General features: G+C 42.7%; 1 protein-coding gene across 1 annotated transcript; it reads left to right on the top strand.

Moving 5' to 3' along the window:
• The first annotated feature begins 21,734 nt into the window (after window positions 1–21,734).
• LOC134612794 (E3 ubiquitin-protein ligase TRIM32-like) lies at window positions 21,735–65,718 on the top strand. Its single transcript, XM_063457239.1, has 3 exons — window positions 21,735–21,920; window positions 47,575–48,114; window positions 65,153–65,718. Exons 2-3 carry the CDS (start codon window positions 47,581–47,583, stop codon window positions 65,513–65,515), a joined length of 897 nt encoding a protein of 298 aa, XP_063313309.1. The 5' UTR covers window positions 21,735–21,920; window positions 47,575–47,580; the 3' UTR covers window positions 65,516–65,718.
• Window positions 65,719–72,089: the final 6,371 nt, after the last annotated feature.

The following is a 72,089-nucleotide window of genomic DNA, read 5'->3' as shown; positions in this document are numbered from 1 at the left end:
AGGTCACTGCTAAAAGCTTTACTCAGTAGCAGATTGTTTGTTTGATTCTGAATGGAAATATTTTTAAACCGGTTGGCCTTTGCAAACAGTATTGAGTGGTTGGTACATGATTAATGCACAGTATAATTTAAGGACATTATAAAAGGAAGAATACCAGCTTATTTGGAATGTGTGGTAAACACATTCCAAATAAGTCAGCAGACCATTTTTAGGACAGGGATCATTAATCCTCAGTAATTACTTTAATTAAATTATAACTGAATTCTGTGTTAAAATACGCAAATGAGGCACTCCATTATATTTAAAATGGAACTGTCACCATCTGGGTGACATCGCTGTTGGGGGTCCGGTGGCTGGGTTAGGGCAGGCTGAGGTGACTTTAATTAATCTGAACCTGTTCCTCGTGGGTGTTGTCATTATACCCGGATATTCCAATTATTTCCAGTTTACTTTTTCCCAGTTTAGCAATGATCTGTCTTCTCATCTTTATTTCCTCCTTATCCCTCAGTATATAAATCTATCCTTACACCCACTTCACTCATCCCCCATCCATATTTACATATGCCCCTCTCTGCTACACCCCCCTTTCTCTAATTTCATGCCTTGCACTCATTTTTCTACTCTTTCACTCCTACCCACAATCAATCTCATTCTAGACCCCATGCTTACAAAACCCATTCACACCTCCTGTCACTTTCTCTCCTCCTGCTTCTAGCGGCTGGTTATGTCTCTCCCAATCCAGGGCCCTTCTCTACACACACTAAGAAAACCAGAAACCCCACAAACCTCCTCACAATACCCTGCCTTTTACCCTCACTTACCAACATTCATGTGCACTCTGGAACGCTCGCTCTGTCTGCAGTAATTTAAAATCAACAGCCATACACGACTTTTTCATCTCAAACTCACTCACCCTACTGGCACTTACAGAGATCTGGCTGTCCCCCTCTGATAGCGCTAATCCTGCCTCTTTATGTTTTTGTGGACTACAATTCTCTCACACTCCCAGACTCAACTGTAAAGGAGGTGGTGTAGGCATCCTTCTCTCCCCTCAATGTACCTTTCAACCAATAATCACTCCCCCTGTCCTATCCTTATCTTCTTTTGAAGTTCACTAACAAGGAAAAAACACATTTACTAAAATTACATTGAGATTTCTCTCGTTTTCAAGTATGTCCTGGGTCCACAAACCATTGCATTGTTACATTAGGGTACAATAAATGTGAATTGTCAGGATTTTTTTGTGAATTTTAAATTTTACTTTAGGCCACAACAGCCAAACAAAAAACAGGGTTGACTTGGAGGATTTTTTAAAATCAACTATATTGGCCTAAAATTTAAAATTCACTTTAAATTCTCAAAAATGTACACTTTAGTATATAATCTTTAAATGTTGGAGTTTGAGCAGGACATCGTTTTCCTTCATTCACACAAGCACTGATGTAATCTTCATCTTGAAAACAACGTCATGGCCATATAATTGCCATAGGTAGATTGTAAGGGGTTAAGGCAGTATAAATGGAAAGCATGGACCTTTGTGCTCTAATTGTGTTTATGTTCACACTTTTTGAAATACTAATGAAACTGTTTAATAAATGGCTTTATTGACACATAGTACTTGGGAAAAAAAAACAGGATCTCACTAATCATACAGGGCGTTGCTTCATTATCAAAGCAGTCACATGTGGTTTGTTTGAACAACCCAATGTTTGTTTTTTTCTCATTCACAATATGGTTTGTATGCCTGATTATCCTGACAGAGCCAATGGATGCCATGTTAATTATTTTAACTCTTGCAATACAATTTACGGCACATGCATGGACATGCGTAACGCTAACAGCTTTATTTAAGTTTAAAATTCACTTTGAATTCTCCTCTGAGTAAAGTGGATCTGTCGCTTTTTAGCATTTCAAAAATGTGACAGGAACAGCCATGCCACAGACACTGGGAGTGTCGTTAAGGCTTGCTTCCTGCCCAAAAACTTTAGCGACCCCCCTTTACTGGACTGGCTGGTCTCCCCCTTGGGCATAGTGCCCAAGGAGGAGCAAGGGAAATACTGTTTGGTTCTTCATTTGTCAGGCATTTGTGGGGTTTAGGTGCATGAGGACATCTCTTCAGGACTTTGGGGCATCAAAATTGATTCTGTGGCGGGTTAAGGCCGCTTGCCTCGGATCCGGTTCGTGGCTTACGGCGGGACATGGCTGGCCCTAGGGCTTCATAAGATCTGACTGCGTGAAGTCCGGCGCTTCATTCGGCTGACTCGGGCTCTGCGGGATGATTTGGCGGTCTGGGGCTCCGTAAAGGCCACGTGGATGGCAGGTCCTACTGGCAGGTGCCTGAGATCTCTTCCCGAGGTGTGGCTTGCTTGGGTTTGGAGTGATTCTGTGCTTTAGATGGTGTGCTGCCTGTTGGCCGGACGGTTGGCATGTCTCTGGCCTTGCAAGGAATGGGCTCCCAGGGATCTCTTCCCCATGCTAGTGGCGTTTGGAGGTCCCAATTTTGGGATAAATGGGTTGTTTTTCACTGCGGCAGTCTGGGGGGGGGGGTTCAAGCTGTCAATCGTCTGACAGCCTCCTCCCCTCCAGTAGGTGGCTTGCTGCGGCATTTTGGGGCTCTGTTTTTGTCTAAATGTGCTTGCAGAGCAGAGCATATTCCTGGCAGTCACGTTGTAGTTGCGGATACTCTCTCTCGTTCGCGATGGTTAGGATTTTTGGGCGGTCGGCAGATTAAGGAATTTGTCAATGGGTCAGTCTCTCGGGCCTCGTGAACCTGATACGGTAAGGTAAGGTAGGACAGGGTTTCTGTGGTGTAATGGTTGTCACGTACGCCTAACACGTGAACGGGTGTTTCTGGGTGATGGAGTTCACCTCATGGAGGTCAGGCTCGACCTTTTTTCATCTTGCCATGCAGGAAGTGGTGGAACAGGCCTTGGCTGGATTGGGTGGAGCACCCTGCTAATTTTAGGATTAAAACAGCGGGGTTGTGGCTGGGGGGCGTGTCCTTGCCAATAGGTTTATGGGGCTATTACATGGAGTGTCAGGATATGGACATGGTCAGGTCTCAACATCCCCTGCTCTGTAGGGTAAACTTTTAAGTTACGACTTGGACGTGCTCACCGAGCTAAAAGCCGGTGGTAAGCATTGAAAGGAAAAGGAACAAGGGGGGAGGCGAGAACCCTGTGGGCAAGTTGGTGCATAGGCACCATTAGTCTCTTTCATTGGCAAGGACGCTTATGTAAGTGAAGGCTGTAGGGCACTAGGTGTTAATAATTATATGTAAAGTTATGGATTATTTATGTATTTATTTCTGGTTATAATTGAATGATAAAGTTTAATAAATGTGGGATGAGTCCTGCAGTCTTATGTTTAATAAATGCTGTGGCCTGTTCCATCCAAATTCAGTGTCTGTCGTTATTAGGGGGTGTTTGGGGTAGGCTACATTATTCTTATTTGCATCACATTCCCCGCTACGTCTATACATGAAGCCTTGACCCAGAGACCCCTTTTGTCTAGTGCAAGACTCCCACCTATCTCCTCCATGAAAGGACTATAATCACCACAATTATCCCCCCAGTCCATGCCTCACAGCTCTGCGTCCCTTTCCCGGGACCCACCAGGAGTTACCACAAGCCGGCCAGGAGTCTACAGAGGCAAGGCGCCTGACCGGGAGAAACTCACAAACTCTATGGCAGAATTGCCACAGTCCGGTAAAACTTTGTAGAGAGTGCTCTCGGTCCCAAGGGCACCTATCAGGCTGCTTTTTGGAGAGGAGCTCAGAGGGAGGAGAGGCATGAAAATACACCTTGTACTTGAGGGAGCTCCCTGCCCTGGACCAGCTAGAGGCCAGAGAAGGTGCCCATACTTACGCCCAAACACCTAGAATTCTGAGGCGTAACAGCAAATAGCCGGAACCCGAGTGCAGATTTTCTGATCATGACGCTTTATGGACAATATGCATGCTTGGTCAAGGGCTTTCAAACGAGATATAGCATGTGAGGATACATCATGTCATTTTTGAATGATTGTACAAAGTGTAAAACAGAGTGAAGCTTTTTCGCATGTTCAAGGGAATAATTGTATTAGCACTTTTGTGTCTGGGAGTTATTGTATAAAAGGTAAAACAGAAGGGGAGGTAATACGTTTATTGTATAACAGCTGTTGTGCAATGCATCTAGGTGTCAGGCAGGTAATTCAGTTATGGAGTCTTAACCGAAATCTGTCCTAGACACCAAGAGGCCACCGAGCGACTTATATTGTTTTGTTTGATAACCCATGTTGTGATTACTCCAATATATATATATGTGTGTGTGTGAGGGTGCTGTAGTTCAGTAAAGGTTGTTCTATTTAACCCTTCGCTAGGTCTCGGCCAGTGTTTGTGTGAGACTGCTAAACAGCTATATCACTGTACCCTCTTACAAGGTGGAAAAGCTCCAGAACGACCACAGTCAAGCGGCGGCAACTGCTGCTAAGGCAGTTCAGGTTCCCCGGTTGCAGCTAGGTGGCAAACTTGGTGGAGGTACTCAGCCGGAGTTAGGTAAATCCGCCACAACAAAGATGTATCCTGTATGAAAAACACAAAAAACTGATTAAGACTGTGTTGGAATTTCACTGAAATTCCAACATGATCCAGAGATACCGTAAGACAAAGTAGGGAGTACTTTGTCTAATGGTAAAGCCTGAGGTATACAAAAGGAGGAACTCCTTTTTCAACTTTTGCCCAATTCCAGCAGCTGTCACAAATGCCACCTGTGGGATTCAGGTTTTGTCTGTGGAGGAGCTGAAGTGCTTTAGGGGTCTGTGGTGTTCCTTTAAGTTTGAAATTCACTTTGAATTACTTTTAAAATCTCATTTTTGTAAATAAACCTGAAATCAAAAACTCAAACATGCGTGCCCTCATATAATATTTTTAGTAGGTGCCAAATCCCCATCGTCATTGTAAAGAACATTGGTGCTGAACAGGTGCAGGACTGGCAAGCAGCATATCAACTCTCTGCATAGATATGCTGAAAGCTTCCCATAGAGACGCAATGACGCTGCTTATCTCTATAAGGAGATGCTAATTGGTGCCGTGCATGCACACTAGTCTCCCATTCCTTCCCTATGAGGAAGCATTCATTAGGTTGAGTCCATAAGGATTGATGATCTCGGCCTGGGAGGTGATGCGGTTGCAGGAAAGCTAGTGCATTGGGTGAAGTAAAATTATTTTTTCATTGTATTTAGTGGGAAGCCGGTAATCTAAACACTATTGGGTTAGGAATACATGTACATAACAGCTTTCTAGAGGTTTCAGGTTACAATTAGCCAATGTCCAGTCTGCATGAAATACATGATTACAAATGAGAATCACGTATTTAATGCTTTTAGTACATCTTAACACATCTAAAATATACCATAAAAATGATCAATTACCAAATAGGATAATTTGTTTATTCTGCTATTTAATACTTTCTCTTTATGAATATATAACTTAGCTTCTAGTTTAGTGCACCTTGCCTCAAACATGTATCAGCCCTGGCCCCATTAGGATCCAACCATCCCTTCCCTTAAACAGCAGACATGCCTTGCTATAGCAGAGTATGTTGAATATGCTGGCCTATAATACTCTGTACTATCGCTTTACCATACTGATGTATAACAATGCTTGACTCTGATTGTTGATGGTTTCTTGTTTGTTTTTGTTTTTTTGCCACCTTACCTACCATAGTGGTACTTAGCTTTGTATCTATTCCCCTTGTCATATGTCTTCCATAAAACTTTAATAAACATTGATAAGAAAAAAGAAAGAAAAACACATGCATAAGTCTACCAGGGAAAGAAAGCACTAAATCTTAAAAAAGGGTAGAGTGCAATATTAATATTGTTGAATAGTAACAATAAGTATTATCACCATCCATTTACATTCCTCAGAGCTTATACACTTGCTCTAGTATATTATCTTTACGTGACTTTAAGGGAACACTATAGGGACTAAAACTACTTTAACTGAATAGTGGTTTTGGTGTATAGATTGTGCCAGTGCAGTCTTACTGCTCAATTTTCTGCCATTTAGAAGTTAAATTACTTTGTTTATGTAGCCCTCATAACACCTCATTGCATGTGACTTACACAGCTTTCCTAAACACTTCCTGTAATGATAGATCTAATGTTTAAACTTCCTTTATTGTAAATTCAGTTTTAATTTAGAATGTCTTATCTCCTGCTCTGAACAGCCTTCGAGATCCTGCATGAGCCTCCTGTGTGTGATTAAAGTTCAATTTGCAGAGCAGGAGATCAAAACATCTAAAGCAAGTTAAAATCTGATTTAAAATAAAACTTTTTTTCATGCAGTCTGTGTGAAGCAGAGCCAGGGGGGTGTTGCTAGGGCTGCATAAACATAAACAAACAGGATTTAACTCCTACAGTGAGGGGGGAAAGTATTTGATCCCCTGCTGATTTTGAACGTTTGCCCCTGACAAAGAAATGATCCGTCTATAATTTTAATGGTAGGTGTATTTTAACAGTAAGAGACAGAAAACAAAAAAATAAAATAAAAAACAAACGCAAAAAGTTCGAAAATTTGATTTGCATGTCAATGAGTGAAATAAGTACCCCTTCGACTTAGTACTTGGTGGAAAATCCCTTGTTGGCAATCACAGAGGTCAGACGTTTCTTGTAGTTGGTCATCAGGTTTGCACACATCTCAGGATGGATTTCGTCCCACTCCTCTTTGCAGATCCTCTCCAAGTCATTAAAGTTTCGAGGCTGATGTTTGGCAACTCTACAGATTTTCTATGTTATTAAGCTCTGGAGACTGACTAGGCCACTTCAGGACCTTAATGTGCATCTTCTTGAGCCACTCCTTTGTTGCCTTGGCTGTGTATTTTGGGTCATTGTCATGCTGGAATACCCATCCACGACCCATTTTCACAACCCTGGCTGATGGAAGGAGGTTCTCACCCAAGATTTGGCGGTACATGGTACTGTCCATTGTCCCTTTGATGCAGTGCAGTTGTCCTGTCTCCTTGGCAGAACCCCCCCCCCCCCAAAGCATAATGTTTCCCCCTCCATGTTTGACGGTGGGGATTGTGTTCTTGGGGTCATAGGCAGCGTTCCTCCTCCTCCAAACATGGCGAGTTGAATTGATGCCAAAGAGCTTTATTTTGGTCTCATCTGACCACGACACTTTCACCTAGTTCTCCTCTGAATCATTCAGATTTTCATTGGCAAACTTCAAACGGGCCTGTACATGTGCTTTCTTGAGCAAGGGGACCTTGCAGGCGATGCAGGATTTCAGTCCTTCACGGCGTAGTTTGTTACTAATTGTTATCTTGGTGACTATGGTCCCAGCTGCCTTGAGATCATTAACTAGATCCTCCTGTGTAGTTCTGGGCTGATTCCTCACCCTTCTCATGATCATTGATCACCCTTCTCACGAGGTGAGATCTTGCATGGAGCACAAGACCAAAGGAGACTGGCAGTTATATTGTGTTTCTTCCATTTGCGAATAATCGCACCAACTGTTGTCACTTTCTCACCAAGCTGCTTGGCGATGGTCTTGTAGCCCATTCCAGACTTGTGTTGGTCTACAATCTTGTCCCTGACATCCTTGGACAGCTCTATGGTCTTGGCTGAGTTTGGAATCTGATTGATTGATTGCTTCTGTGGACAGGTGTCTTTTATGCAGGTAACAAGCTGACATTAGGAGCACCTTTTAGAGAGCTAATACAAGCTCAAGTGTAACTGTCATTCAGTGGTGTCGATCCCCCACTGGTAGGATGTAGGTGATGATAGGCGATGGAAATCCTCGGAATGGGGAGAGAAATAAAACCAAAAATAGTGATCACTGTATATAGTACAAACAGGTGGTATAAGAGAGGTAAAATACTCACATTTAAGTGAGCAGGATATGCTGCTCACTATAATAGCGTAGGTGGTACAATCCCCACCTAGGATTCTTGGGTGGGAATACTCCAAAGTTCTAAATGACCATTTACATGCTCCCACTGAACCTGAACCTGAACATTCAACTACCTCAGAAACCCTACGTCCCATATATCCATACGGCACTCAAATCCTTCATTCAACTTGGACTCCTTTTCTTATATATCTGATTAACAGGACTAACTATTCCTTTCATATATTTTGTCTTTTAGCATGTAAGTACATTACTGTTTTTACTATTGTATATCATTCATCCTTTGGTTATCTAGAAAGATAATCTTGCCTGATTTTTAAGGCCTCCAATAACAAAAAACATGAATCAATCCATATAGATGTAGTTTGTACAAAAAACATGTCTAACGACATCCCTTTGGCCAGTGCCAGTGACACAAGTTTCCTGACTTGACCACCTACCCCTTCCCATTTAACATATGTTCCTATGTTGGGAGATTTGTCATGGCATTTCAGTTTGCAACAGTAACTGGACTGCAGGTTAGTTGGAGGAATCACAATTGCCTCTGCTAAGTGGCACTCTCATAGCTCAATGCACACACAGCAATAGACCATGAAAGTACTATTTAGTAGAAGGATCCTGCACAGGTAAATTTGATTTCTAATACAAACCTTCATTTCAATTTGCAGTTAGTTCCATAGTATTACAAACTGAAATGCCAGAAGCTTAGTACCACAACAGAACCCACACAAACACAAACAGACAAGGATCACAGACTCTAGGGATGTGTATGGGAAAAAAATACGGTTTGGTTTGGCACTTCCGAAATTCGGGACTTCAGCAATTCCCTTACCCCTACCTCTACCCCTACTCCCAACTCTACCACCATCCCTACCCCTAGCCCCAACCCTAACTCTAACCCTACTCCCAACCCTAACCCTACCCCCAACCCTACCCCTAACCCTAACCTTAACCCTACCTCTGACCCTAACCCTACCCCTAACCATAACCCTAACCCTACCCCTAACCACCACAACCACTTACACATATAGGGTTAGGAGTGCTCTCTCCCTGTCATGTAATGACTGTCTCATGAATAATACAATACTACAATAAAGATTGATAAGTAAAAATGCAAAAAATAAAAATACAAAATAAAAAGATAAATTATAAAAAATATGTGAATACGTAAAAGAATTCTAAAAGGAGTTTAAAAGTATGTAAACTTATAACTATGAAGATACTGATCCAATATAGTTAAAAATACAATACTTTATTAGAAAAGATGAAAACAAAAATGGATCAAATAAAATGAAATAAAAATGGTGCTTGCAGTCTTTCCAGCTAGGAAACACAGAAGGAGTACATAGTTACAATATGTATCTAGTACATGGTTATTCTGTTGCTTGTTGAAGAATGATACAACAAATCCTGTGACTCAGACCTGATAAGTATTCTCGGTGTCCAGAGTGGTTTTCAAGCTGTTTGATGTTACAGTACTGCTCTGGATGGCAAGGTGTCAGTTTCCAAATGCATTTCCGCTCCTGCGGCTTTATCAATGGATATTGAGCTGACTCATGGCTTGCTTCTTATAAGGGCTTTACAGTATTTTTTTTTTTTAATTCTTTATTTTTATTGTGCATGAGATAGCATAAGAGCTGACGATGCCACAATAACATATTACAAGCCCATTAAAGCAGGGTATTCCACATATATGGCATTGAATTATTGGCACATTTTTTGTTTTTGTATGAGAATAAACAAGCTAGGTACGCACATCTCACTGTAAGTCACCAGAGTAACAAGCAGTAACATCAGCATGCATAACGTGGTGGGCATTAAGATGAACTGTGATGCAACTTAATGAGGTGTACGTTCTGACAGCATGACTACTCTGGATAATGGTTTACAGTTAACTGGTCTAAGATAGGCATTAAGGTGACATGCTATGTTTCATGAGCATTATGTTAAGCCTGTTATAATTGAATAGTTACATCTAGCAAGATAACTTTTCACGTAGTAAAAACCACTGGGTCTTCTTATATCAGGCGTCCCTCACTCTGCTAAGTGTATATTACATGGCTTGAGGCTTTCCGTCATCAGCCGATTCGGGTAGTCCCTCAACTCGTTTCTGCTACCAGCCTGGTCAGTTGTGATGTTCAGTCCCAGTATACGTGTAAGTTGGTTTGTGCTGCTCCACCAGCCCTAAATCATGCCTTGGTTCCGCATCTTGCGTTGTCAGGTCCGGCGTTCCCCAGAGCCGACCTCTAAATTGCTAAGGCGGTTAAATCTTCGTGCTGAGAGGTTATACTCTTCAGGGCTCACGGCGTTGAAAATTGTGTGCTGGGTGCCAGCTCTGCCTGCTGGGTGTTTAAGTGTGAGTGTCCAAGAGTGCGACTGCCACTGTCTGTGGCATAGCCGTGGTGGTTGTAATATGGGTAGACGCTGTTCCAGCGTTAGTATGGTGTCGGTTCGAGTGAGCATGGTTGGCAGCCATTTAAATTGCAGAGTGCTGGGTAGGCCTGTGCTTTAGTGCAGCCTCAGATTCTCCAGTGGAGACCGGGAAGACCCCCACCAGCCCAGAGGGGGGGAAACGGGGCCAGTAACCGCACCAGAGAGAAGGTGTGTGGCATCGGGGAGGTTGGGGGAAGAACGGGGCAGCGGCCATCCGCACCCCTTCTCCTCTTAGTAGGCCGCAGACTCCAAAGCTTTAAATCACCCCTTAGGGCTCCAAAACTCCTGCTCTCAGATTCCACCGTGATGCCCACTGTCGTGTATCAGCTGCAGGTAAATTTTTGGGCTTGGATTGCATGTCTAATCTGTGATTTTCAGCGTGAATGACAGAGTGCTTCAGGAGCTTCTCCTGCATGCGACCGGTCAGCATGGCAGCCCGGCCCCGCCCCTGGGGCTTTACAGTTTTAATTACCAGCTGTTACAAGAACTTGCTTAACAATTCAAAATTTATTTTGCATTCAATACAGTCAGTATTCATATCACAACTGTATTAATAAAAATTCATATTTAAAAAATGGATCATTAAACACAAAATTAATTTAAAGAGTACAGAATTTGATGTGGGTTGCCATGGTTACTCAAGCAGGAAATTCAAAGACAGGCAATGCTTATTATTGTCAGGATTACAAGTTGATCCAGCACACAAAACTGTGTCACACCTAGGACTAAGGATAATGAATAACCGAACCTTAGAATGACTGGACTTAACGTATCCAAGAATAGTCAAGATACTTGCCGAGGTCAGGAACACAGAATCAGACACAACGATGAGGGAAAGTCAAAAGTCAAGGATACCAGAATTTTAAAAAAACTAAGCCAAAGTCAAATACTAGAAAATCAAGATCAGGAATGCACTCTCGGATTACCATCAGAATGAAACCACGACAGAGCAATGAGCAAAAGGAGAATTAGGTTTAAATACCCCTCCTGTGGATCCGATTGGCCGTAACCGGCCTTTGACCCCAAATGCAATTACCAGGCTTCCATGTGCATGATTGCTGCTCAGCACAAAACCTCCTGTGGATCTGATTGGCCATAACCGGCCTTTGACCCAAAAAGCAATTACCAGGTTTCCATGTGCATGATTGCTGCTCGGCACAACTTTTCCTGTCAGGACGGTAATGTTGCTCGGCACAGCTTTTCCTTTCAGGATGGTAAATGCCATTAACCACATTTTTATGTGCGGATTAATACGTGACAATTATGCAGTAATGTCGATAAAAGTGGACCAGAATACAAGTGGTTAAGTGTCATCTTACTGGCAGTCAGCGCTGCTTGTGTGTACATATTCTACATATGTATTGACTACAGTATGGAGTGTACGATGTCTGGATGGGCGTGAAAAAATAGATGAAAATAAAAGTAAAAATAAAAGTGAAGTACCACATATCCGTGTCTAAAATGTAGTGTATAAGAAAATATAAGGAGAATGTTGCAGGTCTGTGGGGAGTGTAGATTCCATAAGAACCATGTGTTTCATGTTCTGACTAAACTCAGGAATACTAATGTTTAGTCTTGAGTATAAGGAGAATCTTGAGTTTGGGCTGTTTATAGCATTATGTGCAGAAAATCGTGCTTGAAAACATCATTGCGCAAACATAATCTGAGGCGAGTGCTGAATATGTCTTAATAGCGATACCAAATATAGAAACATGTACAGCATACAATGATTGAAATAGTAGTGATACATGATATAAAAATCTAATGTAACATCTAAAACGGTTGTATATTACACATATATAAATAAATATAAATGCATATATAAATAAATATAAATCCATTTGCAGATTGGAGTTGATACATAACTCAACATATTTTATACTGTAGATGTTATTAACCAAAGCTATTGTCAACGGTAAATTTGTAGGTATAAAAAAACTAATCAATGTACTTAACAAGTTATTGTCAGGATAATCCATAAAATTAAGGGTAAATAAAAAGGAATCAATATCAATAATCAATCAGACGCTCCTCTGTTCATTTTTAATACTTGGACAGCTTTTGCATGCCTTAGCAATTTGCTATTACTATAAATCTTAACGATCTCACTGGGCAAAAAGGCAGTTTCTATTTTTAGGCAGTAGTACATGGGTTAGTGTTGGCTATTTTAGGTAGATGATAGGCTGCCTTGAAGCAGCAATGTTTAGTTTATTTTACACTGGCTATATCTAGTTTATGAGAGGTTACCCTGTAGCAGTTATTTACAGATTATTTAGCTATATTTTCTATACTATTGGCTAATCTCTGTATCTTCAGGGTGTATCCTACACTGCTCAAAAAAATAAAGGGAACACTTAAACAACACAATGTAACTCCAAGTCAATCACACTTCTGTGAAATCAAACTGTCCACTTAGGAAGCAACACTGAGTGACAATCAATTTCACATGCTGTTGTGCAAATGGGATAGACAACAGGAAGGTAGCAAGACACCCCCAATAAAGGAGTGGTTCTGCAGGTGGTGACCCCAGACCATTTCTCAGTTCCTATGCTTCCTGGCTGATGTTTTGGTCACTTTTGAATGCTGGCGGTGCTTTCACTCTAGTGGTAGCATGACACGGAGCCTACAACCCACACAAGTGGCTCAGGTAGTGCAGCTTATCCAGGATGGCACATCAATGCGAGCTGTGGCAAGAAGGTTTGCTGTGTCTGTCAGCGTAGTGTCCAGAGCATGGAGGTGCTACCAGGAGACAGGCCAGTACATCAGGCCAGTACATCAGGAGACGTGGAGGAGGCCGTAGGAGGGCAACAACCCAGCAGCAGGACCGCTACCTCCGCCTTTGTGCAAGGAGGAACAGGAGGAGCACTGCCAGAGCCCTGCAAAATGACCTAAAATTTGAACATAAAATTTTCCGTTCGCGAACGGCGAACGTGAACTTCCGCAAATGTTCGCAAACGGGCGAACCCGGTGAACCGCCATAGACTTCAATAGGCAGGCGAATTTTAAAACCCACAGGGACTCTTTCTGGCCACAATAGTGATGGAAAAGTTGTTTCAAGGGGATTAACACCTGGACTGTGGCATGCCGGAGGGGGATCCATGGCAAAACTCCCATGGAAAATTACATAGTTGATGCAGAGTCTGGTTTTAATCCATAAAGGGCATAAATCACTAACATTCCTAAATTGTCTGGAATAACGTGCTTTAAAACATCAGGTATGATGTTGTATCGATCAGGTAGTGTAAGGGTTACGCCCGCTTCACAGTGACAGACCAAACTCCCCGTTTAACGCACCGCAAACAACCGGAAACAGTCCATTTGCACAACCGCAAACTCCCCATTTGCACAAGGTTGGATACCAAGCTAGCCATGTCCCGTTCCTTGTCCTCACTGATGTTATTGAAGGTCTTTTCCTCCACCCAGTCGCGTACAACACCAAGGGTCCCCGAAAGGTGACAACAAGCCCCCTGTATTTTTTTTTTTAAATGTACACTACTGTTACACCAGATATGAGTTGCACTGGTATGACACTGTGCCCTGGCAGGCCCTGAAACGCACACGTGTGAAGGAAACTGACTGCTATTATATTACAGTCAAAAAAGTTGTTGTTTTTTTTTAAATGCAAGCTATTGTGCCCTCAAAACGTTCGTGTGTGGGGGTGCTGGAATGACGTGGGCCAATGGGAGCCTGAACCAACTTTTGGCTCCCACTGCCCCTTTAAGAGCGAGCTCGTGACTCGAGCCGTGCTCCTAGTGCCAGGCGGGCCACATGACCGATCACTGCGGTCAGTGCACGCGGCTAAGTCAGAAGAGGAGATCAAGCTGCATGCGGCTCATGGGCAGGAGTGATCCAGCCACGCGCGGCACAAGCCTAGGAGCCAGGTCGGTCCCAGGATAAGGTAAATACAGCCACAACCATTTATCCCAATCACAAACCTTTCCTAACGTCCTATCCCATTAAAAACATTTAACCGCGTATTTAATAAAACAGATAGACCCCCTACTTCATCCAGGTTACCGATCGATGGTTCGATATTCTGAGCCCTCTCTGATTTTCTGTACATGACTATTCGATATTCCCACAAATTTTATATGGCAATTTATGTTTGTTTGAGACCACCTTAAAAGTATTGGATATCGCTAAAAATCATGATCACTATATACTTTCTCTACAAACCTCTAAAACGAACCAAACTACTCATCCATCCGCTATACCACTTTATCCCACCTAGAACTAGTGCTCACTGCCCAGTTAAAATACTTGACTCTTACTTACCCACACTCAGTCATGCCACACACATTTCACCACTACTCTCACTGAATCCCTCTGAGTACGGCTAAATTAATCTTCTACATCAGAACACTACTCCTAAGATTGGGTTGTATCCATGTCTCGGGTCTTTCATTTAGAATAGGGCCAGCTTCGGTCTCCTTCAACACTGACACTCCAGTGCATATTATTAAAAGATTGGGCAGATGGAAATCCTCAGTCTACAACCGATATATTCCTCATCCCGAGAAAGAAATGAGGAAAGCTTTTAAAAGTTTGGCTTTGTAAATTTGATGCAATAAGTGTGTTTTTCTTTAATACCTTTTCACCCTCTTTGCATGAACCCGATTTACATTATTATTATATATTACTAATATGTTTCTGAACATATATATTATATTATTCACTCACTCACTCTCTGGGCCGGCTTAAGACATCATGCTGCCTAGGTCCAACGATAAATGACTATGGGGGATAATGTATAATAAACACAGGTTACTGGTTGTTGGGGGATAATGTATAATAAATACAGGTTACTGGTTGTGGGGGGATAATGTATAATAAACACAGGTTACTGACTATGGGAGGATAATGTATAATAAGCACAGGTTAATGGCTATGTGGGATAATGTATAATAAACACAGGTTACTGGCTATGGGGAGGATAATGTATAATAAACACAGGTTACTGGCTATGGGGGGATAATGTATAATAAACACAGGTTACTGGTTGTTGGGGGATAATGTATAATAAACACAGGTTACTGGTTGTGGGGGGATAATGTCTGCTGCTGATTGGCTGGTGCTGATTGGCTGGAATGTGTCTGCTGACTGTGAGGTACAGGGTCAAAGTTTACTCAGTGATGACGAATAGGGGGAGGACCGAACATCGCATATGTTCGCCATCCTTGGCGAACGCGAAAAAGCTATGTTCGCCAGGAACTATTCGCAAGCGAACCGTTCGGGGCATCACTATTTATCAATAAACTGCAATCTTTAAGTTTGGATTCCAATATTGTTGAATGGGTAAGGCAGTGGCTGAGTGACAGGCAACAGAGGGTTGTAGTCAATGGAGTATATTTGAAACTTGGGCTTGTCACCAGTGGGGTATCTCAGGGATCTGTACTTCGACCCATTCTCTTTAATATTTTTATTAGTAATATTGCAGAAGGTCTTGATGGTAAGATATGTCTTTTTGCTGATGATACTAAGATATGTAACAGGGTTGATGTTCCAGGGGGGATAAGCCAAATGGCAAATGATTTAGGTAAACTAGAAAAATGGTCAGAGTTGTGGCAACTGACATTTAATGTGGATAAGTGCAAGATAATGCATCTTGGACGTAAAAACCCAAGGGCAGAGTACAGAATATTTGATAGGGTCCTAACCTCAACATCTGAGGAAAGGGATTTAGGGGTGATTATTTCTGATGACTTAAAGGTAGACAGACAATGTAATAGAACAGCAGGAAATGCTAGCAGAATGCTTGGTTGTGTAGGGAGAGGTATTAGCAGTAGAAAGAGGGAAGTGCTCATGCCATTGTACAGAACACTGGTGAGACCTCACTTGGAGTATTGTACGCAGTACTGGAGACCGTATCTTCAGAAGGATATTGATACTTTAGAGAGAGTTCAGAGAAGGGCTACTGAACTGGTTCATGGATTGCAGGATAAAACTTACCAGGAAAGGTTAAAGGATCTTAACATGTATAGTTTGGAGGAAAGACGAGACAGGGGGGATATGATAGAAACATTTAAATACATAAAGGGAATCATCACAGTAAAGGAGGAGACTATATTTAAAAGAAGAAAAACTACCACAACAAGAGGACATAGTCTTAAATTAGAGGGACAAAGGTTTAAAAATAATATCAGGAAGTATTACTTTACTGAGAGGGTAGTGGATGCATGGAATAGCCTTCCAGCTAAAGTGGTAGAGGTTAACACAGTAAAGGAGTTTAAGCATGCGTAGGATAGGCATAAGGCTATCCTAACTACAAGATAAGGCCAGGGACTAATGAAAGTATTTAGAAAATTGGGCAGACTAGATGGGCCGAATGGTTCTTATCCGCCATCACATTCTATGTTTTTTTTTCTATGTTACATAGTTACATAGTTACATAGTTACATAGTTAGATAGCTGAAAAGAGACTTGCGTCCATCAAGTTCAGCCTTCCTCACACCTGTTTTTTGCTGTTGATCCAAAAGGCAAAAAAAAACAAAAACAAAAACAAAAAACAAAAACAAAACAAAAAAAAAAACCCAGTTTGAAGCACAATTTTGCAACAAGCTAGGACAAAAAAATCCTTCTTGACCCCAGAATGGCAGTCAGATTTATCCTTGAATCAAGCAGTTATTACCCTACATTGAAAGATTATATCCTTGAATATTCTGTCTTTGCAAGTATGCATCTAGTAGCTGTTTGAACATCTGTATGGACTCTGATAAAACCACTTCTTCAGGCAGAGAATTCCACATCCTGATTGTTCTTACAGTAAAAAAACCTTTCCTTTGCCTTAGATGAAATCTTCTTTCTTCCAGTCTAAACGCATGGCCTTGTGTCCTATGTAAAGTCCGGTTTGTGAATAGATTTCCACACAATGGTTTGTATTGGCCCCGAATATATTTGTATAATGTTATCATATCCCCTCTCAGGCGACGTTTTTCTAAACTAAATAGGTTTAAATTTGTTAACCTTTCTTCATAGCTGATATGTTCCATTCCTTTTATTAATTTTGTAGCCCGCCTCTGCACTTTTTCTAGTGCCATGATATCCTTCTTTAGAACAGGTGCCCAAAATTGCACAGCATATTCAATATGTGGTCTTACCAGTGATTTATAGAGAGGCAAAATGATATTCTCGTCCCGAGAATGAATGCCCTTTTTCATGCATGACAATACCTTACTGGCCTTGGTCACTGCTGATTGACATTGCACATTGTTGCATAGTTTGTTGTCTATAACAATTCCCAAGTCCTTTTCGTGTGTTGTTATCCCTAATTCACTTCCATTAAGGGTATACGTTGCTTGTGTATTCTTTACGCCGAAGTGCATAACTTTGCATTTTTCAACATTAAATTTCATCTGCCATTTGAGTGCCCAGTCCTCCAGTCTATCTAAATCCTTCTGCAGCAAAGTAATATCTTGCTCACATTGTATTATTTTACAAAGTTTTGTGTCATCTGCAAACACTGAAACATGACTTTCAATGCTGTCTTCAAGATCATTTATAAAAATGTTAAATAGAAGGGGTCCCAGAACAGACCCCTGAGGGACACCACTTGCCACCTCTGTCCAGCTTGAAAATTTACCATTAATGACAACTCTTTGTATTCTGTTTTTAAGCCAATGTTCTACCCAAGAACAAGCATTTTCATCGAGACCGATTTCCTTGAGTTTGAACACTAATCTTTTGTGTGGAACTGTATCAAATGCCTTGGCAAAATCCAAATAGATCACATCCACTGCAACACCCTGATCTATACTTCTACTTACTTCTTCGTAGAACGCAATCAAGTTAGTTTGACATGACCTGTGCTTCATAAAACCGTGCTGATTTTTGCTGATAACCATATTCTTCTCAAGGAATTCTTGAATATTATCCCTTAATAACCTTTCAAATATTTTACCAGCCACAGAAGTTAAGCTCACAGGTCTATAATTTCCAGGCAAGGATTTTGAACCCTTTTTGAATATAGGAACCACATCTGCCTTCCTCCAATCCTCCGGAACACTTCCTGAAAGAAAAGAATCTTGAAAGATTAAAAACAGAGGTTCACTTATTTCTACACTTAGTTCCTTAAGTACACGTGGATGGATACCGTCAGGCCCTGGAGCTTTGTTTATATTAACTTTCTTTAGTTGCTGCAGCACATTGTCTTGAGTTAACCAATTACAATTATTCTGCAAGTTTTTAGTAGCAATCATTTGCACATCTATTGCCATGGGTTCTTCTTTAATATATACGGAGGAGAAATAGTTATTTAGAATTCCTGCCTTTTCTTGGTCTTCATTAACTAACACCCCCGTTTCAGTTTTAAGTGTACCTATACTTTCATTTTTGGGTTTTTTGGAATTTATGTACTTAAAAAATGCTTTGGGGTTGGTTTTGCTCTCTTTAACTATCATTTTTTCATTTTGAAGTTTAGCAAGTTTAATTGCCTTTTTGCACGCATTATTTGCTTTCTTATATCTTTTATAAGATGCATCTGATTTGTCTGATTTAAATGCTTTAAATGCCCTTTTCTTATTTTTAATCTCTTGTTTTACTTCTCTACTAAGCCACATTGGTTTTAATTAGTTTCTTTTATACTTATTTCCCAATGGTACATACTGAGAAATGTACCTTTCTAATATTTGTTGGAAGATGATCCATTTATCCTCAGTGTTCTTTTCACTAAAGAGTTTATGCCAGTCAATATATTGTAAAGCTTCCCTTATCTTATTGAAATTGGCCTTTTTAAAATTATATGTTTTAGTATACCCCATGTGCTTTTGTTTTTTTGAGTTTATTTCAAAGGACACTATATTGTGATCACTATTTCCCAAATGCTCACCTACTTGAATGTTGGTCAAAAGATCAACGTTGTTTGTTAAAACCAGGTCCAGACAAGCGTCCATTCTAGTTGGCGCTTGTACAAGTTGTGACATGAAGTTGTCATTTAACAAGTTTAAAAACCTAATTCCCTTTGCTGAGCTACTAGTCCCTATGTCCCAATTTATGTCTGGGTAATTAAAATCTCCAATAATTAAAGTGTTAGCTTTCTCAATTTGCTCAAACAGCTGTTGTTCCTCGTCAATATTAACATTAGGTGGTTTATAACATATCCCAACCAATAGTTGGTTTCCCTTCTTTTCCCCCAAGCAGATATTTACCCATAAAGCTTCCACATTTTCCTCATCGCATTCAATTTGCTTAAGATTTGGCTTTAAATCATGGTTGACATACAAACATACCCCACCACCCTTCTTGTTTTTCCTATCCTTCCTAAATAATGTGTACCCATTTAAGTTAACTGCCCAGTCATGTGTCTCATCCCACCATGTTTCAGTTATGCCCAGTTATGTGTTTTCTAACATAGTATCAGGTTACATTCACCTGCTTTCTAGTCTATTTCCAAGCTGGGAGATACTTCTGACTATCTATATAGGATCAATCTGCTTGTCCAATCTTCTTTATTTTCTATATTTTTCCACTTTATCACATTTTTCTGGCACTGTTTTTTGTGTGTGTTTGTATCATCCTTATAGGGATTTAATAAAGTTGTGAATTATACATTTGTAAGGTTTTCTCATTCCAATGTTGGACTAGTACTTTAATAAGGGTAATAGGATTCATATTGGGCTTGTTTCTTACTGGTCTGTACTAATCTTTATAGTTATACGTTTACATACTTTTAAACTCTTTTTAAGTGCTTTTACAAATTTGCATATTGGTGAAAGAATGTGCATAATAGCAGTGAATATATAAGGCTGGAGGAAGGATAATTTTATACAATATACTGTATGAGAGAATTATTATACATATTCACATATTTTTATAATTTATCTTTTTATTTTTTAATTAATTTTTATTTTTTGCATTTTTACTTATCAATTTTTATTGTTATATTGTATTATTCATGAGACAGCGTCATAATATGATAAGGAGAGAGCACTCCTATTCTTTTGTATTTTCAATTATAGGTTAATAGGTTCCCTTTTTCTCTCTACCCACCTAACTTCACTGCATTTAAGTAGTAAACTGTCTCCCTATTTTTTCGACTTTTGCTCCACTTTACTTTTATTTTTTTACATCTAGAGTTAGGGTTAGCGTTGGTAGTAGGGTTAGGATTAGGGGTAGGGTTAGGATTAGGGGTAGGGTTAGGAGTAAGGTTAGGGTTAGATTCCTGTCATTATTTCCATAATTTTCCCTCCCTCTCTTGTTTTGCCACTTTTCTGAAATCCAAAGCACTTTGGCACTTCCAAATTCGGCACTTCGGACATTCGGAAGCATCAAAATGTCCAAATTGCCAAAATTCAGCCGAATTTACATTCGAAACGAAACGAATTGCACATGTGTAACAGACTCTCTCCCAGATAGGGATCATAGACCATCCCAAACACATAAATATCACAGAGCATTTGCCCCACCTTCTAGCCCACGTTTCGCAGTTTCACAGCTTTTGACTTCATAAAACAATGCTAAATGTCCTCACGCCTTGCATTAGGATGTCCAGTGTTTTCAAATATCCAATAGGAAAGCACTGATTCAATGTTTACCTATGGGGAAGGTCTAATTCATGTGCATTAGGTTCCGCCTACTGCCAACGTCGGAGGAGGTAACCATTTCAACACTGTGGGTGAGGGAGCAATAATCTTAGGGCAGAGGGAATCTTTTACATTCTGTGTTCCTAATTGTTTAACCCTTTATGTTCCAAAAGGGAGAAGCCGCAAGGGAGGGGATCAGAGGGCACTATAGAGTTAGGAATAAAGTTTTGTATTACTAACACTATAGTTTCCCTGAGGCCCAAATTAAGTCAAACAGAATCATAGCTGTTACAATGCATTGTAGCATAGAACATACATACCACAGAGCATATTTACACCTTATATATAAATTGATCATGTTGATTTTCTATCAGGGTTATTCACTTAAGTGAGAATTCAAAGTGATTTTAAGACAAGAGTAGCCGACCTTAAAACATAGCTGACTTAGAGCATTTTTCCAGTTTGGCTATTTTGACCTTAAATTTGAAATTCACCTTAATTTCCCACTTTACTCAACATCCTATATTTCTGCCAAGATCACTCCCACTGTCACGATGTTTGCTGCCGGTGAACGTTCCACACCTGTCTGTAGGTGATCCCCAGACAGCAAATTAATAAACAATGGTAAAACTGCATTGTACTTTTCTAACACAATCACTGAACATAGCAACAAGCCACTGTGTATGCCACAGTTTATTTTTCTTTATTAGAAGAAGAAGAAGAAAAAAACATTACCTGAAAGAATAGCATTTCATACAAATAATTCTGTGTTGACATTGCTGACAGTAATTAAAATAAATTGAAGGTTTCCATGGATGCTTGTCTTGACGATAACACAAACAGCACAGCTAGCTAGTGCACTGTCAGTGGGGAGAGAGAGAGAGAGTTAGTCTGTAACGTAGCTGAGCAGATTGAATATCCTGATGTGTATCGGTGCTCAGCAGTACCGCTCTCCCAGGTATAATTCCATGGTAACACCTTTGGGATGAGACATCACTGAAAGTCTGGCTTCTGCTTTATTCACCTGCAAGCCTCCTGCACACATATTTTGAGTTGATGAGACAGCGCCACAATAAGTAAGTGATATAGATTTGAATTTATCAAATATAGTTGGTTTTTAATGTCAAGTTGCTCACACAGTAGGCATTCCTTTATTTAACCCCTTAAAATTACAGAATAAGAGAATACCAAGATGACAGTTCTAAAAGTGGACCACTCAGCAAGATGAGTTTATTGGTTTCCATGGCCAATGCTCCACTTTAAGAAACTTTGTCTCACAGTTGTTTATTATATTATTATATTTAACCACCATGTAAAAGGTGCTGAAAGGTAATCTAGGCTAGCTCGTGTACATATGGATATGAGCACTATAATTCTAATTATCACTGTTAATTGAATTGAGACCTGCTAGGACACATATTCACAGTCACTTATTTTCTATATAGAATTTCTGCTAAATGTACGTGTTGTGTATTGAAATTAATTTAGCCCCTACAGCCATTTGCTTCCTTGTTTATTGAGAAGCGATATAACTCCTCTTTCAAGACTATCAAGGTTTTTAACTAAAGAGAGAATTGTTGGGAATTCAAAGTGAATTTAAAATCTAAAACTAAAGTAGCCTGAAGCAAAGATGACTAGATAATGTTTTCACTTAAGTAATTAGGATGCAACAATGTTATGCACCATTAAACATTAATGACATTAGTCACCAAAATTATACCAAAATTATATTGAAATCTGCTGAATTTAAAGGGACACTATAGTCACAAGAACAACTACAGCTTAATGTAGTTGTTCTGGTGTCCCTACAGGCTTTTTAATGTAAACACTTTTTTTCAGCAAAAGGCACTGTTTATATTACTGCCTAGGGACACCTCCAGTAGCAGTCACTCATACAGCCATTAGGGGTGCATCCTTGGTTAGTGCTGCACAATGTGCAACACTGATGTTCAGCGTCTCCACGATGCATTCACTCAATGCATCGCAATGAGGAGAGGTTGATTGGAGCAGTGCTGCGTTTTACTGCACATGCACAATAGCCTCATAATGCTTTCTATTGAGAAATCATTTGTTTGGCTGAGATCATCAAGTTTGATTATCTCAGCCAGGGGGCAGAGCCAGCCGCGAGGAGCCCCATGCGGCGCTGAAAAGAGGTGAGTGAAACACCTTTTTACTGCAGGGAGAGTAGGGCCAGCCACCTAAACGGTGATTTTAGAGCTACAGTGTCAGGAGTATGTTTGTATTCCTGATACTATAGTGTTCCTTTAAATGTAGATAATTAAATAGACAGAAAACAAAATATAATCGTACATTTAAAAAAAAATTAATCCTCTAATAGCAGCTAAATGGAGGATGAAAAAGATCAGAAAATGTTCAAGAAATAAATCCTGAATTATTTCCCAATATAATTTTAAACATCCTGCTTCCTTCCCCCCATGTGTGGATGTTAAAAAATAAATAAGCAAGTAATACACTAGAAGGCCATCTTGACAAAGACCCTGCTGCGTTGGAACGTTCCTGTTGTTTTGCTCTAAATAAAGCTGCTATTTTGGCTTTTATACTTGAGTGCCTGGATCAATATTTATTTTCTATAGTCGTAGTAATAGTAACCCTCACTTTTATTCCCTGCCGTAAGAAGATGATAACAATTGTAATAAATATACCAGTTGGAGAATATTATAGAATTTACACTGTTCCGCCACAGCTTTAAATCCACTGACTGTTGAAGTGAATAACTTTGATAATACCTTTACAATGGCACCTGTCAAGTGTTGGGATGTATTAGGCAGCAAGTGAACAGTCAGTTCTTTTTCAGGTGTCGAAGCAGGAAAAATAGTCAAAATGATCTGATTTTGACAAGGGCCAAATTCTGGGTGAGAGCATCTGCAAAATGTATAATCTAGTGAGGGGTTCCCAATATGCAGTATTTAGTATCTATCAAAAGTGTTGAAAGGAACCGGTGAACTGGCGTCGGGTCCGATATTACAAAAGAGCTACTGTAGCGCAAATTGCTGAAAAACATATGATAGAAACTAGTCAGAATACATAGGGCATTGCAGTTTGCTGTTTAGCCACAGACTGACGGGTGTGCCTATGATGACCCCTGTCCACCATCCAAAGCGTCTTCAATGGGGAAATGAGCACCGGGATTGGACCATGGAGCAATGGAAGATTAATATGTTTATCAACCAAAACTTTGCATATAGGAAAACTCCCATCTACTACCGTGTTTCTCCGAAAATAAGACCGGGTCTTATATTAATTTTAATCACAAAAAACACACTAGGGCTTATTTTCAGGGTAGGGCTTAGAGCCAGTCTGTTAACCGGTGTCCGCGCTGTGTAACCCCCCCAGAGACCCTCACCTCCCCCTCCCTGTAATATTCTCCCCTCCCTCCCTCCCTGTAATACTCTCCCCCCTCCCTCCCTGTAATACGCCCCCTCCTTGTAATACTCCCCCCTCCCTCCCTGTAATACTCCCCCCTCCCTCCTTGTAATACTCCCCCCTCCCTCCCTGTAATACTCCCCGCTCCCTCCCTGTAATACTCCCCCCTCCCTCCCTGTAATATTCTCCCCCCTCCCTCCCTGTAATATTCTCCCCCCTCCCTCCCTCCCTGTAATGCTCTCCCCCCTCCCTCCCTGTAATACTCCCCCCCTCCCTGTAATACTCCCCCCTCCTTGTAATACACACCCCCTCCCTCCCTGTAATATTCTCCCCCCTCCCTGTAATATTATCCCCCCTCCCTCCCTGTAATACTATCCCCCCTCTCTCCCTCCCTGTAATACTCTCCCCCCTCTCTCCCTCCCTGTAATACTCCACCCTCCCTCCCTGTAATACTCCCCCCTCCTTGTAATACTCCCCCCTTGTAATACTCCCCCCTCCCTCCCTGTAATACTCCCCCCCTCCCTGTAATACTCCCCCCTCCTTGTAATACACACCCCCTCCCTCCCTGTAATATTCTCCCCCCTCTCTGTAATATTATCCCCCTCCCTCCCTCCCTGTAATGCACTCCCCCCCTCCCTCCCTGTAATACTCCCCCCCTCCCTGTAATACTCCCCCCTCCTTGTAATACACACCCCCTCCCTCCCTGTAATATTCTCCCCCCTCCCTGTAATATTATCCCCCCTCCCTCCCTGTAATACTCCCCCCTCCTTGTAATACTCCCCCCTCCCTCCCTGTAATACTCCCCATCCCCCCCCCCTCCATCTTCTCCTCACCTCCCCTGTAGCGTGGCCGAGCTCCTCTCCGGTCTGCGACCCGGCCGGACTGACCTGGAAGTGCACACTCAGTGTGTACTTCCTGTCAGTCCGGGCAGGTCACGGACCGGAGAGGAGCTCGGCGACGCTACAGGGAAGGGGAGGTGAGGCAGTGCGGCAGCCGTCTGAGCGCTCTCTATAGAGCGCTCAGGCGGCTGAGGCATTTAAAGGGCCGGCAGGTGCCGGCCCTGCCTAGGTCTTATTTTCGGGGTAGGGCTTATATTGCAGCCCACCCCGAAAATTCAGCTAGGGCTTATTTTCGGGGTAGGGCGTATTTTCGGGAAAACACGGTAGCTGTGACTGCAGAGTGGTCCTGAAAGAGGAGAATAGGGTGGTTTTGATATTTGAGGTCACAGTTCTGTCTGTAGGTTTGTAAGATGGTTACTTTGTCTGCAAAGTTCAGGGGGGGTTGATGTTCAGTGTTAAAGTGCACATGTAAGGCTGTAACCAATATATAGTGAGTGACAAGATGATACAGTTAAAACATCAGCATGAAAGTGGAGCACTAAACAAAGAGTGCATGTGTAAAATACAATAAACACAATCATCTTATGTATGGAAAGGGAGCACTTTAACTCAGTATTCTCAGAATATGTTGGGAAATAAAAAAAAAGAGCAAAGTGCAACACTGTGTGATCAATATTTCACTTGCATGTGGGTTTTATAAACAGTATACCTACTCACATGATATAGAGCCTAGAGGTGATTACTCAAAATCTTTAGCACTTATGTATCTTAGAGGTGGTACACTCCCTTCTCTGGATACTTGGATGAATATGCTTGGGGAATGGGGAGTGGGGGGGAGAGAATATACCAGTGTTGCCCCTTTCTTAGTGTCATGGGGGAACTCTTTCTTTAAAACTGTAAAGGTATGTAGCTAGCTGTAAGTAAATGGTGGGAGCCATCAATGCTCCCTGAATGTACCAGCGCTACATCATTTATGTACTCACTAATCATAAAGGTTACTCCAGTCCCCTTGATTACTTTAGAGATTTCAAATGGATATGGTGCCTGGAGTCTATCTGTGCAGTGTTTTGCTTTGATACTCTACACATACCGAGTTTAACCCCTATGCTGCCAGAGGTGTATCTCTAATTCTGGCAGCGTCATTGGGGTGTCATCAGCTATCCCAGAACTAGAGTTGGCTACTGTCAATTCTGTAAAAAATGTGATGCACAGAACCTCATTCATTGGCTGGGAGCAGCCAATGGATGAGTGTCAGAATTGGCATTCAGCATTTGCACCTCTGCAGAGGGTGGATGTCATGAACCCTGCATTAGGAGACCCAACACCTGGCAGAACCAGATAAGAGAGCAAACCATTGTAAAATGGTTTGCCCCATTACTGGGGAACAGTGCCGGGATAATCTAAACATTGCCTCTTTAAAAGGCAAACACGCTAGCAGTTATATTTTAATCAATGCATAATGAGATTGATGCAGGTACATTGATTTTTGGTCACAATGGTTACATTTTGTCAGACCTTTCCCTAATACATATCTCAAGCTCTTTGTTTGTTTGTGCTGTTTCCTGTTCTCTGTCCTATGATTACAATCACGTACTCAATGTAAGTATTTTAAAAATAAACCGTTAACCTACATGTTTTTGTTTCTCATTACTGCTTGGCCCAAGGAGCTCCCCTATTTAAATCATGCTAGATTCTTACTATTTACAGGAGCTGGATGACAAAGAGGTACTAATCTACTTATATGTGTTTTTACTTTTAATGTGTTGGTAGATGTTGCATGTTCATTTTATAAATGTTGCATGTGTAATTTTCCTTTGGTAGTGTTTCATGTTTTTTTTATATTGCATGCATGATAACTTATTAACTTGGTTGTTCTTTCTTTGCTGCTTCAAAAAATATATTCTAATGATGAGCTAACCTACATAATATTAGTAATCAGTAGGTTAGAATGACCTTCCATATTTGCTCCACAAATGTATCTTCTCTCTGCTATAATAAGTGGCATAGTCTTAAAAGAACAGTATAGCATTAGGAATACAAACCTTTACTCCAACACCAATACTCACTTGGCTGTGCTAGCCACTCTGCCTTACGTGGCAACAATCCAATGTTCCTCATAGAAAAGCATTGAAAGCAAATGTACTGCGTGGCAAGTGTTGTGCCTGCATTCAATGCTTCTCCTAAGAAAACATTGATTGAATTTAATGCTTTCCTATAAAGTGCAACCTCACGTGACCGAGTTTTACTGGTTCGTTGTAGAGGAAGTGCATCTTGTGGCTGTTTGTACAAAAATAACATAACCACTGTATACCCAGACTACATCATTAAGATGAAGTGGTCTGGGTGACATTAATGGTCCTATAAACACCTGGGTAGATACTAGATAACTGGTAATTGTATCATTGGACATAGAGTGACGGAGTAAAATCCCCTAGCTTTGATGGTATTAGAGTTTGACATAACACTAGGAGAAAGTCAGACTTTTTCAATAAACCAGTATGCTGTAGTGGCCAAAAAATATATCCAATGTGCACATTAATCTGATCAAAAGGAGAGCCCAGCTTTAGCCATTGTACATTTTAATTCATGTATAAAAGTTAAATGGTTATTGTTTAGCACAAGACAAGTCACAACACGCCAGATAATGATGGTCTGTCAAACACAGATTATCAGTGAGCTTGACCTGTTAGCTGAATTGAATGAATGGAATGTCCTACCCTTGTTCTAGTTCCCAATTAATTAATTTGTTCTGAAAATGTGAGATCATTTACAAATTGAAGGGACTCCCCAGTGCCAGGAAAACAAACCCATTTCCTGGCACTGCAGGAACCTGCAGTGCCCCCCCCACCCCCTGTGCCCTAAGGACATTCTGGGCGCTGCCATAGCTCTTGTGTTATATTTATATATTATGCATTTATTAAATATAGAACATTGAAATATAGTTTATAATGCAAAACGCAATAAGGTGCAGTCTACACGGAGTTTCATTAATTACCAATAAAATATGGACAGCTACTAACTGACAACATGAACAAGATTGTGCAAACATAGAAACATAGAAACATAGAATGTGACGGCAGATAAGAACCATTCGGCCCATCTAGTCTGCCCAATTTTCTAAATACTTTCATTAGTCCCTGGCCTTGTCTTATAGTTAGGATAGCCTTATGCCTATCCCACACATGCTTAAACTCCTTTACTGTGTTAACCTCTACCACTTCAGCTGGAAGGCTCTTCCATGCATCAACTACCCTCTCAGTAAAGTAATACTTCCTGATATTATTTTTAAACCTTTGTCCCTCTAATTTAAGACTATGTCCTCTTGTTGTGGTAGTTTTTCTTCTTGTAAATATAGTTTCCTCCTTTACTGTGTTGATTCCCTTTATGTATTTAAATGTTTCTATCATATCCCCCCTGTCTCGTCTTTCCTCCAAGCTATACATGTTAAGATCCTTTAACCTTTCCTGGTAAGTTTTATCATGCAATCCATGAACCAGTTTAGTAGCCCTTCTCTGAACTCTCTCTAAGGTATGAATATCCTTCTGAAGATACGGTCTCCAGTACTGCGTACAATACTCCAAGTGAGGTCTCACCAGTGTTCTGTACAATGGCATGAGCACTTCCCTCTTTCTACTGCTATTGCCTCTCCCTATACAACCAAGCATTCTGCTAGCATTTCCTGCTGCTCTATTACATTATCTGCCTTCCTTTAAGTCATCAGAAATAATCACCCCTAAATTCCTTTCCTCAGATGTTGAGGTTAGGACTCTATCAAATAATCTGTAACTGCATTGTAAAGGTATGCAGCCATTCATAGCTATAAAACTTCTCTAGGTGGCATTAATAGGTGGGTCTTCCTAAAAGCGGGGTGCAAACCAAGTACATGACATTCTCGCAATGTAAAAGGTTGTTATCTTATAATTCATCTTAACGGAATGTAACCCTTTCAATATAAATATACATTTATTTATTGTTCCTCCTCCTTTTCCCTCTGTTGGTTACTTTTTCTATCTTGTGAGCCAAAAGGCACAAAATGTGTTTAGCAGTGTACTGGAAAATATATACATAATATCTAAATTTTGCATTACACTCATTTACCCATTTTTATGTCTGTTCTGGTTTGTCTGAATTGTGTTAATGAATATTTTGCATGGACAATATTCTGACAAGTTGAACCACCACATGGACTAATATCGTACCACCGATACAAATTAATTTTTTCACACAAATTTATTCGGTTGAACCAAATTTTTCTGCTGTGCAAGTCTAGTTGGCATTGAGATGTATACTATTCATGTGCTGGAAAAATGTGTACTCTTCTGCACATTTATAATACCTTGCTCAGAATCCCACAATGCATTACACGTTTACCGTACTTTTATTTATGCTGTGATGCTCACATTTGGAAATAATGTACCCAGCACAATAAAGCAAGGAAATGATGTAAGATATGATGGCGAGGAGGGGTCAAAAATATGGGAGAAAGAGGATGATATATATATACTGTAGTTTAAACATGCTCACCAGTGTTTTCCTTTTTTCTTCTGAGTGTGATTTAATGGCTTTACTTAGAGGTGTTAAATGATGTTACTTAGAGGTGTCAAATGGACCCACAAATACTCTTCACTTAAATGACAAGTTCAGTGTGATCTCTAAGACCCAACTCTAAATCAGAAGAGCATGACACAGTGAAATCATCATTTTGAAGGATATTTTGAAGGATATTAATAAGAAGAAGATCCAGGACAGGCAAATGGGTTAACCCTTGTAGTAAACGTAATGGAAAAAAGGAAGAGCAAAAACTGTCCTTGCTGGAGGATTAAGGTAATATAAAACATAACTTGTATTCAATACAAAAACTAAAATAAGACAAAACGAAATAAACCAAAATACAAAAAAAAAACACCCCAAACTATAAATACGTGCATCATGAAATAAGGTAATTATATTTGGAAAAAAATCTAAATAAAATTAAAAATAATACAATACCATAAATAGGAGTCTGCATGATAGATAAACCTGCAAAGATAATACAATTGCTGGATGCACTAGTAAAAGTGTTGATGCACAGCTAAAGAAAGTGCATAATGAAGGTGTATACTCCTGAGACTGGGCCAAATGTAGAGAGTATAAAAATATAAAGAACACTAATTAAAGGGGATAATGAGATGATCAGATCGTCCAGAAGAACAGACAATAATTATTATTAAAGAGATATGTATGGGAATGTCATAAGGCCCTGAAGATGAGCAAGTACCTTAATAATTCTAATCTAGTTAACTAATCATGTGGATGATAGACAGCCATAAAATAAAAGTAATTAAAGGGTAATGATAAGTACAGACATGATCAATACTAATCAAAGAAATATGCCCAAATTAGTATTACAGTACTATAACATGTACGAAAAATGTATACACAAAAATCATTACAAGTATTAATCTGGTACGTACATTAATTGAAGATTATACTAGCTTTAGTGTACTAATAATCTTAATTTTAGTAATGACAGGAGGCGAATATTTGCATATCTTTCTTTACTGAAAACTCCAGCAGCATAGAAACAGTAACAACCAATCAGAGAAAAGATATGGTGCCCATAAAAGGCCCTGTCTATGACATCACTTCCTCTTTCTTTGAAGCGAAACAATAAATAGCAACAATAAACATAATCATATTACGTCAACAGTTCCACAACATAGTAGAATAATCAACTCCAGTAGTTCCGTGATGTAGAGTTATGGGAGGTGAGTCTTTGTCTTGAGGAGAAGACGTTCACGCTGTAAGAAAAAGAAAAAGGTGAAAGGACTCTGGCGTGATAACTTGTCCGCATACAATAAACATTAAGAATCTGATATACCAATGGATACTAGAATGAGTAACATATCCATATATATTAATTCTAAAGCAATGATATTTAAGAATCTATAAATACAACATAATTCAAGGTACATGTCTAATTATTCAACCTATACAAGTCTCTCAAGCCACATATCTAAGTAGCAAACATACAACCATAACGTACTTACCTTCCTGAACATAAAGTGTATATTCTGTTCAACACGAGAAAACATGGGAGGGATCCTATAGGGTGGGAAATATTCGCCTCCTGTCATTACTAAAATTAAGATTATTAGTACACTAAAGCTAGTATAATCTTCAATTTTACCACATGACAGGAGGCTTCATATTTGCATTTTTAAAGCTTAGAATTGACCAGTGTGAAGGAAGTATGAGATGTTTGCTGAAATAGAGCGTTCTAAACGTACCCTCTCGCGCTCAAACTGCGCATCGTGTAGTGTCGGTTAGGGAAGCGTCGGCCGAAAAGGACTTGTGGGGCCACCGCTCCCTTGACCGAGTGGGCTCCGAAAAAGGTTCGACGCCCGCCAGATGCAATAGCCAGCGGCTCCATCTGGCCAGTGTAGCGGTAGGCACCTCTCCATGAGGTTCCACGTAAGAAGTCAGGAGTAGACCCGTTGCATGAATACGAAGGGGGAATGATTTCGGTATACTTCATTAGCGTTCCGACCACACCTAGTTTGGTGTCTGACACAAAGTATGGGTATGACACCGAAGATGAACTGGACTTAGTTCGTCTCGATATGGTAAAGGTAATCCCATCTGGTGTCATAGAGAAAACCATTCATATCGAAAGCCCTAACGTCCGTCACCCGTCTAAATAAGACGAGGCATAACAACAGGGCTAGTTTGGCTGAAAGTTGTTTCCGTGACAAGCAAGGATTGTCCTGCTATTCCCTCAAGGAATCACAGCACCACATCCACCTGCCAGAGGTGTGAATACTTGGGTGCCGGGTTTTGATAATTCGGCACCCCGTAGTAGTCGACAACCCCGTGGATCTTGACCTACTGGTCCGTCCTGTACCGGAACGTGCGCCACCGGTATGGCGGATCCGATTACGTTGAGGGATCGATATGACTGCCCCAACGAGACCAGGTGTAACAGATAGTTAAGGATCGGTGGGGTAGGTGCGGTAAAGGGATCGGAATCCCTTTCCACCCTACAAACACTCCAGGCCGGTCAGGCAGAAACATAGCATTTCCTGGTGCCGGGGACCTGAGTCCCATCAGAGGTCTTAGTTGATGCAATAGGTCGTGGACATTTCAGGAGGCCCTGAAATCGTCCAGTCCACTAGTGCCAGTCATCCTTCCCTGACAAAGGAGTGGGCTTCCCCTGAGGTCCCGTCAAAAGCAGAGGGAAGGTAGGGAGTGGTAGAGGGTCTTGGCGAGATGTCCCCAGGCGATCCGGGAAATCACGGTTGGCATTGTCCGAGGGGTGTCATGAGTATGAGCGATAACCAGTGTGTGAGTATGTGTATCAAAGCACCCTTGCCATTGTGGAGAGCGGTTGGGTCCGTTTGCATGGGTTCATCCGCCACTACGTATCCAGAGGAAGAGTCAAAGATCGATTGCCGATCCAAGTTTGCAAGTGAAGTAGTCACCATCAAAATTCCATCCTCACTTCTGCCGACAGTGGGATCCAGTGGTCGCATGAGTGACCGGCGTGTATGTATCTAGCCAGCAGTCGTTGTATGGTCCCGTAGTGTAGTGGGCCAGGGAATCTCGATTGTATGGAAGAGGAGAGGAGGAGAGGGATCCCACCATCCGGTGAGTATTCTGAGATGAATCGTATCCAACCTTAGAGCGTGTCCGACATCCATCCGTATAGGGGTTATCTTGTCGGGGACCGACGCGGAACGTAGTTCTCCAAGCCGATGTCGAAACGAGGAACTGACCCGACACAGATGGGGGAGCAATTAGTCTGCGTACTACCAAAAAACCCATGGAGTCCAGAACGTGAACGCCACTTTGACTGCAAACGTAGCCTGGATTCGCAGAGGGTCAGCAAGTCTTCCAGGTACCCGAGACATCGCACGTCCAAATTCGCGGATGTGAGCCCTCACCGTCTTCAGTAGCTTTGTGGGTACCACGGAGTCGTAAACTGCTGTGTTAGTCCTCATCACTGGGATCGGAGGAAAATTAGGTAGTGTAGGGTAGCGGATATTGACAAGTATGTGTCCTCGGGGTCCAGATGTGTAAACCAGTCGTTATCATTCAGGAGGTCTAGTAGAAGGTTGATTTTCTCTATCCTGAAGCGTTTGTATACCACGTAGGATATACCACGTTCCCTTGATGATAGGATGGCTCACTAGTAGATGAAGCGGTTGGTGGTTCGGTTCCGCTACCAACCAGTCTTCCCAAAACACCTTTCCCCAAAGGGGTGTGGAGGATTTGCTTCAGCGAGGTTTGGACTAAAGTTAGTGTGGTGGGTAAGTTCCCACTGTCAAATAGTAGAGCTTGTGCTTCAGGGCTGAATATTAGTCGTTCTTACATTCCACTTCCTCAGAAGGCAAGTTGTTTTCGTGTGAGTGATCTATTATTGTACAACGTGCATGGTGGATAGTAGTCTTCTTTGTAAGAAGATTGTGGTGGACCGGGTCACAAATTCCCGGTGTTCCGTCTACTTGGTCTGTTCCATGGGCGACTTGCCTTAGACCCTAGTGGCAGGGGGGTTGGAGCCCTTCTCTTGCCGTTTTTACATGAAGGCTCGTGGGTCTGGGATTCGAACCCACGCCTCCAGAGAGACTGGAGCCTAAAACCAGCGCCTTAGACCGCTCAGCCACGCTACCTTGTTGCTGAGGTCTCCAGCAAGCAGTTTGGGGCAGAGCTCATAACAAGAAAACCTTCTCCACCGAGGCCGCTACTGCGTCGTTTATCAATGCCCAGAAGTCCTAGGGGGTTGAGAGTGTTCTTCATGACCCGTCAGTGGGAGTAGAGTTTGAGGGTCCGCACGTAGGGGTGCTAGACTCCTGGTAGCACTGGGGATCACCCAGGTAAAGCGGCTTGAATCGCCTGCATCAGATTGTCGGAGTGTATGAAATATTCGTGTCAATTGTAGAGGGGTCACCTCCATTAAATTAATCCGGCTATTGGGAGCTGTGGCGTAGGCACGATTGACCGGTAGTGCTGGTCCGGTTAGCCGGGTTCACCATAAATGCACGCCAGAGCTGTATGCACGGATGTAACTATACAGGCTTATTATAGAAACCCGTGGGACCTGTTTCCATAAAGTCTGCAGCAACAGGGCCCACGTGTATTCGACTGGGGTCATACCAGGTGGTGTGCCATGGTAAACCCAGAGGACACCCACATTATAATTGTTTGCACTTTACAAGCATTGCATGCATGTCTGGGGGTCACCCCAGGCGGTGTGCCATGAGAATCTACTCAGAGGACACCCACGTTCAATATGTACGCCAGGTACGGTAAATGTACAGATATGTATCCCTGTGAAGGGTACACCGCAATACACTCAGTTCACTCATGATCCTGTCTGCAAATCGTATCCAGCAAGGTGGTACTGTTGCTTTAATGTAGAACTGCCAGGCAGTGTTAAAACATCCATATATGTATGCAGTAATCAGTGATAACGTTGAGGCATAGGACTTCGTTCATTTCATCGGGGTTCACCCCGGGTGGCGTGCCGTGGTAATCCAGAGGACACCCACATCAACGTAATGGTCTATGAATGACCGTGCGTGCATATCTGGGGGGTCACCCCGGGTGGTGTGCCATGAAAAATACCCAGAGGACACCCACATCAACGTAATGGTCTATAAATGACCTTGCATGCATATCTGGGGGGTCACCCCAGGTGGTGTGCCATGAAAAAATACCCAGAGGACACCCACATAAATTTGCACCGTCAGGTACAGTAATATAATATGACCCTTTGTAGGGTACAATAATATAATATAATATGCCCTTTGTAGGGTACAGTAATACAAAATGCCCTTGTGGGGTACAGTGATATAGTTGATCTTGTAATAGGTACAGTATATGTTTTGTATAACAACTGTGATGTTGTATGGCTTCACAATAATAACATATAGTCATCCAGTGTAAAGCACCATGAGAGATATATCCCTGAGAATAAAATTTATAATTGTATCAATAAATGAATGTGCCCAGAGAGGGGAACCCCTGAAGGGGTTAATCCAGATGCAGGGCGCGGTGATCGGGTGATTCCTGTAGGGAATAGTAATATAGTATGACCCTGGATAGGGTATAGTAATATAGAGTGACCCTGAGTAAGGTACAAAGACATAAAGATCCCGGGGTATAGGAAAAACATTGTATCTCCTTTAATGCCTGCCTGTAAGTATTTGTTTGGCAGACACTGTTGGCAGGCATTGTGGCAAAAAATCGCAACAGGGGAATGTTAAAGAAAAATCAGCACACATGATCCTCTAGCCAGTGTGTAATTCCACAGCAGAATGAACTCTTGCTGTACAGGGGAGTTGAACTCATGGAGGAAAATTCCCAGTGCAAGCCTGTAACCCCTGAGCCACCATACAATATGTCATATCCTGCCTGTCATTTCCCATAGCACACCTTTCATGTGCGTCATGTGGGTAACTTCATAGTAAATTATCAAACGCAATCATATAGATGTCAAAATACTGCACTAGCATGATATACAAAGAGAGGCAAATGTATGACACGTAAAGGGGGAAGTTGTAATCTCTGATTTAACAGATTTCGTTTTATTAGCTTTAATCAGTGGTAGGTGAATGGTTAATTAAGCCAGACATTGCATTGTGTTGAAAAAAATTAGTTTGTCTCTTTAAATGCATGCGTGCATTGTAATTGAGGCAGAACAGTTGGCAGGCACTGAGGCAAATCCCCACAGGGGGAAAAACATGGAACAAAATAACTATAATTTTCTAATTCACTCCCTTAGTGTACACTAGGGAGGGTATACAGATGTGGAGCCCGGCGGTCGGGTGAGTTTCCGATCCGCCGAGCGAGCAGGGAAGGCGGCCGTGCGGTATCTCGCGAGCCGCGAGATCCAAGATGGCCGCCGCCCGCGTGAAGGTGCGCCGCGGTCGCTTGCGCGGCGCGAAACAAAGGGAATTAGATACACGAAATAACCGCTGACCCCAGTCTCCCTCCACCCGTCCCCATACAGGCCCCCTGAAATTAGAAGGGGCCGGCCCGCGTGGCGCGCGCGGCACTGAGAGCCGTTGTGCTCGCGGGTAACGGCAGAAAAGTGGGAACTAACAGGGGGGCATAAGCATAAAGTCACAGAATACAGGGACAGGGATAAGGGGACCAAGGTAGGGGCAATCGAAAAATAAATCAATGTACAGTGAAACAAACAAAGTTCATTAAACAACAAAGTATAGTAAGCAATTGCCAGAGAGGCAAAATACTCTGACCTGATCTTGGCTGCAGCAGCAAAGAAAGAGGAAGTGATGTCATAGACAGGGCCTTTTATGGGCACCATATCTTTTCTCTGATTGGTTGTTACTGTTTCTATGCTGCTGGAGTTTTCAGTAAAGAAAGATATGCAAATATGAAGCCTCCTGTCATGTGGTAAAATTATCTGTAACGTCTTTCCAATATAGTGTACACCACAGCTGCAGGTAATGATGCAAGTCTTATGATGCAATTTATTAGTACGTTGGTGTCTACAATGATATTGGACTGGGTTGATTTTGCACATTTTGATGGTGAAATATATTGACAGGCTTTGCCGTGACCACACACCTGTAGGTATCTTTAGTTTGTAAGCCAGTTTGACATAGATGGAATCGATTCCAAGTGACGAGGCATGAGTAAATCATATAAGTTTTGAGAGATCTGTAAAAGCTGGACGAGCCGGCAAAGTTTGTTGGAGTATCGGATTATGTAAGAGTATGGGCCAATTTATTTGACAGAACATTACCCATAGTGGTCCAACCCTTATTATAAGTGCCTATATATCTTGGTTTAGAGGAATTATATTTGTCCTGGTAGATCTAAGACTCGCTATTCTGTCAGTCTATTATTATTACATAATTAGTATACGGTTTAAGAGCTCATATTATCAGGTAACAACACATCTCCAACTTCATGTGATGTGTAGGGTTCGCCTGGTCTCTTAAGTGCCTACCCTCACAACATCCATGTCACAAGGAGTCCCCCCCTCCCACAAGACTCAGGCCATTATGGTAGACAGCCACTAGAGGGAGTTTCTCTATAATTGCAATGTTTAACATTGCAGGACTAAGGGGAACAGGGACACTGCACCCAGACCACTTCAATATCTAGGAGCCTCTGGTGTCACTTTAATGAGAAGATGTCCTGAAGACACTAGCCCGGTTTTTGTTTAGAGTAAAAAATTGCATGTTTCTTTCAGTGTTGCAGCAGACAGCTTATCTTTGCCAATGATGGCAGACGCACTTAATGGTTAACAGTCACCATGAAATTCAATCAAGCAATTTGTATTTTTTTCCCCCAGCACTGTGCACACCACAAAGGGTTATTGGGGTCAGACATTTCAGCAAATTGTCTTGAACTGTTAATACAGACATAGGCGTGCGCACAGGGTGTGCCTGGGCACACCCTTATCCCCGCGGCATGCCTACGGTGTGAGACCGGCAGGGGAGATCTGAGGATCCCCCCTGTCGGCTCATGCAGAGCCAGCGCTATCCGAGCGCCGGCTCTGCTCTAAGCCTCCTCTCACCGGCCCACAGGCAGGAGGCAGGAGAGGACCCGGGGAGCTCTTGTCAGCAGCTCCGCCGGGTTCCTCTCGCGAGGTCAGAGCGTTGCCGCGGAAATGCTCAGATCTTGCGAGAGTGAACTCTTGCCTCGCGGGCTAGAGTTCACTCTCCACTGGACCACAAGGGATGGATGGCAGCAGGATCCCCCCTCCCAGGCATGAGGTAAGAAGGGACACACACACACACACAGCACCCACATACAGCACACAAACAGCATCCCCCGACACACACAGCATCTACACACATACAGCACACACACAGCACCCTCACACATACACACTAACAGCACCCTCACACATACTGCACCCTTACACACACACACTAACAGCACCCTCACGCATACAGCACCCTTACACACACACACACTAACAGCACCCTCACACACACACATCACCCTTACACACACACCCTCACACTAACAGCACCCTCACACTAACAGCACCCTCACACACACACTAACAGCACTAACAGGCTCTAATTTTGTATTTGCATATGTTATTTTTGCTTTGAAATTTAATGCATGCATGCTTTTATTGGGGTTATATCTACTAAATTTTTTCAAAAAATACCTTTTTTCCCATTGAGGTGTTCCTTTAAATAACTTTGCATACTCAAAAGTACAATTGCCTACCTCACATGGAAACTTAAAATTGCATATCCTAGCAGAGAATATGAGGGCTTGGTCACACAAAATACCATGTGTAAGCCCACAACTGTATAAATGTAACCCAATATCTGGGGGTCCTACACTAGGAGAAAAACATGCTTACTGCAATATTACAGCTTAAACTGCTTAAAGAGCGTCTTATGAAGTTTGGCATAAACACCTTTGCCCTCAAAACGGCATAAATTGCACTTTTGCAGGTATACAGGCCTCGATTTCCTATTTTGTTTAACAATTTAAAAAAACAAAATATTAAAATATCTACAAATATATGTAAATATATTAAATCATTTTGAAAGTGTATCAAACAATATCCGAGGACATAGTCAGAAGCAGGACATACTTGAAAACGAGAGAAATCTCAATGTACCATATCTTTCCTGGTAAAATATTTTATAAACAAATAAATAAATAATGATTAAACAATTATACTAAACAAGTGCCAATAATATGTAGTTTAATATGTAGGTCAGTAACACATCATAAAGACTTCCCTTGGAACCCTTGTATACCCATCTCCTGGTGAACTATGGCCAAAGTGGTCTTTATGGGGGAAAAAAGTCATAGCTCCAATTTGGAAAAAAGACCAAGTGGCTCAACTATGCATGAAAACACAGGAACTGGGGGTGGCAGGACCGGACCGCCATGCTTACCGGTCGATACAAGAGAGGCTCCTGTGGGGATCGACTATTCAAGCTGATTTTAGAGGTTCATGGGCTTCTCCCGAGCTAGGAAAATATAGCAAAATCAGCAACTAGTTGCTTGTAGTGTAGCAAACCTCCTCACTCCCATCAGCCTCAGACACCACACTAGACCACAGGGAATCATCCCTCCAGAAAAAGGTAGGAAGCTAGAGGGAGTTATCTGTCTCTGTGTGTGTCAGTACAGGCCCCGATCCTAGGGTCACAGGCGCCTGGGTGCAGAATTTATTTTCTCACCCCGAGGTAGGCATGGTCATATTTCTAACCCCTCCCATTTGAAACGACTCCACCTCTCCATCTCTCCATCCCCCGTTTATCCTCCCTTCACTGAGAGACACACACACTCACTGATTTGTCACACACTGACAGAAACATACTCAGCCAGAAATTGACACACACTCTTAATGACAGATACACAATCTCCCTGATTTGAAACACTCACTGATGGACACAAATGCTTACAGACACATAGTGGTATACAAAACAAGGAAGTCCAGTTTTAAATCACAACATACATAATCACACAGTTACACACACACTGCCCCATGCATACCTAGATATTCACACACAATACAATACACACATTCACACTGTCATATGGACACTGTATCAGACACACGCACACACACACACACACACACACACACACTCTCAGTGTCACATACACACAGTTCTGGCTGTCATGCACACTGGGAGAAGGAAAGGAGGCCAGGGTCCCTAGTGTCTAGTGGGAGGCAGGTATTCCTTTCTGCTTCCCCTCTGTGCAGCAGTGGCTCAAGACTTGGTAAACCTCTTAAACAATATTCTCTATAAACTCATTTTTATAAATTATTTTTTAATGCAAAGCTTCTATGTAAAATAGTTTTTCTTATTTCAGTTTGTTGTATATGTACAGTGATGTATGCACCCCATACACAAATCAATAGACATACATATAAATCCACTGATCATATCTCATACATACATACATAGACGAGTGCACACTCACATATATACACAGATACACACTGTCACATACAGACGCACATAACAACATACACAGTCACGTACATAAATACCAGGTTATTTACAAAAATGAGAATTGTCAGGAATTCATAGTGGATTTCAGAATAGTAAAACTGGAAGCATTGAATTCCTGACAATTGTTTTAGTGAATAACCTTGTCAGACATGAATTAACACACACCATCACAATCATCACAGACACACACATCATCATGGACAGAGACACACCAAAACACAGCAGGAAGAGCACGTCCTGTTGTTTCAGATCATAATACCCACTCCTTCAAGGCTCGGCTTTCAATGTTGTCAGAGCGCAGGCTGAGAATCTCTGAGCCTGTTCTCTGACTCACTAACTGAGCGCCAGAACCATGATAGAGAGGGTATGATCTGACAGCACCTACTACTCGTGCGCACCAGTGGACCACCTGGGAATGGTTTAAATTGTATATGCTGGTGCCCCCAACATGCGGGCTGTGTTGGGTGCCCTGCGTAACCGCACTGCTTGCATACCCCAAAGGCTGGTCCTGCATACCCCAAAGGCTGGTCCTGCTGATTGTTTGTGTCATTGATTCACTCTCAATGACACAAACACATAAACCCTGACAGACACACACAAACAAACCCTGACAGACACACACTCACTGGCAGACACACAAACACTGACATACACTTACTGACAGACACACACACTGACAGGCACACTGACAGACAGACACACTCACTGACAGACACACACTTAATGACAGGCACACTCGCTGACACACATACACACACAAACAAACACTGACAGACACATACACACACACACTTACTGACAGACACACACACTGATAGACACACTCACTGACAGATACATTTACTGACAAAAACAACACACTTACTGACAGACATACACACACACTCACTGACAGACACACACTCACTGACAGACATACACACACACACACACTGACAGACACACACTTACTCACAGACACACGCACACACACTCACACACACTTACTGATAGACACATATACACTTACACAGTCTTGCACAAACACTCACAAATGAATTGTGTTGTTTGTTGCCCCTACCTTTAGGAGTCTTCTTGGTCCTCCTCCCGGGGTTCAGTGACTTTCATGATCTTCCTGCTCCTCTCTCCTCCCTCGCACTGTTTAGGGATGCCAGGCCAGAATTACGTCATATGCCGGCTCCCGGCATCAACACAGAGGGCGCGTGAGGGAGCAGGAAGATCATCAGCATAGGCCGTGATCCCTCGCTGCCTGCCTCCTTCCTCAGCCAGCCGGTATACTGCTGCAGAGTAGGCCCCTGCCCTCTGGGATAAGCAGGTGCCTACCCTGCCTTGCTACATAACCGCCATTCCAGGGGGTGCCTTAGGTGGCCAGCTGGCCACCTGCTGGGCTCCTTGTGACAGGCATCAGCCTGCTTCATGCGGCAACCACCACCTCCTGCCACCTGATCGCAATGCACCCCGTGAACAATATTGTATGTCAATATGTCTGTCTGTCTGTGTATCTATGTGTGTATCAGTATGTCTGCCTGTGTAACTGTGTGTGTGTCAGTAAGTCTGTGTGTGTCAGTATGTCTGTGTGTGTGTGTCAGTATGTCTGTCAGTCTATGTGTGTGTGTGTGTCAGTATGTCTTTCTGTGTTTGTGAATGTATATGTGTGTCAGTGTGTCTCTCAGTGTGTGTGTGTGTGTGTGTGTCAGTATTTATGTCAGTGTATGTGAATGTATGTGTGTCTCTCAGTGTGTGTGTGTGTGTGTGTCAGTATGTAGGGGTGTGTGACGGTCTGAATATGTATCACTGTCAAGCATTCCCTTATTCCCATAAAACAATATCGCCAATAATCCACAGGGTAAAATGTCGCTGGTATCGCATAATAATCCACACATGAGCCAAAGCTTAATGCTGGAACAAGACTGGTTTAATGGAAGCAAGGGCATTCAATTTATACAGCATCAAACTCCTCCTCTGAGCCAGCGAGATAATTGAGTTTTGGAAACATACTAAACTCAATTATCTGCTGGCCAGAAAAAGTTAACAATTTCACATTTTACAGAAATATACTTTATACATTTAAAAACGGCACCGCGTGGAAGTTTGACTGGCTCGCCACGAGGTTGTATCCGACCAAGAGTTCCATAGAATTGGTAGCAAGAGCCGGTCTCCGTTCGGATGGATTTATATGAAAACTGCCATAGATGTAATAAAGATGATTCGTGCACAATGCTCCCCTTGTTCGTCTGCCCAAAACAAGTCCAGGCACTCGACGACCAGGTTCCGCTGGCCGTGTTCGGGAGACAAGATGGCCGCCATCCATTGTTCTCAACTGGTGCGTTCGTATGCATGAAATGGCGGCCACCTAGGAGCATTCAATTAGTCTGCGTTTTTTGTACAGTTACATAGTGTTCCATGTTCTAACTGGTACCCAGGGTGGTCTCTGTTCGGTAAAACGAATATTTTACCGAATGAGGAAAAAGAAACAAAATAATCCAAGTGAACAGAATAGCAGGGAGTGGAAACAACCGCACGGGTGCTGGGAAATCCTTCACAGGGTGTGTTTCTATATTATTTGTATGAAATGTTTGTATTATGATACAAAGTTCCCAGGAACTGGGACTGTTTAAGGGGCTCAAATGTAATTGGGCAAATTAACACAATCATAAATAAAATGTTATTTTTTTAATATTTTGTGGAGAAACCTTTGCAGGCAATGGCTGCTTGAAGTCTGGAATGAATTGACATCACTGGGGTTCCTCCTTTGTGATGCTTTGCTAGGACTTTACTGCAGCTGTCTTCAGTTGTTGTTTGTTTGTGGGTTTTTCTGCCTTAAGTTTTGTCTACAGAAAGTGATATGCATGCTCGATCCAGTTGAGATCAAGTGAGTGACTAGGCTATTGCAGACTATTAAACTTATTTTCCTTAAAAAAATCCTGGGTTGCTTTCGCAATATGTTTTGGGTCATTGTCCATCTGTAAAGTGATGCGCCGTTCAATGAACTTCGCTGAATTTGGCTGAATCTGAGCAGACAATATATCCCTAAACACTTTAGAATTCATCTGGCTGCTTTTGTCTTTTGTCACACTAAAAACACTAATGTGAACCAGTGCCATTGCAAGCCACGAATGTCCATGCCGTCATATTGCCTCCAACATGTTTTACTGATAATGTGGCATGTGTTATGATCATGACTCGTTCCAAGCCTTCTCCATACTTTTTTCTTCCCATCATTCTGATACAGGTGGATCTTAGTTTCATCTATCCAAAGAATGTTGTTCCAGAACTGGGCTGGCATTTTTAGATGTTTTTGTCAAAGTCTAATCTGTCTTTTCTAATCTTGAGGCATATGAATGGTTTGCACTTTGTGAGGAACTCTTTGTATTTGCTTTCATTAATTGTTCTCCTACCTTCCTACCTGTTGGATAGTTTTTTCTTCACTTGGTGTGTGTGTGTCAGTACAGGCCCGATCCTAGGGTCACAGGCGCCTGGGTGCAGAATTAATTTTTCTCTCCCTGAGGTGGGCGTGGTCATCTTTGCTAACAGTAGCCTAAGTAGTCGGAAACCCGGTGTAATCTTTTCTAGCACACTCAGGTGCAAATCCTTGCAGTATATCGTACTTCGACTATGCATGTACATTTATGCATGCATAAGAATCACCACACGTTCCCTTAAGTTTCTGTCCATACTCTACCCTTCCCTGTAATTAGGAGAATTCATTGGATTCCTTGCTCCACTCAAGTTAACAGGTATACTCAGTTCCATAGTCACCTCCAGTCAGTACCTTATGTACTTGTTCATAGAGGTTAACCATTATTTTATCCTCAGATAGCTACTACGCTGCTACAAATAACTATCATCATTTGACCGGTGAGTTTTACTCACAAATACAATACCAAACAGACCAGGCCCACGCACCACCAAGTCATGCCCATGTATATTATGTCTTGTTACAAGTCACCGAGAGGCCAACGTTCCTGCCACATCATTCAGTGGCCCCCCACCTACTTAGCCCTTCTCATAGATAGAGCCTCTCTCGTCTCTTGGCACTAACAGAGCCTCATCGTCCTTGTAGTCCAGATAATTTTTTTGACTCAGGCTTAGCTAGAGCCAGTTGACACAGGCAATCGCTAACTAAAGGCCTCATCTCTGCCCATGTTTATATTCTTAGTATGTCTAAAGTCCCGGGGCAAGACAAGGTACTCACTATACCCAAGATTCCAGCCAGGCCTTCCACCATGCCTGGTCTATACACCCCTACCAAGAATCTGCAATCATCCAGCCCATATTCCCTAAATTTCTGGACAATCCCTAGCTTAGTTTCAACAAATGGGGGTCCAATTCCAAGCCACAGCACGCAAAGGTTAATTGTATAGACTATACACCACTTATACCTGTACTTTTCAGCCAGGAGTTGTTCTACAATCAGAAACTATTCTGTAATCAAGGATTCATGTCATCCATGCTTGCTTCAATTAACACTATCAGTACTAGACTGAAAACATTTTGAATCTCCTCAGCCATCGAGAGCCGACCCACCCAAAGAAATTCCTACCCCAGCTCCCTCCCACGATAATAACACCACCATTAACCCAACACCTAGCACTTCCGATCACATCATCACACCCTCCCACCTTGTGCCCCCAACCGTATGCAAAGACATCCTGGAAGTCAAGGATGTGAACCTAGTTCCCTAGCTCATTGCCTCTCAGAATGTAGTAGAATATAAAGCATACTGCTATGGTGATCTTTCTATCATTTTGAAAGCCAGAGACCCCAGACTCAACAACAAACTCATCATACCAGAATTTGTCCTGACTTTTGGTCTGTACCGTGACCTAATTTGCTCCACTTTACCTCACCATAGGGAAAAGCTTATTTATAACGCTTGTAGGATACGTAGGGAGGTATTGGTCTTTTTTAAATTAGTTTATTGTTGAACTTTCCTGTGACTACACTTATGGGATTGGTATACCAGCAGGAAAAAGGTGTGGGGGGGGGGGGGGGTTTCTACATACATATTTAAAGACCAATACCTCCCTACGTATCCTACAAGCGGGAATTGTACCGCTGTATGCCATCCACACTAGAGCTAGTTTAGCTCTACTACACATGAGTAGGATTACTATAGATCTCTTCTTCCTGCAATTCAACACTTTGTATCAGACGTATTTACACTATTATCTTTTTCTCTCTTTACATACGGATCCTGAAAGCCGTCTTCACTTGACCCATAGAGAGAATATTCCTCACAAAAGCCGTAGGTGCCCCATCAGGCCCAACTTGACACTTTGCTTTGGCACTACTTATTCTCTGGACTTTGTTTATTTTAGTCGTACCATAGCCAGCTTTGGCGCAACCTTTTTCTATTTTGTCTTGTGTATTACCTTTGTCTATAGGGCTTAGAGGGAACCCTATTTCTAGGTTGCCGCCTCCTACATTACCTAGCTTAGTATTGGTTTATTTTAGCGCTGTTTCCTTCTTCTGTTTATTCCTAAGAGCTTATTTATATTTGCATAAGTTGGTGGACCCGGGGCACTAGTACATGTACAAGTATTTCCTTTGGTTCTTCTGCTGCAAAACACAGAGATCTACAGACAAATTTGGTAGACCCATAGTGTACCTGGGGAAGCTCAAATCTGCAACAATTTTAATTTGGGCAGTTGCGTAATTAGCTTGTGCAGATTGTTGCACGTTTGCTCAATTTGTTACAGGGCACATACAAACTATGTGTCTTAAATCATCTGTACCTGAAACAATGACTAACCAAAGTTTGCATTGACTACCTGGCATATTACTTCCAGGCTCACCCTTTCCATCACTTAGTCGACTTTCGGGTTATAGAGTTCTCCAACAGTTTTTACAATGGCCTGTTCACACTCCCCACTGGTGTTTACAACTACCCTTACTTACAATCTGCCCTACTTGACCCCATTAGCACTAAAGCGTGGCTAGCGTAAGAATTGAACAACGGGTTCCTCTAAACCAGCTTTGAGGAAGGTGGTTTACCAATCCCATAAGTGTAGTCACAGGAAAGTTCAACAATAAACTAATTACGATTATCGGCTCCACATTTATTGTCCACCCCTAGCATCAACTCATTGATTCCCTCTGAGAAATTCTCCTTGGAATATACCACAGTAGATGATGCCATTCATGCTGTATTGAAGGCAGGTGTAAAGGTGTAGGAGCCTGGTTAGGGAAAACTGATGTTTCCAATGCCTTCAAGCTTTTACCCATACATCCGTCACTGTCACGTACATGGCATACTGTGGAAGAACAAATACTACTTTGCCACATGATTGACTTTTGGTGCTAAGGGTGGTCCAAAATTATTCAACGTGCTTGCTGACACGTTATGTTGGCTGCTCCTCAACATTTCCAAATGCCTATCAGTTATACATTATCTAAATGACTTACTCACTATAGAAAGCCTCAGTGCACACCTATTAGCATTCATAAGACAATAGCTCTAGTTCAACTATGGGTGTTACACTTCTCAGGACAAACAGATGCCCCTACGACTAATCTTACTTTCCCAGGAATTCATCTAGACTCGATCTTGTAACAAGCCATACTGACTAGTGTACGGTTCCCCTAGATACACACGCTATAGCAGACCTACGCATGTGGCTTAGTTTTCTATCTTGATGGAATGGTAAGGTGAAGTTATTCCCCCCCCCCCATCTCTGAACATCCCCAGTCATATGGACTAATGCTGCAGCCCATACAGGGTTTGCAGCTAACTTGGTGACTCCTTGTTCAGAGATTCTTGGCCAGTTGAGACCCGTGACCTACATAAGCTCTATTTGAAATCTACCCTATTTGAAATCACAAAGCGGCCAGTGACATCATAAATAAGGGCATATTCTCATCACTCACTATCACAAGACTAATTAGACAATTGACATGGCTAGCGGCTACACTCATGGGCGTAGGAACCGGGGGGATGGGGAGGATGCATCCCCCCCAGCAAATCATGCGGGGGGGACAGGTTATGGGGAAATCCCCCCCAGCTCTGCCGGCCCCCCTCATGCTGCAGCCGCTCTGCAGAGAGCCTCAGGAGGCTGCAGCTTTGACCGGGCTGGTGCGTCCATGAGGGCGCACTGCCCGGGCGCAGCATGAGGAGAGGGGCTGACAGGAGGGAAGCGCTCAGCGCTTGAGTTTGAGTTAAAACAAAATTATTGGAAAGATTGTAGTGCAGATTAAATGCTATTATCCTAAAAATCTAGTGATTCTTTTGTTCTCAAATGTTTGGCAGAACCAGTGAGCCCCTGTACAACAGGTTTTATATGGCTTGTTTTACTAGAAAGCCATGAGTGGTTAATACAAATAAAAATGTTGACATTTTGATCTGATTGATGTTTAAAGTGTTTAAGATTTAACCTTGAACTGTGAACAATTCTCTTAAGAATGAACATTTATCCTGTCACATAAATTGCTAAACCTTAAGTGAAATATTAAGTGAATAACTTGCAACAGTTGTCAATATTGCTACAATGCGCAATTTCTTAGGGTGTGTTATACTATGTACTTCAAACTAATTAGTCCTGTCTTGCTTTCTCTAGAAAACCATGCACAGATTTAATAAGGACTGGAAACTTTCTGGAATACAAAGAATATATTACAACACATTAGTCAAACAACTTGGAGGATTTGGCTCAGAGGTTGGGAAATTTACTTGGCCAACCAGTGTATCAAATACCTCGGAAGGCGATCTTGCCGTTAAAGACTCTGGCAACCAACAAATACAAATTTTCTCTGAAGAGGGTCACCATAAACACACATTTGCATATGGCTCAGAAAGCACCAAATGTCTTGGAGATGTGGCATGCACTAGTGAAGGACTTATTCTGGTCACTGACGGGTCTAAAGGTATTAAAGTGTTCTCTAGGGAAGGTGAACTAATCCACATTCTTAAGTCATCAAAGGCAGATTGGAAACACTCCTATGGACTGGCTGTGTTAAAATCCAATAATATTGCAGTAACTGACTGGACAGATGGAGGTAAAATACACATCATTGCGGTGGACTGGAGGATGAATGCTGTTTTGAAGACCAATGTTATCGATGGACTTCAACGACCTGAGTATATTGCAGTTACTGAGGTATTGCACTTAAAGATTACCTTTTATTGCACCCACTAGACTATGAGAGTTTAGCTCGGCCAATACAGAATATTTCTTGACAATGGTGGAACTACCATGGTCGCAGGGGTCGCAGCTGCGCACCGGCCAGTCACTCCAGTGTGCCCAGCTGCCCTGTCGACCCCTGCATGTTCTGTCTAGTGGCGCTTACTGCCTGCTGTCACCTTGGCAACTAACCATGCCTTCTTCATAGACTTGCCCAATGTGTGCAGAACGTCTGCCAAACGAGTGACAATGCCTCTTAGTGAGTGAGTTTTTAAGGGGTGGAGATTATTGCATTCTGCCCTCGCCACCCATTCCTAGCTTGCAAGTTCTATTCTCCCTCTCCATTCAGTCAGAGACTTCACTCTATCCAGGCCCCTGTCCTCTCAGGCTGCATTCTATCTCCGCCTCATTTCCTCTCAAACTGCGTTCTATCTCTGCCCTCTGTTCTCTCAGGCTGTTATATCTCCGCCCCCTGTCCTCTCAGGCTGTTTTATATCTCGGCCCCCTGTCCTCTCAGGCTGTTTTATATCTCGGCCCCCTGTCCTCTCAGGCTGTGTTCTATTCCTGTCCCCTATCCTCGCAGGAGGGGAGCGGTACCTGAGGGCCATGTGGTTTAGCAGGCAATGATTGGTGGAGAGCAGCTGCTAAATGAGCGCTATCCAGGCTGGGGGCTGCAGGTCAGAATACTCTTGGGTGTTATTGTTAAACTATTATACCTGGGTCTGCCACTATTGTACATACTGAGGGGATCTCTAGGTATTTAATTCTGGGTAGGTTTAAAAAAAAAAAAAAAAAACTTTTCAAATGTCTGTGTAAGAGAATGTATATGTCTGTGTCAATGTGTGAGTGTGTGTGTCAGTATGTATGTGTATTTCAGTACGTATGTGTCTGTTAGCATGCATGCGTATGTCAAATCAATGAGTGTGTGTGTCAGTGTGTGTTTGTCACTGAGTGTGTCAGTGTGTGTCTATCAGTGTGTGTCTGTCAGTGAATGCGTGTGTCTGTCAGAGTGTGTCAATTTAGAGAGATTGTGTGTTTATCAGTGAGTGTATGTCAGTGTGTGTCAAATCAGTGAGTGTGTGTGTCAGTGAGTGTGTGTGTGTTTCCGTCACTGAAAATGTGTGTTAGTTAAATAGTGTATGTGCCAATGACTGTGTGTCTGCCAGTGTGTGTTGTTGTATCAGTAAGAACGTAAAGGGGGCCAGTGGCGGCTCTAGACTTTGTGAGGCCTTAGGCGAAACACAAACACAAGGCCCCCACTAACACCTAAAGTTAAAAATAGGGGTTGCATTGCGTGTATAAGTTACTGTCATTGTATTTAAGGACAACTGTAGCGCTGGATACAGAGGGCTAGTCTCTGTATTCATCGTTCAGAGGCTTGCAGTGTTGCGGCTCCCTGTGCAACGGCATCATGATCTCTCTGACTGTAGTTATGGCGTAATATCCAAACTAACTTAATTTGCAATAAACAAATTTAATTAGCAATTATGACAATCGTTTATACATGACTGAGGGGTATGGTTACTGTTACGGTTACCTCCGGGCTAGCTGAAGGCTGGACCGCTTGGATGTCCTGGTTCCCGAATGTGGAGAGAGAGAAGCGCTGTTCCGTTCAGCAACCATCAGAGTCCTGTGAATAAAAAGTGTAACGGACCGTTTCAGCAGACAAGGGGTTAAAATCTGTTTAGGCGATATGCCCCTTTCTGAGAGACAGGCACAGCTACTGCAGAACACCAAACTCCCGAACTGGATACAAAATAGCACTCCAAACTGGAACCTCACGAATAGCTGCTAGCAGACGAACAGGAAAAGCATACATCAGCTTACACTCCTGGCAATCAGTCTCTATCAGCATACAGTGAATCCCCTCAAGAACGAGACAAGGCTCCGTGTTGATGGCCAAGCAGTGGTCTGTTTATTGAGGGCTACCTGCCCCTGTATTTATGCAGGTCTCCCACCTGGTGGACACTCCCCTAGGGGACCAGATGGAAGACTGTAACAACGGACAGACAAGTACCAATTACAGACATACCGCAGTAAAACATCCCCACAATGCATCCTGGCTTCCGCCCCTCTGCCCTGGAGAAGTAATTCAATTATCTCCCAGGACAAAGGCAAAACTCCATTACACACGTGGGGACACAAAGACAGACTATCACTTTAAAATACACAAAGTTACTTTTTATACATAAAACACAGACATGTAATATATCCCCAGATATTTGGCTCCATGGCATAGCTATCTGGGTTAACATTCACATAAAATAAACTACCGAATTTACATGCATTCGATTAAATATATACGAATTAGAACCAGGGGCTGGAGGTTCAGCGGTGCCTGCACGTAAAAGTGTCCGGGTTTGGTGCATGAAAGCCGGGCAGAAAAGCGCTGGCTGCCCGGGGAGCTCCAGAACACCGCCATCTAGCGGCCGCTAAGTGTAACCGCGGCCACCCAGTAACAATCAATTAAGCTGCGGTGGTAGGAAGGCAGAGGGTGGTTGGGGCAGAGTGTGGTAGGGCAGTAGGAGGGCAGAGGGTGCCTGGGGCAGAGGGTGGTAGAGCAGTAGGAGGGCAGAGAGTGGCTGGGGCAGGGATATCTCTTCTTCACTCCTGTGTAGCAGCGCTGGTAGGAAGTAATATCTCTTGTGCACTTGTGAAAGTTGTACAGGAAGGGAAAATAAGAGCCAAGACAAGGAAGCCACCTTCCAGCTACAAAAATGGTAACTTGAATGTTAACGATATAAAAACAAATATAAATGCGTTAATACTGTATATGTGTAGTACTGTATGTGTTGAGCAGGGAGTGTGTATACAAATGTATATGTATTTAGTTGGTAGTGTGTTTAGCACTGTGTGTAGCCGGTTATGTGTGTGTACCAAAGCTGTATCTGTACCTGTGTTACATCTTGTGTATGTGTTTCTCTATCTAGAGACATGTGTTGGAGTATCTCTGTCTGGTAGCCTGTGTGTGTCTGAAAGTGTGTGCCAACGGGACAAGTCAGTGAGTTTGTGAGATGCCCCAATAATTTTGATGACGGCCCGCTTACAATCTAGATGATGTTGATTTTATTATAAATCCCAGGTGGACCCACGTACATGAATTCACAGACAAACACTAGATTTGGTTCCAATAAACAACGGATTCTTAAAGCTTTGTATGAAGCTATTCTACATGTTTGCAATATACTTATATACTTATATAACCTTATAATACAAAATGTACATGCAGTTTTTTTAAAAATAGAACTGATGCAATACAAAAGTTAATGGAAGATGGAAGAAAATATTTGTTCAATTCCCCAAGTAAATCATTACCATACAGTTATTTCTTAACTGGTCATGGAGCGTTTTTTTCATCTAGGAGCTATTTGTGTTCTTGTTGCATTTCAAGGAGCTATTTGTGTTCTTGTTGCAAATAAAATTCACATTAGCGCAAGATTTGGGAAATTTGCCAGAGAAGACTGTCCTATTGTATGAATATAAAATGTATGTAGTTTGGAAGAGTAATGTACAAGAAGACACAGGGTATAGTCATACATATAACTAAACACACTTGAATGTGACATGTCAGCTTGAACATGGCACAACATATCTGCCTATGCAAAGTAAGAGTTATACTAGAAATCACTGAGCAAACATTACAACTATTTGGAGAACGTCATTTCTAAAGGGGAAACCAGTGATACGCACCATATACAGTTGTGTGTGAATAGATAGGCAGAAGGCATGCTGGGCAGATAGAAACCTGTTATGTGTATCTATCTAGAATGCACCGATATCTAGTGAGCAGCAAGTTATATGAATTAAAGGACCACTATAGGCACCCAGACCACTTCAGCTCAATGAAGTGATCTGGTTGCCAGGTCCATCTAGGGTTAACCCTGCTGCTATGTTTACACTAGGGTCAATCCAGCCTCTAGTGGCTGTCTCACAATTCTCACTGTGAAAATCACAGTGAGAAGATGCTGGACGCCCATAGCAAAGCATTGAAAAATGCTTTCCTATGGACTGTTTGAATGCGATGCACTTTGAATAAGTAACTCAATTCTAGTATACCAAAGAAATTATTGGTGACTTGCTAATAACAATTTATGCAACTAAAATAATGTAATATAAAATAATGTAATTTAGTATAAGAACAATGTATCTTTATTTACACCGACTGATTTCTAAACACTTTTATTGCAGTGAATGATTATTGCTGTGGAGATCTGTTATGCACTCGGACACCATAACAATATGGAGCTCCTAGAAAAGAGGGACATTAAGATAGAAAAGAGGAACAGAGGTATTTGGGATCAAAATAGGGACTGTCCCTCCTAAATAGGGACAGTTAGGAGGTATGGTGCACTCACACCTCTTTTAAATTCAAAGATTTTTATTACAGCTTCTCTCCAATTTATTTTTAGATCTCTGTCTCTCAAAAATCACATTCCTGGCTAATCATGGCAGCATCACTTATGGGTAGCTCCTCCCTTAGCAGTCACAGGACAGGAATTAATTAGATTAATTAATTAGACTGATAGGTATAAAGAGTCCCTCCTCCCCTTACACCACAGTCTTTTTTCCTGTCCTTAGCAAGTTCTACAGGACTTTTAACTTTTTCTTTTATGGCCGCCTTCCTGCGTTTGTCGTGGGTTCGTTCCAAATGAAGTTCAGCCTCTCTTCATTTGAAGGCCCCAGTAAACAGCCTGCATGAGCAGGACTAACTGGGTCAGGTTCTGTGTAAGTACTGAACCGCTGCGTGGGATTTAGGTGTTCTGAGGGAGACACTGGTTTTCTATTTGTCTGATGGGGTTGGTCTTCCTTAAAAATTCCCCTTGTTATCAGCTTGCCCCTCTTAATTGGGGTCCAAAATCCCCCCCCCCGCACCTATTTCTGGCAGTTCTTTGAATCCATACTATGGGGCCCTGGAGTGGTCCTACCTGTGGTTTGGTGTGTTGTCCGGTTCCCTGTGGGGTCTCCTGGATTGGTGGCTATGCCTTCTGGCCCATGGGGCTATTCCCCGACTGCCTGGGGCTTCCTGGGGGTTCGGGCGTCGCAGGCTGGGACACAGTTTGCGTTCCAGCAGACAGGCTGGTGCTCGCAGCCGGATCCGGCGAACCCGGAAGTGATTTTCCTTGGCCGCGAGCGTTTGGAACGCACGGCGTGCGTTCCAGCGGTCTGCGCATGCGCGGACCGGATGGTTTCCCCGGCTCTATTTAAACAGGCAGATTCTGACAGTCTGATGTGCGCTGCATCAGCTGTTCGAGCGATCTCGTTCCTGGCTCCCCTGCAGTTCGCCCTTTGCTGTTTCTTGGCTGCATGGAGGACTTTTGTGTCATTATAAGGTAGGATTCCTGATAATTCTTGTTTAAGGTTTATTTTATTTTCTCTCTCTGCTGGTCAGTCTGCTCTGACCTTTTGGTTAGGTATTGTGTGTTGAATTTCCCTTTGGTTCTCCCTTGTAGTATGGATTCCCCCTCTGCCTCTGCAAGATCCCTCTCTAGAAAACATAGGTGAGCCATTCAATTTTTCTATTGGGGGGGGGTTGTTAAAAAGAGTGCCAAACTAAGCCTGTAATATATGTCATATATGGCTTTATTTCAGCCCCAGCAAGCATCTGGATTCCCCAGCGAGGAAATCAAGGGAAAAGTCCAATAAATGCATTAATTGCTCATCACCTGCTCCACCTGGAAGGAACCTCTGCAGGGAATGCTTGTCGGAGGCGGCTAGTGTCCCCAGTAAGACTTCACCGCAGGATGACCTTAAGCTCTGGATTTCCCGTGCAATTGCTGAGGGCTTTAAGTCTACCACGGGATGTGGTGGCCCTCCTAAGAGACGCAGAGCGGAACCTCAGTCTTCCAGCTCTGAGGAGGATCCGGACCTGTGGGAGGTCTCTGATGAGGGGGAGGAGGAGGCTGACTATGCCTCCAGGTCTCTGGACTCTAAATCTGTAGATCGGCTTATTACCCTCCTCAGAGACACTCTTAGCCTCACGGAAGAAAAGTCTGAATTGAGAGAGGCTGACAGGTTTTTTGAGGATCTGAAACCTAATAGACCAACGTTCCCAGTGCATTCCGCTATAAAGGACATGATCCTTCAGGAGTGGAATAAGCCGGAGAGGAAGTCCACCTTGAAAAACAAATTCACAAGGACTTATCCTTATTCTACCATGGACTGCTGCCTTTGGAATTCGGTTCCCAAGGTTGATGCCGCAGTGATCCATATGGCTAAAAAGACCACGCTTCCTATAGACTCCATGGCATACTTAAGAGAACCTATGGAAAAGCGTATGGATGGTGACCTAATTAAAGCCTATCTGGCGCTAGGCTCCGCCCTTCATCCGGCAGTGGCGCTGACCACTCTCTCCAGGGCCTTACGAGTTTGGCTCGCTAATTTGGAGGAAGATATTGATCAAGGTGTCCGTAGAGAACATCTCCTGGGAAGTCTCAAGGATTTGAGCCTTGCTACTGAATTTTGCTCTGAAGCCTCCCTGGACATCACTCGCATGATTGCCAAAGGTATGGCCCTATCGGTGGCCTCCAGAAGGGCTTCATGGCTTCATTCCTGGGGGGCGGACTATGCCTCCAAAGCGTCCTTGTGTGGTCTACCGTTCCAAGGGGACCTCCTGTTTGGTAAGATCCTGGAGGATGCCATTCAGAAAGCGGCTGATGGGAAAAAAGCGTTTCTTCCACAAGTCAGCAGAAAGGGTTTTTCCTCCTCCTGGAAAACCAGGCGATTTAAGGATCGGTCCTTTCGGGACAGTAGAAGCTACAAGCCCGGAAGGGAGTATTCCAGGAACTCTTCGTGGAAGTCCTTCTCTCACTCCTCTTCCAATAAGGCTTCCAGAGGTAGAGGTGCCAGGACCTCCGGGAAGACCTTCTGAAGGTCCTCGGGCCCATCCGGGTACGGTGGGTGGAAGACTGCAGTTCTTTTACCCGGTGTGGGCCGCAAATGTCACAGACGAGTGGGTCACCTCAATCATAAAAGAAGGCTACAGGATAGAATTTTCCTCTCGTCCACGTGCTGCCCATTTCAGAAAATCAAAAGTGTCAGAAGGTGTCAAACGAAGGGCCATGAGGACTTGCATTTCCACTCTGTTGGGACAGAAGGTGTTGGAGGAAGTCCCTTCTCACGAAAGATTCCAGGGGATGTATTCCACTGTGTTTTTGGCCCCAAAGCCCCAGGGAAAGTGGCGTCTCATCCTGAACCTAAAAGGAGTGAACGCCTTTCTAGACGTAAGGACATTCAAAATGGAATCCTTACAGACTATCCTAAAGTGCGTAAAACCAGGAGATTGGATGACCTCCATAGACTTAAAAGACGCCTACTACCAAATCCCTGTAAACAGCAATCACATGCAGTTCCTTCGGTTCTGGGCTTTAGGAAGACATTTCCAGTTCTCGAAGGTCCTTGTCTCTCTGATTGCCGTCATAAGGATGAGAGGTATCGAGATATTCCATTACCTGGACGACATACTCATCGTAGGGCTTTCACAAGGAATAGTGGAGCATCATACATTAATGGCAATGAACATCCTGCAAGATCACGGGTGGCTTCTCAACATAGAAAAAAGCTCCCTGATTCCATCTCAGACCATCGTGTTCCTCGGAGCGGTGATAAATACCATTTCTGCTCATGTGTTTTTGTCTCCAGAGAGGGTCATGAAGTTACAAGACAAAGTCAAGAAGCTCCAGGTTCTCGAAAAGGCCTCGGCAAGGGAAGTCATGAGTCTCCTGGGTTCTTTGACGTCTACGATAGGTTTGGTGAAGTGGGCCCAATGGAAGTTTCGCCCTGTACAGAGTTGTTTTCTTCTCCAGTTCGACAGAGAAAAAACGGATTGGGATCAGAAAATTTCTCTGCCCCTGCCAGTAAGAAGAGAGTTGGACTGGTGGAGGAACGGGAAGAACCTAGCAAAGGGTTTTCCCTTGGAAGAACCTCCGTGGACCGTTATTACGACGGATGCCAGTTCTTCTGGTTGGGGTGCCCACCTCGATTCCTCATGGACTCAGGGGTGGTGGACTCGAGAAGAAAGTCGGCTCCACTTGAACCTAAGAGAACTGCGAGCTGTTTCCAAGGCCATTCAGGTGTTCCTTCCGAAGATCAGGAATTCCTGGGTGTTGATCAAGACGGACAACCGAGCGGTGGCCTCTTATGTAAACAAACAGGGAGGCACAAGGAGCAAGCGGCTCTTAAAAGAGCTAGCTCCTCTAATGGTGATGGCCATGACCTATCTCCAGGGACTGAAGGCTATCTATCTCCCAGGCTCGGAGAACGTAGCGGCGGATTTTCTCAGCAGATCAGAAATTCTCCCGGGAGAATGGAAACTTCACCAGTCAGTTTTTGCTTGGATCACCCGTCGGTGGGGCATGCCCCAGATCGACCTGATGGCCTCGTTCAGGAATCGCCAGGTGGAGAATTACTTCTCCCTCCACCCAGAGAGTCAGGCACTGGGCCAGGATGCTCTATCTCTTCCTTGGTCGTTCGATCTGGGGTATGCGTTCCCTCCCCTACCCATGATACCCAGGTTCCTGAGAAAAGTTTGGGCAGAAGGGAAAACGGTTATTGCCGTAATCCCGATTTGGCCTCGAAGGCCGTGGTTTCCCCTACTGTCAACGCTGAGCCAGGAACAGCCTCGGCCCCTGCCTGTTTTGAAGGATCTGCTAACGCAGGGTCCAATATCCCATCCTCATCCGGAACACCTCAAATTGGGGGTGTGGGTCTTGAAAAAGAAAGACTTCAACAATTAGGCCTTTCAGAAGCAGTGGTCAATACTCTCTTACACTCAAGGAAGGCTTCTACGTCTTCATGCTACCATAGAATCTGGGATGTGTTTCAGGAATGGGCTTCGGCCAAGCGAGTTGACTTCATACGCCCTCGCAACACTGAAATCTTGGAGTTCCTGCAAGAAGGTCTGGATAAGGGTCTTAGCATCAGCACTCTTAAAGTTCAGTCTTCGGCCCTGTCAGCTTTGTGCAACACCTCTTGGTCATCAGACCCATTGATCTCCAGATTCTTCAAGGCAGCTTTCAAGTTGAGACCGCCTTCGAGATCCACTACCCCTCCTTGGGACCTTCCGCTTGTTCTCGACTACCTGTCTGAGGATCTATTCGTTCCTCTTGAGAATTTGGATGCTGTCCTCCTAACTTACAAAACATTGTTCTTAGTAGCAATTACTTCCGCTAGGAGAATTTCAGAGATCAAGGCCTTCTCCACCCTGCCTTCTTGTCTCCAATTCTACCACAATAGGGTGTGCCTGAAACCTAATCCAGCATTTCTGCCTAAAGTGGTCTCTCGTTTCCATCTATCTCAAGAGGTGGTCCTGCCATCCTTCTACCCCAATCCTTCTTCACCAGAGGAGATCAAGTGGCATCGTTTGGATGTTATGGACTGCCTGTCTGTGTACCTTGAACGTTCTGCTCCTTACAGGAAAACTCACCAGCTTTTCGTTTTGCCTTCAGGGGCCAGGAGAGGTGAGGCAGCCTCTCTATCTACATTGAAGCATTGGATTGCTCTTGTAATCAGAAAGGCTTATCTCAATAAAGATCGCTCTCCTCCACTGAAGATAAAGGCTCATTCAACCAGAGCATTGTCAACTTCCTGGGCTAATTGGGCAGAGGTTCCATACGATGACATTTGCAAGGCACCCACCTGGTCTTCCCCGATGACGTTCATGAAACACTACAAACTTGATGTGGATGCTCCTTCCACCTCATTTGGGAAGAGTGTCTTGTCTACGGTTTCTTTGTCCCGTTGATATTAAATTCAGTAATAGCATAATAATTTGTTCTGTGTGTTTTATCAATTTTATTCCCACCCTAATTTTGTGAGCTTGGGTATTACCCATAAGTGATGCTGCCATGATTAGCCAGGAATAGAGAAAATTTATGCCAAACTTACCGTAATTTTCTTTTCCTGGCTATTTCTCATGGCAGCATCAGGGTTCCCGCCCATTTTTTATTTTCAGCTTTATAATTGGACTGTGGTGTAAGGGGAGGAGGGACTCTTTATACCTATCAGTCTAATTAATTAATCTAATGAATTCCTGTCCTGTGACTGCTAAGGGAGGAGCTACCCATAAGTGATGCTGCCATGAGAAATAGCCAGGAAAAGAAAATTACGGTAAGTTTGGCATAAATTTTCTCTATTACATGACAAGTATGTATCAAGTCCCGTAGGTGTTAACTTCATCACTTTACATGTTCTATTAGGCTATTTTACTTGAAGAGTTATTCATGGAAGTGAGAATTGCCAGGAATTTAAAGTGGATTCACAGTGAATTCAAAGTGATTACAATGCTAAATTGCAAGCACAGTGGACTTTAGCCAGCCTTTAGCCAGCTTGGTTTTTGTAATAGAAGTATAGTTTGCTCTATCGATCAAAGAACAATGCTAGTAGAAGTCATTCTCGTTTTAACATGTTTTGTTTATAATCTTCTTGTGTGGTTGTTCATTTGTGCTTGTTGGCACACACATTTGCTTATTCTGCAGAGTGTGCCTGGGTTGGGCTCCATAGCTTTGTAACTGTGGGAATGGTGCCCTGTTCTTGAAGTGGCTGCCAAATTTATATTTGCACAAACTGAAGCATATATCAGAATTTATTTTCCATAATCAGAATAAAGAGAAGTCTAAAAAACAAAATTAATAATATATCTTTATACACTAAACCGCACTCCCCATGAGTAAAAGGCGTGAAAGGTAATATCTAAAAAATCCATCTAAAAATGGCAACTAAACAAAAAGTTAAAAAAGCAAAAAAAGGTTAGATCTCTCCTAAAATAGTAACTAATCTCAAGGTCAAACACTTGTAATGTGGTGCTCGTTTAATAACATGGCGCTAGAACACCACAGGTGATTATGTTTGCCGTTGCTTCAGTGTAGTTAAATCTATCCATAAGGACAAAAAATATTTAACCTAGGGTGCTGGGTTAGAGCACAGTAAAAAATATAATACAACATATATATGCAAAAGTGCACTCTCCATGGGTACAAAGAAAGGTACTAGGTGCTGGATCCTAGTTATACTTTTAAATAGTTTACTGCTAGTTCTCTTTAGGGTTTCTCTATTCAATACACAATGATACTATATTGGTCTTAAATGCACCCTGTGTTTGATATACTATGGTAAAATGCTCTTATATTACAGGATTAATGGAAATTATCTGCAAGATTAATTCTGCCCCTCCACGCTTTATAGCAGGCCATGGAAGGACCGCCATGAACTCCAGCAGGCCTTGGAAGGACCGTCTGATCCACACGTGTAGCCACTGTCAGAGTTTCTGCATTCCACGTGGTGCTGTGTCGGTCTCCAGCCATTTACGATGATCGATTCTTAGATTAAATGCAGCATCATAAAGTTTCTTTAGCACTCTGGTGCCATATTCTTAAATGAGGACCGCATAACATTTGTTATTGCTTGGCTCTCCACACATAATTGCCAGTACCTATAGGCATGGACAGTTTATTACTAGATTAGGTGAGATCTAACTCAGTTACTGCTTTTTTTTACTTTTTGTTTTCTTACAATTTTTGGATGGACAATTACCTTTTGTGCCTTTTAGGTGACTGTGTAGTAGAGATTTTTTTTCTTTTCTTTTCTTTTTTTTTTGTAAATACCATATATACTCGAATATAAGCCGAGTTTTTCGGCACATTTTTTGTGCTGAAAAACCCCCACTCGGCTTATACTCGAGTCAAGGTCTGTATTATTGCAACTTACATTGCCATAATACTGACAAGGACCGCCGGGCTCATTACAAGCCCGGTGTGCCATAATACAGACAAGGACCGCCGGGCTCATTACAAGCCTGGCGGTCCTGTTGGGGGCCATGCAAGCTGTAACTTACCTGTGCAGCAGCTCCGGTCAGCTCCCTTCTTCTCCGCTCCATTCAGCTCACTGTCTAAATATTGCGTGACCCGCGGCCATCAGAGCGTTGCCACGGGGAGCGGAGAAGAAGGGAGCTGACCGGAGCTGCTGCACAGGTAAGTTAAAGCTTGCTCCCGCCCCTCCCCCCCCCCCCCCCCCCGCACAACCCATCCACTGGACCACCAGGGATTGAGATACCCCCCTTCCTGACCAGGCAACAAGCAGGGAGGGGGGACGGATTTTTTTTTAATTAAAATAATTAAAATAATAAAACATTAACAATACTAAAATAATCAAAATAATAAAATAATACAATAAACTATTAACAATACAAAAATAATAAAATAAAATAATAACCATATTAAAATCAAAATGCCCCGGGGGGCAGGGACGGGCCGCCGAGCTGACCAGATGCTAACACATACAGCTCCGGCTCTGGGCCCCCAAAAAGAATCAAAAATAAACCGAAGCAACTATCTCTAAACCCGAAGGCGAAACTGCAAGGTTGAGGGGAATACCCCAGAAGCATCCCGGAGCAGGGACATGGTCGTTTTCCTAACCACAAATGAAAGCCGATGAATGCGGCCTACCTCCATGTGTGAGCCTACTCCACGGAAAGGGAGAACAGTGCACTGGCGGTTTCACTTGCGGGAAAGGCTCGGCCCCGCTCTCCCCCCCCAGTGGGTTCGGGGGGTTATCCCGGTCCATGACCACACAAATATAGCGGATCAACCGCGTGCTGAACAGGGCCTGCTGAAATTGTAGCCTAACTACTTCAGACTGCTTTCCCCAGCATGCAACTACAGATAACGCTGCTACCACTTCGTGGAATAGGGGTGCAACCTTACCTGGCGGAGGGTCTGTCACATTCAAGCTTCAAGATCCTGAATGGCTTTCCGGGGGCGCGGTGTCTCCTGTTCGGAGGGGCGGCTGTGTGAGCCTTGACCGACTGGATGTTGGAGAATATTGTCCCTATCGCTGAGAGCCCAGCTGGGGGGTGTTGAGGCCTCCGGTGGACCGGTGGCTGTGAGGCCAAGTGTGCCCTGTCTCAGAGAGGAGGCCAGCGGTGGGCGAGACATGAAGAAGCTGCATGTATTCCTGGCCGGGACCAGCGGCATAGCGGAGGTGCAGGAGGTAGCTGACCCGCAGACTCCGTGAGGGGGGAGCCTCGTGGCTTGGCGGGCTTCCGAGTGCCCGTGGGGCTGTGGATACCCGGGTGGGACAGTTCTGCTTGTGCCGATCCGGGGAACTTGCGCCCCAGAGAACCCTAGTGACAACCCTTGGACAGTGCGGAAAGAGCCTCTGGTTTCATGTCCCTTACATCTGTTGATGCAATCTGTGAGGCAGAACAATGTGTCCTCCTGCATGTACTTCCCCAGTGTTTCTCTCTTGAGGGCAGATAGGCTGTAGTATGCTTCATAATACAACTTAGTTTACAATTGACTGCCAAACATGCACAGTGCATATACTTTAACCACTACCGACACGCTGTTTATATAAGTTAGCACACACTTTGGTATATTTATCTCTGTCTTTAGCAACTCGCCATAAGCATATATTGTGCATCAACCTCCACTACAACCATTAAGCGAGTAACCCAATCTAACATGCACTATGCTAGTTTCCACTAACTCACTATAAGCACACACAGTGCATACACCTTGTATTATTACGACTACGCTCATGATATCGCCAACATGCACGAAGTTATTCCTGTTTCTATTAATCTCAATGCATATTACCTTACTGTATTTAGTTACTCCGTGTCAGACTGCAAAGCATATCTTCATCAATCCTTATGTATTTTCATTCACTGACACGTCTTGATTTTAAAAATGTGTGCACCGTATTTTTTATGCCATGTTACAACCTGTTGACAAACGTTCTTATACAGCAATTGTGGCGTAACTGACCTAAATGTTAATTCATGCACGAACAAAAATAAAGAATTAATTAAAAAAAATAATAATAAATTCCCTCCCCTCACCCAGTTTACACACACTACACAAACACACACTCTGCATCATATACACACACACTACATTCATACAAACACACACTCTGCATCATATACACACACACTACATTCATACAAACACACACTCTGCATCATATACACACACACTGGATTCATACAAACACACACTGCATTATATACACACACTGCATCATATACACACACACTGCATTATAAACACACACTCTGCATTATATATACACACACACACTGCATTATATACACACACATACAACACACTCTGCATTCATAATATACACACACACTGGATTCACACAAACACACACACACACACACACACACTCTGCATTCATTATATACACACACTACACACACACACACATACACTGCATTCATTATATACACACACTGTAAATAAATATTCAATTAATATAATTTTTTTAGGATCTAATTTTATTTAGAAATTTACCAGTAGCTGCTGCATTTTCCACCCTAGGCTTATACTCGAGTCAATACGTTTTCCCAGTTTTTTGTGGTAAAATTAGGGGCCTCGGCTTAAATTCGGGTCGGCTTATACTCGAGTATATACAGTACCTTTTATTTTTTAATTTTCATTTTCAAGGACTTACCTTAACTAATTAAGAATAGATGGCGTGCTATGCTGTCCTTAAGGAGGCAGTCCTAAACTTCGCTAGGCAGCATAGCACCTCCTAGCCGTCCTTAGTACTCACTTGTCCGCCAGCAGTCTCACGCTGGTGAGCGCGATCCGGGGGACTTCCATGCAAAACTTGTTGGTGCACTATGTCAGTGATTTCTGTTTTGTTTCTTACCTTACATTGGTTATTGTATCTTATACAGCTTTTCTTGTGATTATTAAAGGGACACTATAGTCACCTGAACAACTTTCGCTTAATGAAGCAGTTTTGGTGTATAGAACATGCCCCTGCAGCCTCACTGCTCAATCCTCTGCCATTTAGGAGTTAAATCCCTTTGTTTATGAACCCTAGTCACACCTCCCTGCATGTGACTTGCACAGCCTTCCATAAACACTTCCTGTAAAGAGAGCCCTATTTAGGCTTTCTTTATTGCAAGTTCTGTTTATCTAAGATTTTCTTATCCCCTGCTATGTTAATACATTGCTAGACCCTGCAAGAGCCTCCTGTATGTGATTAAAGTTCAATTTAGAGATTGAGGTACAATTATTTAAGGTAAATTACATCTGTTTGAAAGTGAAACCAGTTTTTTTTTCATGCAGGCTCTGTCAATCATAGCCAGGGGAGGTGTGGCTAGGGCTGCATAAACAGAAACAAAGTGATTTAACTCCTAAATGACAGTGAATTTAGCAGTGAAATTGCAGGGGAATGATCTATACACTAAAACTGCTTTATTTAGCTAAAGTTCTTACTAATCTTTGCAGCAATTACTAAAATTGAAAATGTCACAATTAAAAAATAGCTACATTATATTTAAATGTGTGCTGATTCTTACCCTCTATATAGCATATAATGAGATGTCTAGTTTATCCATTATGAAGAACAATTCAATCCTTTTTTGTAAATCCTTATTTTTGGTCGTGCATGAGAATACAATGCAACCTGCATTGCCACAACAGCAATTGCAAGAGTATTTGAAACACAATGAAACAGATAGCATGACATTAAAAAAAAAATGTTAGAGAGAACACTACGTTTTATTTCGAGGAAACAGCACAATATTTTATATTAAGAATGTAGTAGGTAAACTGCACTTTCTCAATTATATGAGTAGGGAAAGTAGTCAGCGGAGAGACAAAGCGGCATAGTATAAGAATCTGGCTATACTGACTATAGAAAGGGTGTGAACGAGAAGATACGATTGAGTACATGCTGATCTGAGTAGTAAGATGTTTAAGAGTAGCACTTGTCTGACTAGGCGGATAATGTTATCAGGAATAATGTTGACTGGACATGTGCAGATTATGCAGTTAAGTTAAAAACCACTGGACTAAGCTTCAGTTTTAAGTGGCTGTACCCAGCAATGTGTGATAGCTAACAAATGGATCGCAGACTAACTAATGAAACATTCCAGGTACTTTAAACATGACATCAGTATGCTAGACTTATTCTCTGGTTCCCCTGGATGGTTATGAGGGTAGTAACAGGGTGTTGGGTGCCCTATCAGAGTCACAGGGAGGCCGTTAGGTGAAAGCGTAAGTGTTTGCATCTGACTACCTCTCCCGATATCCTAGCGTAAGGCATATATTTTGGCACATCATATTTGCAGTAAGAGTAAGGGAATCAGATAGAATGGATATTGGTATGAGGGAAGAGGACGGGTGGTGGCAGGCAGGTTGAGTTTAACTTACTTGAACCTTCGGGCTGGTCCTCTTTTCTCCCAGTGTCAAGAAGTGTTAAGTGTCAGAAAAATACTGAAACAAATTAGTCCTTACTTTGTCTCAGTATATATTTTAACTTAGTTGGAATTTAAGTGAAATTCCCACACAGTCAACATGGGAGGAAGTGGGGAAGGTGAAGGGGAACAATGCCAATTTAAAAACATTCAATGATACCATTTAGTAGCGTTTAGCAATCATTTTAGAACTGTTTTTATACATCTGAAAAATCCAAATGATCATATCCAGGGCCTGCAGAAAGATGTTTACTGCCCTAGGTAAAAATGAAGTTTACAACCCCTCAGCTACCCCACATCACCCTTCAGTCTGTTTTTACTTCTTTTGGCCTTTCTAGTTTTTCTCTCTGCAATTTTTTTTCTTCCTTAAAGTTTCTTTCTATCTGAATCATGCCTCTTTTCTAAAACTGTTGTCTATATAGATTTTTTTTCCAGTTAGACTATTTTTACCTTGAATTTGCAATTCCTATTGATTTAACCTCACATTCTCACTTCAGTGAATAACCCTGTAAATTTTGCAATTCTCTTGTCATTTCTGCACAATTTCTTCTTGGCAAATAAACTGTACAGAAACAAGTATAGAAGATACCCCAAGATGATAAACAAAGATCATAATTTACTTTGTATGACTGATGGAGCTTGCTGCTGAAATCACTACTCTTGGATATAAGACTATTATTTGAGGTCTGGTGACAATAAATACCGGTGCAGTCACCAGCCATGTGTAATTTAGAGTTAGAAGTTAATGTCATGACTAATTATGGTTTTATAATTCTATAAAATGAATAATTTGTTTTGCAGGCTGAAGATTTGTTGGTTTCGGAGGGCCAGCTCTTTGGCCAAAAGGGAGGCTGTTGCCTTAAGATTATAGACAGTGAGCGAGCACTCAAGAAGACAATTGGACCTAAGTACGGAGAAGACTTCAACTTCGTCAACCCATCAGGAGTTTGCGTAGATAAAAGCGGCAATTTTTTTGTAGCCGACAGAGGAAAAAACAATGTCACCATGTTTAACCGGGACTCCTCATTATCATCATTAGTTGTGACGCAAGACCTGGAAGGGCCTGCAGGGATCACTGTAACAAATAATGGACTGCTTGTTGTGACTGATTGTTACCATCATAGTGTAAAATTGTATAAATACAAACAGGAATTGATACTTTGAAATTCTAAAATGAAGAAATTAAGTCCAATTAGCACAGAATATGGATACATCGTAAATTGGTTTAAATACAGTCTATGTAACAAAATATAGTCAATCTAATACAGATTGCTGTATGCTCAAATGCCCTTCATGTGTTCATATATTTGTAATCCAGGTCTATTCTTTTTTATGTATAGATAAACACACAAACGCTGTAGTGCCATCTGCTGGTTGAATGTAAATTTTTCAAGTTGTATTAAAGGATTTTGCTATACTTCACTATTTTGCAAATATATATCGCCTAAGACAAATAGGTTTGTTTACTAAAGTGAGATTCTTAGGTGAATTCAAAGTGAATTTCAAATTTAAGTTTCAAATACCGGAACTGGAAAAACTCTTTAAGTCATTTCTGCTTCTAGTTCTGGTACTCTGGCCTTAAATTTGAAAATCACTTTGAATTCGATTTGAATTCTCACTTTAGTAAATAACATGTATACAAAACTTGATATAAAGAACATGGAAGCAATATACATATAATGCAGATGTAGACGTGCACTTATCAGATCATGTAATGGCACAAGTTGCTCAATGTTATCAAAGTTTATCAAACTTGCTGTAAGTGACCATCCAAAAAATATCATTCACAATGTGCACTTTGTTTTGTCTCCACTAAAAGTATATGTATGTATGGAGATAATTCATTTATTTTTGTCAGACAAGATGAGAATTCAGGTGATAGCTCAGGTGCTAACTCATACGGTGCAGCACACACTGTGGCTTCCTGATGCTTATTATTTGCATATGTTATATACAAATGAAATGTGTGTCTTTAAGGACTGATTTAAATAGTTAAAGATAATTACTAAGTTTTACTATTAACATGATGTAAAGTCATGATTTTATTAATGACCCAGAGGTGAGTATTATGCATTCTCTTTCTTTATTTTACTCCCAGCAGCAAGAAAAGGAAGTATGAGTGAATCATAGAAAAAAACATAACAATAGCATAGTAACACAGGCACCAATCAGGATTCAATACTGTCCATATGAGTGTGGTGCTCTTTGACTCCTCCTCTTTCTGTGTAGATCCCAAAGACCATTATTGTAGGGTCCAAAGTATTCCAACAAAAAACATGAACTCCTGAAACTAACACATATCCAGATATTAAACTAGGAACAACTTCAACAGCCAACTCTCGAAGGTATATTCAAGCTAAAAGAGAAGAAAATATATGGTAATATCGAAAGCTTGTGACTGTAGGTCCCTACCATCAAACTCGTCAACCATGTTATATGATACTTAAATTGATTGAATAAGTTATATTCATCGGATACCTTACTCACCTGCGTGCCGTGTATGACATTTGTACCTACCATGTTGTGTCATCCAAAAGGCCCAATGAATGACCTGTAAATTAACCACCAACAAGGGTAGGGTGGGTGGGAATAATACTCGCTTTCGGGTCATTAATAAAATCATGACTTTACGTCATGTTAATAGTAAAATCTGGTAATTTTATTAAAGACACGGAGGCTCCTATTATGCTATTTTAAAGCTGAGCAACCACCATACTGGAAATATGTTGTACCAGACGAAAATAGAAATTACGAAACGTAGATTCATTCGACCAATCAGCCGCTCGTAGGATGTCTTCCAATCTACAACCTATCATGGAAGCCTTAGAAGCCATAGCCCCACGAATGGAGTGTGAGAAAAAACAAACAAAGTGTCTATGCCTGCCACAGACAATAACCACTTGATCCAATGCGCTAAAGTAGGAGTAGATACGGTACTCGAAAGGAGATGAATAATGGATGGAGTTGATTTGAACGGAGCGAGATCGTACATCGCTCGTATTCCTTAAGACATAATACCGGGCACAGGTTTGGGTTGTCTGGAAACGACGGGTAAAAAAACCTCCTTAGTCGAGGATTTCATCCTACAAGAAATATTAAAGGATACTCCGTTCGGAACAAAAACGCGTGCTTGCCAGTCCAACGCTCTGACATCAGCGACACGGTAACATGAAAGTAAACAAAACAGCATCAACAGCTTGGCTGATAATTGTTTAAGAGAAAGTTCGTGATTCAAGGGCCAAGATTCAAGAAAACGAATAATCACATTAACATCCCAAAAGGAAGAATATCGAACCTGAGGGGGTCGAGCAAACCGGATGCCTTTGAGCAAACAACAGATGAAGGCATGTTTACCTATTGGCGTACCATCCAAACCTGTATGTCTCGCTGATATAGCTGATCTGTACAGGTTTAAAGTACGAAAGGCTTTTCCTTCTTCTAAGAGCAGTCAGAAATTGCAAGATCGATTTCACAGGAGCTGATATGGGATCTATCGATCGTCCCACGCACCAATCAGTCCACTTTCTCCAAGCTGACCCGTTGGAACTGCCTAGAGACTGAGTGTCGTCTGCGAAACATCCTCGAGATTCCATGATCTCCTGAAGTGAGCCATACCATCAGATGAAGTAGACCCTGGTCAATCAACTCGTGACTGACTCCCTCTGGATTGGTCAGAAGGTAGGGCATGTCCAGCAACAGATGTGGAAAATCTATCGACATTTCCAATAATTGTGGAAACCAAGGTTGTGACCTCCATATCGGGGTTATCAGAACCAGGGTCCCTTTGGAATATCGAAGGAATGCGAGGGTCCGAGAGATTAGGTTGAAAGGTGGAAAAGCGTAATTCCTTCCCTTGGTCCAGTCTTGTAAGAATGTATCTGTCGTCAGAGCATTTGGGCCTGGTCTCTAACTGAAGAACTGACGAAGTTGGGCATTCAGCCGAGATGAGAAGAGATCTATGTGGAAAGGCCCCCAAAGTCGAGAGAGAGACGTTGGAAGATCATTGGGTGGAGATGCTTATCCCTTGAGTCTCAAAGGTATCGAGAATTCCAATCCGCCATTGCATTGTCTCGTCCTGAGATATATTTTGCTACTACCGATATGCTGTGTTTCAGACAATAATGCCCAAAATCTCGAGCCATTACTGCTAGAACTTTCAATTTTGTTCCTCCTAGGTGGTTCATATAACGCACCGCTGAGACGTTGTCCATCTTGATTAGGATAGAGCATGAGATGCCTGTGGGGGTCATGCTGCGATTGGCAAAGGATGCCGCTAACAGTTCTAGGCAGTTGATGTGTAGCAACGTTTCTTCATTGGATCATCTGCCACCGGTGGAAACTGACCTGCAGTGCGTGCCCCAGCCGTGTAAGCCGGCATCCGACTCTATGATCAGATCTGGCGTAGACCCAAATATAAAAAATAAATAAAACTGGAATGCAATGGAAAATGGCGAAAAGGGGAACAATTAACAGATAACAGAGGCATGGGGGGGAGGGGGTGGAGGGGCAACCCTGGGAACTGTGTAATGTCTACAAGCTAATATTTAACCAACTGTCTCAAATCTAGGCCTACATGCTAAGGGAGGAATGTATTGTGTATTATGCATTTAACCATATACATGTATACCGGCATTTCTATACCTGGCTGTCTCATGTTTAGGCATCAATGTGATAAGTGACATGTCATATATGTTATACCTTTTTCCCATGTGATACATCTGCGCCTTCCCCATCCCGGGTAAGCAGATGACATTAGTCCAGCCCGCCCCCTAGGCCACTAACACCACCTGTCACGCAGGTGATGCTGCATGAGCAACTGCTGGTAGTGGTGGCTTGGCCTCTCCTCGACAACCCCAAGCTACACCAGACCTTATGACGAACATTGGGCGCGTTCAACTTGACCGGCCGACACCCCTGTTTCTGGACATTAGTCCCCCAGTCCGCAGCTATGTTGTGCTCCCACCCCGTCCCACGCCCCAGCGATACCTGACGACCTACTCTGACTCCTACTGCCCTCACAGAAGACCGTGCTACAGGTGAGGCTCGCCCCCGCCAGGACCCCACCGTACTTCCCAAAAAGACGACGTAAGACCCCCTTCATTAAGGTCTCCTTGGGCCGCTGATACAACTTGCTAACTACACTATTCCATGTAAGTGACATATGACTAATGACGAGGTGGCGGAGCACCCATAGGCTGCCCACGACCCTAATCTAACTCTTCATACGGGAGAGGTATCGCCCAGGGTGGTGATGCTTGCCGGACACACCCACTAACCCCGAACGTACTCGTGTGAACAAACCCTTCCCACGGGGAATCGGTAGTTGGACGCTGCTGGACTTGCTCTAGCAGACCCGACTGTCGCTTGCCGCCGTGGTCACACGAAAACACCCTCCTAGCAGGGTTCCTCTGCACCTACATCTAGGTGTAGTTGCCGTCTCTCATCTGAGGCGCGCATTCTAACCCCCATTTACTAACTTCAATTCTAACTGAGGTAACGTCGCTTGGGAGGGGAAAGGGAGTGAAGGAGTGACTGACGCCCCCTTCATTCTCTCAAGCTCTCTCCTAACGTCTTCTTCTTCTCATCCCCCCACCCTTTTTTTTTTCCTCGTCTCGCCCCTTGCCCTCTCTCCGCTCCCCCCCGCCCGTGCTGGTCACGATGACGCGGGGAGTGGCCATGGCCTCTCACCCCCTCACGACCTACAGGCCCGACCAATACCGAATTTTATCTTTGAACTGCCACGGCCTCAACATCCCGGAACGTAGGACGCAACTCCTACGGGACCTCTACGTTAGGCGTTGTGACCGAAAGCAAGGAATTGTGCTGGAGGGAATCTATATACCTCCCCAGATTTCGCAAGGTTCCTACTTTGTGTAATTAGCCCCAGGGAAATGTGTAATGTTATAATGAATGTTGCACTTTAAATATGTGTATATTTGGGCCCTGGGGTGGAGTACTTGGAGAGTAGGGTGGGCCAGTGCTCCAATCCACATTTTGGAAGTTGCTTGGAACCTACAGGTGAGAAGTCCAGTTTCAGAGTTTGAATCCTAATTTAACTCACCTGAAAAGGATTGCCAATTACCGGTGCTATTAAGTACTCCCCTGCCAAGAAAGGAGGGAGACTGTGTTTGGTTTCTGTGAGTGGAAACAGAGAGCTGAAAACCCTGAAGTAGTGATGTACCGAACTGTCCGCCGGCGAACAGTTCCCGGCGAACTTAGTGTGTTCGCCGCGGCGGGCGGACACATGTGCAGTTCGATCCGCCCCCTATTCGTCATCATTGGGCAAACTTTGACCCTGTGCCTCTCGGTCAGCAGACACATTCCAGCCAATCAGCAGCACTCCCTCCCTTCCACACCCTCCAACCTCCCTCCCAGCATCCATTTTCGATGCATTCTGAAGCTGCATGCTTAGTGAGAGGAGGGAAAGTTTAGCTGCTGCTGATTAGATAGGGAAATTGATAGCTAGGCTAGGGTATTCAGTGTCCACTACAATCCTGAAGGACTCATCTGATCTCTGCTGTAAGGACAGCACCCCAAAAAGCCCTTTTTAGGGCTATAACATCAGGCTGCTTTTTTTTTTTTTTTTTCCTGTGTAATGTAATTGCAGGTGCCTGCCTGCCAGCTTCTGTGTGAGGTTCACATTGGATACTGTGCCTAGTTACGCAGTGCCACCACTCATATCTGTTTTAACAATAGGTTAAGCTTTACATTTAAAATAAATATTTTTTTTTCACTGTAATAGAAGAGCAGTTGCCTGCCTTCCAGCTTCTGTGTGAGGTTCACATTGGATACTGTGCCCACTTGCCCAGTGCCACCACTCATATCTGTTTTAACAATTGGTTAAGCTTTAGATTTAAAATAAATAATTTGTTTTCACTGTAATAGAAGAGCAGTTGCCTGCCTACCAGCTTCTGTGTCAGGTTGGATGCCTTGCCCATTTGCACAGTCAGTGCCACCACTCATATCTGTTTTAACAATAGCTTAAGCTTTAGATTTTAAAGAAATCATTTTTTTTCACTGTAATAGAAGATCAGTTGCCTGCCTGCCAGCTTCTGTGTCAGGTTGGATGCCTTGCCCATTTGCACAGTCAGTGCCACCACTCATATCTGTTTTAACAATAGCTTAAGCATTAGATTTTAAAGAAATCATTTTTTTTCACTGTAATAGAAGAGCAGTTGCCTGCCTGCCAGCTTCTGTGTCAGGTTGGATGCCTTGCCCATTTGCACAGTCAGTGCCACCACTCATATCTGTTTTAACAATAGCTTAAGCTTTAGATTTTAAAGAAATAATTTTTTTTCACTGTAATAGAAGATCAGTTAGTTGTCTGCAAGCGTCTGGGTGTCAGGCCTACTTCAGCGTGTGCTCTGCAGACCTGTGCCAGCGTGCTTTGACAGTTGCCAATCATATCTGGTGTCTCTTTAGCGTGCTTTTACAAAGAAAAAAGGTTTCCAGTGTAAGCTAATAGCAGCCAGTCAGTGTCCTTCAAGCGGCTCTGTCAGGCCTTCCTTCAGCGTGTGCCCTGCACAACCCTGCCAGCGTACTTTGACAGTTGCCACTCATATCTGGTGTCTCTATAGCGTGCTTTTACAACCAAAATTTTGTTTCCACTGTAATAGAAGAGCAGTTGCCTGCCTGCCAGCTTCTGTGTGAGGTTCACATTGGATACTGTGCCTACTTGCCCAGTGCCACCACTCATATCTGTTTTAACAATTGGTTAAGCTTTAGATTTAAAATAAAT

This window comes from Pelobates fuscus, chromosome 5 (genome assembly GCF_036172605.1).
Source record: "Pelobates fuscus isolate aPelFus1 chromosome 5, aPelFus1.pri, whole genome shotgun sequence".
Lineage (NCBI taxonomy): Eukaryota > Metazoa > Chordata > Amphibia > Anura > Pelobatidae > Pelobates > Pelobates fuscus.
Note: the sequence above shows the minus strand (reverse complement) of the source record. Positions and strands in the feature narration are given on the sequence as shown.

What these genes read in the sequence shown, in the direction of transcription:
- LOC134612794 (XM_063457239.1), top strand. Translation starts at nt 47,581, where the DNA reads ATGCACAGATTTAATAAGGACTGGAAACTTTCTGGAATACAAAGAATA. An exon ending in AGTATATTGCAGTTACTGAG is followed by an intron (nt 48,115 to 65,152) that starts GTATTGCACTTA and finishes TTTGTTTTGCAG; the next exon opens with GCTGAAGATTTGTTGGTTTC.